Consider the following 72,089-nt stretch of genomic DNA (forward strand, 5'->3'; position numbering starts at 1 on the left):
TTCTTATTCCTAGGATAGGTATCTTGTTCACATTCTTCTAAAAGGCAAAAATAATTTTGTACATTAATATTAGGTGCTCGTATTCTATGGACTCATTTCCTATTTTACTAGTTTCTGCATTCTCTCTATATGCAAACAAGCCCTCCAACATTCTATTGATGTTTTCATGCTCATCATTACTTGGCATATCCTCATCTATCAGTTCATTAATATCAGATTTATCTGATGGTTCACCCTGATGATGCCCTGTGGTATAAGATTGAGTTATCCCCTTGAAAAATAAATCGGCTTTCACCTATTATGTGTCTTAAGTATTACATTATTGCATTTAGTACAAGAACAACGATTCTCCTAACATCTCCTAGTCAATTGAAAGTATAGTCCAAGAATATATCAACACCCATCTCATATTCAACAAAAGATCTATTTTGAACGATCATCCAACTTTTGTCTATTCTTATTGTCCTGCTAAAAATATACTAGTCGTGCTGCAAATAAAAAACATAAATTATTAGCAAATTGAAATGAATAAATATGTCTTAACTAATTTGTACTAAACAACACATTAAACTTATCAGGGTTATAGAAAATGACCTGATTTGAGGATGGAGCAAGAATTTTCACCCTCAAGTACTTCGCCATAATTTTCCAACTTAATAAAATCTGAAAAAGTCAAGTGCATAATTTTCTTATAGACATTTATAAACATGACAATCACTTTAACTTGTGATATATCATATAAGACAAGAAGCAAATAGTAGCCCATAATATGCATGTTATCTACTGTTAGTACTATCATCTCATTAGTAGGTCAAAACAAAAGGAGGCGAGTAATAAAATATTTTCTTGCAGATCATATTATAGAACTTGAAAAAGCTAGATGCTCAATATACATGCTGATCTACATTTGGTGAAATATGGCACTTGACTATTTTGCAATTTATATTTCATCATGCAATGGTTTATAGTATATACTATATTTTTATGGTAAATTTTAATAAGAAACATAGAAACCTAAAAAAAAAGCCACGAAGGTATAGAGTACTCTATTTTGAATCACATAATAGTAAAATGTAAATGTGCTACACTACGGGCATTTTTAAATTTACCCTTTCTGATCCAAACATTAGAAGCACAAGCAAATTATAGTTGCTAAAATACCATAGGAATCACCAATGAAATAGGAAAATAAGATCTATTCATGCACTCAAAACAAAACGATTTTACAAATTTATGTACTAGTATGTTAGGATCTGACGGATGTTTATGGCTTCTAGAAAACATCTATGATCTAGCATATGATGGACTTTGATAAGCTACTCGAAGATCAAAATAATTTTAAAAAAGTAGGGTCTAAAAAAATAAATCAACAGCTATCCACAAAGAAAAATAACGTAAAGAATCTTAGTATATCCAGCTAAAAACAAGACATGATTCTACAACTAAAGATAAATTAGTTAAAACAATTAAGTTCTGCAAGCATTCATTTCTCCACAAGAATAATAGAAGTCAACTCCTTTCCAAAAATAAATAGTACTTTATGAGTTGGGCTTGCAATTTTTTTTCTGATTTAATAATTGTTGACAAAATGGCGGTGTCCCTTTCTTACTGATTATGAATCATTATTTATAACAATGACGCATAGACATGAAAAGGGGATACAAATTACATGCCTAGCTATGGAATGATGGAAATAAATATAAAGACAATGCGTGGATGCCAATAAAGATGAAAAAGGCCATCAAAAAAATATAAAAAGTTATCATCAATAGCGGCGTAACTCCTTCCGCATGTTGCAATGAAGAGGAACAAAATTGCACTAAATAAAATATTTCAAAAATCGGCTAAATGTTTTCTTTTAATTGAAATTATAAATGTTAAACTACAACAAAATTGATTTTTTGTGGCGAATAAAATCGCCACAAAAATATAAATTTTCGCCACAAAAATAATTTTGTGGCGAAAATAATTTCGTTACAGGGTCGCCACAGTAGGACCGCTACAAAAGGTTACTGTGGCCAAAACAATTTCGCTACAAAAAACACATACTTGTTGTGGTGATTTTATTGGACACAACTGTTTCCAAATTCGCCGCAATAAAGAATCAAATGGCCATAAATATGTATAGTAATAATAAGAAAATATATGGTATTTTCTGAGCAAAATAGTTTTGGCCACAAATGGTAATATATAATTTATGACAACTTTTAAAAATGGCCACAACTAGCATTGATCATATAGCGGCGAAAATTACTATTTGGCCACAAATAATGCTTTACATGTTACGGTAAATTTTGAAAATAGCCACAACTAGTATTGATCATATAGCGGCGAAAATTACTGTTTAGCCACAAATAATCCTTAACATGTTGTGGCAAATTTTAATATCGGCCACACATAGTATTGTTATTTTTATGACGATATTTGATATTTGGTCATACAAGGTTTAATACATATTATGGAAAAATTCTATATGGCTACAAATAATATTATATATTTTATGGCAAAGTTTATTTTTAGACATAAATAGTTATGTGTAATTTGTGGCAAAATTTAATTTTGGTCACTTTAAAGTTTTCAGGTTTTATTATTATTATATAACAAATTATGACTATTTATTATTTGGCCACAGAAGTTTTGCAATGTACTATTTAATGTTTTACATTTGTAATCGAAAAAAAAATTTTACACATAATCACCATATCATAACTATTTAATACTCCTCAATCAGTATTTAAACAAACTATTAATCATAACAATTAAGATATATTTACTAAAATGTATAAAGTAGTTCAATTAGCACAACTAAAATGAATCTACTCCAAATGTTCACATCAAGTATTGTATGTATCAAACCACAAGTTTCAATTCCAGCCAAATTAAATCTAATACTAGTAAATTTTAGAATTAAGGCAGAAAAAACTCTAGAAAAAAAATAAATAAAGTTCTTGAGACAATCCAAGTCCAATATGTTGAGCCGCTAGGATTAATCCTGTAAAATGAGAAAAAAATTGATTAGAATAATGAATATAATCTATTTACTTAGTCAAAATAATAAAAGATACTATTAACTAATATTTAAAACATATCAAGTCAAAAATACTATAAGATTAGATTAACACTTTAAGTATGTATTTTAAAATTAAACATAACAAACAGAATTACCTATTTCTAATACACCAAATAATTTAACTTGCAATTATTCAACTCATTTAATTGAAACAAATTAACTTACATTCTCTTTCGATGCTTGCTAAGTAGGAATGGGCAATCCCATTTGTGAAAGCTGCTCCATCATGCTACGCATTTGAGATTGCATCTCAGCACGCATCTGTGCTTGCATTTCAGTAATTCGTGTCTCAGCTTCTTTTTCTCTTTGGTTCATTCGTTCCTCCACTTCAGTTTGAATTCGTACAGCCATTTCTTGTTCTATTTCTGCTCGTATTTGCGCACGAATCCTTTGTCCTCTAGTACCGCAACTTTTCAAAGGAATAGGACCTGAGCCCATACCACGGATGTAGCTAGATCGATAGCCAAGTACTAATGTATATGCTCGTTCCGTAGAGAGTGTGTCCTTTCCGTACTGTTTTAATTGGTCGCCATGAAGTTCTTCCATTCGCTTATATGCATCTTCAGCATCTTTATTAACCCAACTACCATCTCTTTTCCTTCTCACCTTTTTTCATAGTCTCATATATTCAGGCTTTTGTTCTAGCTCTTGTACTTACTCTGGTGTTAAGTTTTCTATGGGTTCCCTCTGTGAACTCACATAAAAAAATTAAGATAATAATTACATGCTAAAAATAAAACTGAGATATTATCTTTAACATAAAATTAATAGATGTTAAATAGGCATAAGAAATTACCATGTTATGTATATTCCTAGCAATAGACATTGTACCGACACGAGCAATCATTGTTTTTTTGGCTCTATTTGCTTTGTTTGCCTCACTAACACGCTATTAATTTAAAAAATAGTTAGTGAATGTAAAAAAAAAATGAAAATACTTTAAAAATATAAAATTTTATATTACCTTGAACTTTGGATCACTCCAATAGTTAATAAGCCAATTCCAATCCTCTTGATCAATGTCATTTGGGCAATGAGCACGCCTTTGCTCATCAGTCTTATACTTCTAATAGTGAAATCTATACAAGCGATAACGCCACGCATTGAAATGATCACAAAGTTGTTGTATAATGACACCAAGAGTGTGAAGTTCATCCGGAAGGTTAAATTTCTCCTTTAAAATAACAAAAATATGAAAAGAATAAAAAAAATAAGCGAAAAATTAGATAAATAGTAATTGTAAAAGATTTATGATTGACACAAAATAATAAAATAAAATTCTAAAAATTACTAATTACATTAACAAGTTGAATCATCTTATCAATGATATAATAGGAAATTTTACTCCACTTCTCAACATTCAAAGGAGCATGTTGTTTGACTATTTGAGATGTCTCTATGATGAATTGTTGGGCGTTGTCACCAACTACTCGTCGTAAGTCCTTTGGAATCTCTAGCGATGGTTTGACCTTTTCACTTAGAATCAATTTTGAGTTTTGAGGGCTAAAATCAAAATCACGTAAAACTTGCTTTATGAAATTTGATTCTAATTTTGGACTCAAAATTTAAATTATTATTTAAATTTTAGATTCAAATATAAAATTAAAATTAAAATTTTAATTTAAAATTTAAAATTTAATATTTAAATTTTAAATTAAATTTAAATTTTTAAAATTTCAAATATTTAAAATTTAAAATTTAGATTTAACTATTAAATTTAAAATTTTTAATTTCAAATCTCAAATGTCAAAATTCAAAATTCAAAATTGATTATATGATTATTTTTGTGCTTGTTTAGTCCTACTTTTGAAATCACTTGTTTATTTCGAAAAAATAATAACCTTAAATTTTCTGATTGCGGTGAAGCAGAAAAAATATTTTGAACCACAAAAAGGATTAAAAAAAATTTTAGTTCGTGAGGTGTGTCGATTACCACGTGCATTTTGTTGTCTCAAAATAACCCAACCAACGAAGTTGGGCTTCAACTGAAATAGTAAAATGATGACAAGCTTTTTTTATTTTTTTTTCCAGCCCACGTTCAGAATATAATAACAAATGAACATGAATTAAGATGCACTTACCCATACAATGCAGCATATTCTTTCAGTCTTTACCTTGTTTATTTCCAATTGACTCATTATGCAATAAGTTTGAGCATACATCCTTTCATCTACTCGATCACATCTCTCCAACAAGTCCTATTCTCTCACTTATATACATCCTTTCATCTCTTCTTTCTCATTTCTTTCTAATAGAGCGCTCCAATACTATGTTTTGCCAAGATTGAACTTGATGCAATTAACTTGGCTACCTCATCCAAAACAATACTCTTGACTAAAAAATTTCCCGGTTCAAAAGATCATTCCAACCAACAAAGTGGCATCATGTGTTTTTCTTTTTTTTTTTCCCCTTAATTTTCTAAACCGGTTATATATGCTCAAGGCTGAAGAGTTGGATAGCCATAAAAAACAAGAGCAAGAAATGATGTCACCCTATAAAGCCAGGTGTCATATTCATGGAGTCGCATGAAAATAGATTGAGATTGTTTGGACATGTGCAGCATAAACCAGATAATGCACAAAGTCAAGAAGTGATTTTTATACAACGACATTTCTTTGCAGTATGTTTTGGAATTTCTTAAGCTTGACCAATGAGATAAAAAAATCATTTACTCCAAATATGTAAAATTAGTTTTTATGAAAAAAAATTTCACGTAGAATCAAATGATCCGCAAATTATTTTTTCATCTAAATATTTTTTTTCACCCACTTTTATATCATACCAAACACACCCTAAATGCGTAAAAAATCTATAAATGACAGATTATCAAGAAGCATAATCTTTAAGTTCTTCAAATATTTTTGGTTGCGATTGTTGTTACCTTGAGGAGGAGCAAATGCGCGACACCGAGGGCGGTGTCGCTAACGTGAACGCTAGGTGAAGGTTGAGGCCGGCCTCTACTGCGGCTATCTTAGCGGGCAGGGCGAGCGGTGGTTTTAAGAAAATAGAGAAGGCGGAGAGGAGGGAGGGGCACGACGATAGAGGGCTTAGGGGGCGAGGGGAGATAGGGCTTTTCAATAATATATATATATATATATATATATATGGTTAATAGGTGCGGCGGCAAGAATCGAGGTTAATTAATTATGTGGCGGCAAGGATCGAGGTTATTGGGTGCGGTGGCAAGGATTTAGGTTATTGGGTGCAGCGGCAAAGAATGAGGTTAATTAATTATACGGCGGCAAGGATCGAGGTTAATTAATTATATGGCTTATGCATGCATGCTCACAGACTCTAGGGTTTTCTGTAAAATAAATGAACTTCATCCTGGCCTAACATTTATAATATCTAATTTTTATCATCATCTTAATTAAGGTCTTCGATTTAATATATAATTTTTTAAAAAATTAAATTTGAAACTATATAGATTTTAAATTAAAATTTATAGATTAAAATAGGAATTTAATATATAATTTTTTAAAAAATTAAATTTGAAACTGATTAGACTATTCAAAATATAAAATAAAATATTTTTTTCATCCAAATTTGCACTCGAAATTACAATTTAAATTCCTATTTTAATCTATAAATTTTAATTTAAAATCTATATAAAATTTAATATTTAATATTTAAAAAATATATTTTAAATTAAATTTTATATATCAAATTCAAAATGCTTGATAAAGTTTTTTTTTTTAAGTTCAAATTAGAATCTAAAACTAAAAAGTTAATTTCTAAATTTCAACTTATATTTTAACTGAAAGTTAAAGTTAAAAAATTTAATTTAATTTCAAATAAAAAATGTAAAAAAATATTTGAGATATTTTTGAAACAAAATTTATTCTACTCTAAGTAATAATGGCAAAACAAAAAATTACTACTATTATTCTTAAATTTTACAGAAAAATTAAATTGCATTTAAATCAAGACCACTTTTATCAGCCAAAAGTAACTACTGCCACAAATGTACTCAAAATTTATTGCCACATGTATGGCCACTAATGTAATCGGCATGTTTTAGTGGCAAAATTAAACTATTGCTACTATAATTAAATATATTTTACAGCTATTTTTAAAAACTTCTACAAATAATGTGACTAAAATAACACTAGAATATAATAGTAGCAAAATATAAAATTTGCCACTAATACACGAAACATTTATAGGAAAATAAAGAGCCACTAAAATAATGAGTACTTTTAATGGCCAAACCTAAAGTCCGCCACTAACATTTTTTGCATTTATTGGGAAATAGGTCACCACAAAAATTATCTTCTCTTTCAGTGGCGAAATTTAAATCTCGCTACTAAAAGTACCTATAATTTGCGGCCATTTTAAAAGATTTCCCATAATTAATATGTAGAAATTCATATCAAATTAAAATAGTGGCAAATTATTAAATTTACCCACAAAAGTGAAACATTTAGATGCGATTTCAAAATGGCCACAAATAAATCGCCACAAAAAATTATTTTTCTTGTAGTATATCTGCTGGGAAGAATAGAAAATGATGTGAAAACCCTTGTGAAAATTAATTGCTGACAAGTCCCTTCTAAACAGCTTCATATAAACAATTACCTTTCATCATTAGACTCCAAATTCCACAATAATTTTCTCAACGATGTATAGTTTATAGACTTACATTAAAGCACAAATTGTAGCATCTATTTACTACAATTTTCACTATAACAATGTATGTGATGACTCAGTTGCCCTCTCAAGTGAAAAGTAGATAACCCAATTCGAAAAACTAATTTACTACCTAAACTTGCACCAATATTATGATTTATTAAGCCTCATAATCAAACAGCCCCTCCTCCCCCCCTCTAAAAATAAAAAATAAAAATCAAGGGCTCACCGATGAGGAGATTAGCGGCGAGGGGCTCACTGACGAGGAGAACGACAGTGACAAGCTTGTGGAAGGCCTCACTGGCAAGGAGAGCGATGACGAAGGGCTCAATGACGAGGAGAACATAGTGACAAGCTTACCGATGAGGAGATCAATGGCGAGAGGCTTGCCGACGAGGAGAACGGCAGCAAGAGACTCACTGGCGAGGAGAACAATAATGACAAGCTCACCGATGAGGAGATCAGCAACGAGGAGCTCACCAACGAGGAGAACAATAGTGACAAGCTAGCCCACGAGGAGATTGATAACAAAGGGTTGCTGGCGATAAGATCCGGGCGAGAGTTTACTGAGGAAAAAAGGGAGACGGTGGGAAGAGTGATGTTTGGGAGAGAGAGAGATTGAGTGATGGAATAGGTTTTGAGGGGAAATGAGCTTTTTTAAAAAATCCTCAAATATGTTAAACTAAATGATGATTTTGCTCAAATTAGCGGATGGGAGCTATATGCACTTAAAAAAAATCTCAAAATTTGTTACATTAAAATTAAAAATAATTAATGTTATGTCACGCCCTGGGCCCTTTTTAGTTTAAAGCATAGCGGAAAAGCGTCTGAATTTTTTTTTTTTTTTTTTTTTTTTTTTNGGTCTCGGCCAGGGGAAGATGGTGCTCGGGCTTTGATGTTCCCCCGAGCACAACGATCGAAGATGTGGCAAGTCGGGGCTAGAGGGGAACCGAGAGAAGGTTGGGGTGGCTTTTCCGGCGACCGGAGCAGCTCGCCGGCGGCCGGGGTGTGAGCACTGGTTGGGCAGGGTGGAGGTGGGGCGGCTAGGGCAACTAGGAAGATAATTAGGGTTAGGGTTCCCTGGTTGAACCCTAGAACCTATTTATTATATGTGTACAATTACGGAGAACCCCTCCTAGTCCAGTAATTCTTACCAAGCCCCCCACCAGCATGTGGATTATGCGTATAGGTCCCTCGACGTTCGAATTCGCGCAAGACCACGCATAAAATATTGGACCTTTTCGCGAATAATCGATTTTGCCAACTTGACCTCTCAGCGGACTTTTCACGATTCTCGAAGATCCGTCCGTCGGATTTTCGATCCGACTGAGCCATCGCGTTCAGTACAACGGGGGCATCGAAACCAAGATTTCGTTTCATCCAATTTGGTCACGGATTCGCGACGGAACCCATCCGCTCTCTAATTAAACCATACATCGCACGTATACCAATGTGTAAACCCATTAAACCAACTTTCGCATTAGAAATTGACTTCCCTACCACTAGTAGGGACCCGAAACATTCTTCACCCTACTCCAGGTCACAAGCACGGAGCACGAGAAGCTTTAGAATGCACAGAAAAGCAAAGAGCGAAAACCCTCTTTTCGGTACAACTCTTTTTTCTCGAAAATCGTGCATCAGATCTAAAATCCGTCAGTGCCATTGGTTCCAGAATAGCTGAACCGATCGAAACGAGCTATTGGATCGCTATGAACGGAGTCCGATACATACCGAAAGCCGACTCTACTCCGTAGCTTCTCCGGAAAAATCGGGTTACTATTCACTTTAAGTGAAAACTAATAATCGCGTAACTTCTCCGTTCTAGCTCATTTTCTCCTGAAACTTGACGAGTGCTTATGTAATTAAATTACACACATAAACATCATCAATAGAGAGTTTAGTTGCACTGTAAAATTCTCAGTCCTTACATGTTAAAACAGGAGAAGAAAAAAATTTGGACTATCATAACTCCAAAATTTTGAACTATAAGGCCACTACAGTAATCTCCAGCTTCAACTTTTTTTGAGATTATCTTAACTCATTTCTTAAAAAAATATTAATTTTTAAGTTAAAATTAAAATTTTAATAAATTTATCGATAATTTTGACAAATTTAGTAAATTTAATTAATTTTTAACAAATAAAATTAAAATAATTTATAGCTAGGAACTAATAAAGCTCTTAAATTTTTAAAAAATATTTAAGTTAACTAAAATAAAATAATTTAAAAAATGAAATTAGAAGGCGTAAATAAAAGAAGAGAATTAATCAGTGGCAAATTTTTTATTGCCACTATAGGTAATCAAACAGTGGCGACAAAAAAATCATAATGATGAAAATTGTATCGCCACTTTTAGTTAACTTAAATATGGCATTATTTTTATCGCCACCATAGGTAACCAATAGTTGCGACAAAATAGTTATGTAGTGGCGAAAATATTATCGCCACTTTAAGTTAATTAATTAGAGGCAATTTTTTTTATCGCCACCATATGTAGCCAAATAATGACGACAAAATAGTCATTTAGTGGTGAAAGTAGTATCGGCACTTTATATTTAAGCTGGAATTTGAATTTTGATATTAATATTCAAAATTTGAGTCGGGGAAGAGAGATTGATATTCCGCAAATCGGCAATCGTTTCAAACGAAACGAAAACTCTACCTTAATGGTCCAGCAGTGCCGGAAGTCCTGTTGCAATCCGTTTTCGAAAATTAGGTATTTCTATAAAAGTCCTAACATTTTATGCATAGATTCACGTGAAATCAGTTGTGAAGGAGCTTTTGCATTTATTTTGCACACTATGAAGGATTGAGAACAAAATAATAATTGTAGAGAGGTTAAATTGCAAACTTTCAAACTTTATAAAAGTGCATGTTATAACAACCCTAACTCAATCATTTCTCTCTCTCAAGCCCCATAGTCGACACCTATCCCTCCCCCACCTTCCACCATCCCCCTGACTGCCAGTGACGGTCCCCCAGCCGCTGGAATCTGACTAGGGAGCCATCATTTAATCTCTCTTTCTCTTTCTCAACTTGACCACGCCCGATCCCCCTTTTCTATCGACCGTGCCACCGCTAGACCTCGCCGCTGACCTCTCATACCTCTAATGATGCCACCTCGATTAGCGCTGCACCGATGTGGCCTCCGAATTAGTTCCTTAGGGCCTCAGGTTGCTGCTCCCGAGTGGCCACCCCCACCACGCCTCGCCATTGCCGCCGATATCAGTGGGTCCCAGGGGACCCTCTAATGCCAGCTCGACATTTCCCCGGCCGCCCCATTGCTGAAACCCTAGTTCCTATTCAAGAACACTTAGAATTTGGCAGTAACTTCAACAACGCTGCCACCGGCTACCTCATCGCGCCTCGCTGTCGCCACCGACACCGGTGGGTCCCAGGAGACCCTCCAGCTGAAATAGGGGGAGAGAGGGTGAGAAACCAATAGGTCTCTTAGTAGGTACCACAAACCGACGAGGCGAGTGTGCTTACTAGCAAACAAACTAAAGCCAAGAGGATATATGTATATAGTATAGTAGCAAATTATAAACAACAGAAATGAAAAATAGTAAAGCACCTATCGCTACTTTAAATAACAATAAATACATCAACTATATATAAAGTTCGAATACCCAATCACCTATTATATCGGTCTAAAGACCTCAGACAATGTATAGTGTCCCTGGGGTTTAACTGTCAGAATGACTACAGTATCAGTGAGTAGTCGACACATCTGTAGAGTGTTAGAACAAGTCGGAGTTATTTTGGCTTGCAATGGATGTGAAGATGGACTCGACGTACTCAAATAAGCCAAAGCTAAAGTTTTGATAGTTTAGGGCACCCAGAAGTGGTTTAGGGTGCTCAAATCCAGAGTGCAATTTTGATTAGGATGCTGAAGTCATTTCAAACCCAGTTTAGGGCGCCCGAAAGTTGAGCCCGAAAATTCATCTCGTGAATATCGATCATGCTGACACGTGGCTGTGGTAGGTGTGACCGCCGAAGTAGGATAGAAGCACCGAACCACTGCGCGGGTGAGCCCGCTTTGCTGGACTATCGGAACATGCTAATTAGGGCGACCAGTTTTTGGTTTAGGGCGCCCGAATCTGGAATTTCCAATAGAGTAACAGGTTTAACTCCTGTATTCTTGAGGCTTATTGTACCTAACCTATACGATCTATAAAAGCAAGGGGATGACCCCCTAGGAGCTCTTTTCTTCCTTTCTTCACAGCAAGCTTCTTTTCTTTATCTAAATCCCCTCCAAATCATCTTTACTCTATCCTTTTCTCCCTGTGGTGGATCTAGAACTGCAGGATTCCAGCAGCAACCTCGGCAAATTGTGGAATTGTGACTTATTGGAGCTTCCACTTGCTATGGGGAACAATTTCATGGATTGTAGATTTGAAGGAGAGTGTGCGGAGTACTAATAGCAATTAATTCAGGTTAGTAAGGTTAATTTGCTGAAATTAACTCAAATTGGAGGTTTTGAGCTGAAATTGAGTTTTCTTGTGGAATTCTTAGACTTTTCTTGATTTGATTCTTGTAGGTGGATTTTTCGGATTTGGAATTGCTTTCCCATCTTTCCTCACTAATTGTGAAGCTTTCTCACCAAATTATTTTGCATGTTAGAAAGATGAGTTCATTTTAGATTTTGGATTTTTGAGGTCAGGTGTGGTTTTTGGGTTTTGATGGGTTTTGTTGGATTTTTGGATCCAAATTTTGGTGAAGGAACTTTTTTTAAGTTATATGAGGATCTACCCTACTTTCCTACTGTTTTGGATCCATTCCCATAGAAATTTCAGGTTAGGAACCCCGATTTGACTCACTCAAGGTAGAAGTTGATATATACTAAAATCCTGGATTCTAAATCTGGTGCTCCATTTCTGGATCCAGATTGCCTTGGAGGGCTTTTGGTTGCTATTTTTAGCTGAGGATTGGTGGAGCAACACACCCTGGTGTTGGGTCCTATTTCTAAGTGGTAAGTTTGAGTAATTTTAGAATTTCAATTCTGGATTTTGAGCTTTGAATGCAAGTTTTGGTTGCTTGCTATTTTGGGTAGACACGCAGAGCTGGACTCAATTTCTGGGTGCCCAGAACCTGCTACTTGAGGATCCAAAAGTGCTGCACCTTGAGACAAAGTTAGCTATTTTGTTGTCTCTCGAGTCATTTGTTCTGTGGTTGGATTAGCACTCTAGGTGAGTTAATGTCTACTGAATTCTTCAGAATTCCTCCTAAGTTTTATAGAATTTCAGTATGCATAGTTAAGTGTTAATCATCATGCTAGTAGCTCAAATTTATAAATTTGCATGCCACCTCACTTTTTGAAAAGTTAACAGATTTAGCTTTAGGAGGTGTTAGTGCGTCATGGATACTTAAATTAGTGTGGGTTGCGATTATGCTCGTGCTTAGATGCCGAGTGGATTTTCACAGCCGTGTTTAGGCTGTTTCGTATTGTTGGATGCTGTCCGGACTGTCGGTGGACCCAGATCCTTATTTTTTTGCATCAGATTGTGCCGAGGGCATGTGAGCTTTGGTTATTTGACTCGTTTGAGCATTTGCATTGATTATAGCCTACGTGAGCTTGATTAAGCTCGACAGAGACACGCTTCTATACTCAGTAGGGGTCGTACCCCCCGAGTGCTGCTCCAAAGTCTTGCTTTCTTGCATTGATGTTGCAGCAATTTTGTTTGGGCATTTTTACTTGGACCGACCACCCCCGCGGGTAGTGTGCGGTGTAGCTTGGGCACAGGCTGGACTAGCCAATTGGCGGTCCCTTGGGATTGGTCAGTTGCGACTGTTCGTAGCTAGTGATGCATATGTCTACAGAGAGCATGACATGAGTAGTGGTAGTGTAGTGACATTTTAGCTGTAGAGTTTTTTCTAGCTTATCTTACTGTTTTTTTACCTACCAAGTTTATTGTTAGTCTAGTAGACTTAGTACGTAAACTGTTGGGGTTGGTGACGGTACCCATTGAGGACTACTCTATTTTACAGTAGTTCTTACACCCATTGTTGCCACCTTTTTGCAGAGTCTTCGATTGCTGCTGCTGCTGCTACTGATCAAGGTAAGGGAGTCGTGAGGTAGATCCTTATCTACACCAGTCGTGGTGCTAGAGGAGTACCTTTTTAGAGACAATTGTATTTTATTTCTTCTGTGAAAGTTGTTGGGTGTCTGTATTTTTTGGTTTATGTTATACCTTGGATTATATGTATGTTTAGGTGACTGTTTCTATCTATTTTATCTACTCTGTGACCTTCCTATAGTAGTTTTTGTATTGTTTATAATTGCTTCTATCGCTTCGTGTACACAGAGCTTCTTGTGTATGCGATAGATCTATTGGCGAGCCTGAGTAACTGTAATACACTGAACTTCTGCAAATTGCGGAGTTCGAGTGTGTGGCATGAGATGTGGAACTATCCCACATGTTCTAATAAGGTTTGGACAAGTTTTTGAGCAAGTTAGAGGATGATTGGAAAGCTAGAAGTGAGAAAGTGCATTGCAATTGCGAAATTTGCATTTTCTGCATTGGTGTACCGGTACAAGCTTAATGCTGTACCGGTACAGCAAGCAGCAGCAGCTGCAGCTGCGTGGCTGCAGGGCTAGTTTGGTCTTTTCACCCTCCATACTTATCCCCTTAGACTTCAGCTCGACCCAGAAGTTGCTGGAGGGTGCTGGAAGCTCAGAGAGGAGTGAGGCAAGACTTTCTCTCTCTAGGAATTTTCTCCCTCGACATAAAAGTCGTCGTTTTGCGCCGTTTTGCGCCGCGCTCGTTGTTCGCTGAGTGGAGGACTCAAGGAAAATCTTTGGCACGTGGGGAGAAGGAGTTTTGCTGTGTTCGCTGTGAGGTTACTACCAGGGGAAGCTGAACCTCAGCTTTAGAGAGGTAATCGACTCGATTTCTCGCTAGTTTACGGTTTAATATTGAATTTTGACGCCTTTTAGTGTTGTTGCTTCCCGCTGAGCTAGAAGTCGATTACAGCAGTAAAGAGAGGTTATTTTAACTGTGAATTACATACGTTAGCTCAGAGAAAGGTTGTTCTAAGCTTAGTGAGGATAATTCGTGGATTATGATGCTAATTCGAAGCTTAATGCGATTAATTGAGCGAATTGATGCAGTTTGAACTTGTTCCTTCGCAGCAGGTTTTCGAACCACTTGGGGCTAATTTGGTGACCAGGAAGATTAGTTTGGAAGGTGTTCCAACCACGGATAAGCTGAAATTTCTGTAAGAAAACTGAAATCACTAGATTTCGGCTATTTTAACGCGTATACAAGCATATTGATGCCATTTTGACGTTGTTCGCAGCGAGATTGCAATCAAGCCTTGGATCCTCTTCAGTTGGCATTGGAGGGCCTTATGAAAGCTTAACTTGAGGTACTACACTAGCCTAAAACAGGGATTTAAGGGGTTACTTTGTACTAAGTGCAAATTAGGCCGAAATTGGACATTTCGGTCGTCCTTTTAACGCGGTGTTGATGTTTGTTTTCAGCAGGGTTGGAGTCTTGTGGAGCTGAATTACGAACTTTTGAGGACTGTGTTGGAGCCTAGTACTAGGTGGGTTTGACCTAACCAGAACAAGTGAAGCTCCCCTATGTTCTTTATGTACCATAGAGTTGGTATAGTTATGCGTGATTGTGAGTAATGTGATTGCGACCATAATGTTGATATAATTGAAATAGAATCTCTGTGAAGTGGAGAATCCTCATGCACAAAAGTATTCATACTCCTGTTTAGTTTAGTTGAATAACTATGAGACAAGTTATTATGCTCATGAAAAGTAGAGAACCATGACCTTCTCTTTTTACTTGCTTGAGTACAAAGTAGAGAACAATGACATTCTTTTGGACTCTAAAGTAGAGAACCATGACATGTTTTGGGACTATGTTGGGAGTGCCATGATAGTGAAAAGATTCTAATGCCAGGTGTAAATTAGCATTACTCTTGCATGCTTACTAAGCTAGTGGATTCTAGTTGTTGTTAATAGTTGTTATATTGAAATTCCGATCGAGGATCGAGACTAAGAACATTGCAAATGAAAGTATGATAATTGAGACATGTGGACAGTGGAATATGCTTGCTTGCCATCGTGCTCATTCGCACATGCTTGTGAGGGTAGCTCCCTACAAGCCGGCACTCCGGAGTTGGCCTACGCGACAGTTGCTCGCCCGTGCGGGATTGGGTGCCGAAGTGGATTGCCGTGGGGAGTGTATACTACCACGGGGCCATTAGGCGCGGCGCAAGCCGCACTACCTTGAGTAGGCCCATATGGACGAAATGAAAGTACTAAATGACATTTGACAGTAATGAATGCTTACCTGTTACAGTAGATATTTATATATTTGTGCTTATGTTCATGTTATATTCATTACTGCAGAGATTTTGATTCCATGTTGATTACATGTTCTTCATCTGTTAGCATAGCATTTATATATATCATGCAATTATTGCTTTTACTTTCATTTAGTACATCATGAGCCTAGTGGTGTAATTCGCCGAGGCTGGCGGCTTACCCACTGGGAACTATTGTTTATAGTTCTCACGCCCTTTTTATTGTTGTTTTTACAGAGCCATCTACAGGAGAGGCTAGGGATCGTGGCAAGGGAGTCGCGTCTAGCTAGACATTGCTAGCAGCATGCTAGTCGATCACCTTGCTACTCGGGCTACAGCCGAGGGTGATGTCCCTAGGTATAGAGAGACCGCCAATGTATCTACTTTTGTAGACCCGTGATGTATATGTACTATTGGAACCAGACTCTATAGTTGTGATACTTTTCTTTTAGTTGAGATTTTGGATTTTATACTCCCTGTTCTCTTGTTGTGAGTATTGTGGACTGTACTTTGCTCTGATATCAGGATAGGATTATTTTATAATTTTTACTCTTATCGACTTGTTTCTTGTAGACGCCTTATATACTGCAGGTGTATGGCGGGTCTGTGCACGTACCGGATATGCTTCTGCTGGTACCCGGGCGTGACAGATTAAACTGGTATCAGAGCCTAGGGTTGAGTCTTAGTAGACCTAGCAAACTTTAGGTTGGTTGGACTATAAGAATAGGCTCGTGAGAGACGAGGTCTAGTTGAGTTTGTTGTTAGCGAAAGTATTTTGATTGGGTAATTTATAAACTCCGAATGGTAGGAGTTTGATCGGAATGTGCAATTACTAACTTTGCGGAGGGCCACGTTGGCGGCCGACAACGTGACATCGGAAGTTGGTACGCGTTACATTTCATTGCTTTCGCTTGACTAGTTGGTTTATATCTAAAGTAAGGTTCAATAGTATAGGTTTTATTAATCTATATTTGTTTTGTGCTGCAGCTTAAGATGCCTTTGACTCGTTCGCAAGCCGCCGGGGCAGCTGAGGCGGCGGATGCAGAGGAAGTGGGGACCTCCGTTACTTCTGGATCTAGTGGGATCCATGAGTTACAGGATCAGCTCGCGAAGCTGACGGATTTGGTTGCTCAGCAGGCTGCGGCAGCACGACAGCAGATGGATGCCGCGCGTCGGCAGGAGGACAGGATGAAGAGGTTAGAGGATTTACTACTGTGGCAGACGACTGACAGGGAGATTCCTGATTCTATACCTATAGTACCAGACAGGGATGCGACAGTGAGAGCACAGTCACCTATACTTGACATACCCTCAGTAGCTCCGAGGGCAGAGACCCGACAGGAGACAGTAGTACCACCACCAGTACCTGTAGCGGTATCAGGGACAGTGTTACCAGAGATGGTGGGGGCTGAGGAGCGAGAGCAGATGATGGAACAATTGAATGAATTCCATCGTTGCAACCCTCGTATTTTTGACGGAGAAAAAGCTGATCATTGTGTGGTCGAGAAATGGCTAATGTATATGGAAAAGTTATTTTATGATATTTTCGTTGAGGAGCGATACTGAGTCTGGTTCACGACGCACCATCTTGACGGTGAGGCTTATAGGTGGTGGGTGGATATCCGTGAGGATCCCCGTGCTGATTTGTCTGCTATCACCTGGACAAGGTTCAAGGAATTATTGTTGACTACCTATTTTCCGCAGAGTGTGAAGAGGCAGATGGAAAGGGATTTGAGGAATCTGAGGCAGGGGGACAGGACAGTAGCAGAGTATGAGCGAGAGTTTTCCCGATTGCTGCATTGTGTTCCTTTTGTGGTCAGAGATGATGAGGATAAGGCTCAAATTTTCGAGGCAGGTTTGCGGCCTGCGATTTTCAGACTAGTCCAGGCGTCAAACCTATCGACGTATAGAGAGGTGGTAAACCGGGCCTTGATTGTGGAAAAGGGGGCAGAGATTATGAAGGAAAGAGATGTGATGGATCGAAGTAAAGGGAAAAGGCCACCAGCTGAGAGCAGTGGTCAGCAACCCTTCAGGAGACCACCGAAGTATCCGAGGGGCCAGCCAGGCCAGTCGAGAGGTCGAGGTTCATCAGCACCCCGTGGAGCACCCGAGCGCCGTCGACAGCCACGTTGTGTCATTTGTGGTGGGCCTCACTTTCCACCACAGTGTCCACAACGTGGGGGCAGGTGCTTCCTTTGTGGTCAGGAGGGTCACTTTCGCTCGGAGTGCCCGAAAGGTTCTTCACCTGCACCCTCATCGGCATCAGCACCTGCATCTTCAGCTCCAAGCCAGGGGATCCCATCAGCACCCTCGCAGTATAGACGACCACCGGGACAGCGGCAGTCTGAGAGTTCTCGATAGGGTTCGAGTGGGCGCATGTATGCCGCCCAGACTGAGGAGGCCGCAGCAGCGGAGGAGGTCGTAGTAGGTATCATTATTCTTTTTAATATTCGTGTTCGTGCATTATTTGATACTGGTGCTTCGCATTCTTTTATTGATCGGCAGTTCGCCGAGTTACATAGCATTCAGGTAGTACGTACTTTGCATCCTGGACGAGTGATTGTACCTGACCATACCCTTGATGTTCGTGAGTTTTGCCCTCGCTGCCCAATTAGGGTAGGCGACTGGATTATGCCAGTGGATCTTTTGGCACTACACAAACTTGGGGAGTTTGATGTAGTATTCGGTATGGATTGGTTCACTCAGTATTATGCCACCATAGATTGCACGAACAGAACGGTGACCTTTAGGGAACCAGGCCAGCAGGAGTTTGTTTACAGGGGGTGTCAGAGTTCATTGTTCGCAATGACTATTAGTTCGTCGCGAGCACGACAGTTGATTCGGAGAGGCTGTGTGGCCTATATTGCTAGCATTTCTGTGAGTGGTGGTGAAGCCATCAAGATTGATGATATTCCAATTGTGCGAGAGTTCGGGGATGTGTTTCCAGCTGAGTTGCCGGGCATGCCACCTGATAGGGAAGTGGAGTTTGTGATTGATCTTGTCCCTGAGACTACCCCAATCTCAAAAGCACCCTATAGGATGGCACCTGCTGAGTTGAAAGAGCTGAAGGCACAGTTACAGAATTTATTGGATAAGGGTTTCATTCGACCGAGTGTATCTCCTTGGGGAGCACCGGTGTTGTTCGTTAAGAAAAAGGATTGGTCTCTTCGATTGTGTGTGAATTATCGAGAAATTAATAAAGTCACAATCAAGAACAAATATCCATTACCCCGAATTGATGATTTATTCGATCAGCTGTAAGGATCGAAAGTATATTCTAAGATTGATTTGCAGTCAGGTTATCATCAGCTTAAGATCAAGCCTGAAGAGGTTTCCAAGACCGCTTTTAGGACACGGTATGGGCATTATGAATTTACCGTTATGCCATTTGGACTGACGAATGCCCCAGCAGCCTTTATGGATTTAATGAACCGTGTCTTTAAGCCCTATTTGGACAGGTTTGTGGTCGTGTTTATTGACGACATCTTGATATATTCTCGAAGTGATGAGGAGCATGAAAGCCATCTAAGAACGGTGTTGCAAGTACTTCGCGAAAAGAAACTGTTTGCAAAGTTAAAGAAATGTGAACTTTGGCTTCGAGAAGTAGTATTTCTCGGCCATGTCATTTCAGAGGCTGGGATAGCTGTGGATCCCAAAAAGATTAAAGTGATTAAAGATTGGCCTAGGCCGACCAGTGTCACAGAAATTCGGAGTTTCCTTGGTTTCGCAGGATACTATCGAAGATTTGTAGAAGGATTTGCAAAGATGTCTACACTGCTTACCTGACTGACGCATAAAGGGGCTAAGTTTCTGTGGAATGAGACTTGCGAAAGAAGCTTTCAAGAGCTGAATGAACGATTGACCACCGCCCCGATTCTGGCATTACCTGTTACTGGAGTAGATTATGTGATTTACAGCGATACGTCGTTGAATGGATTAGGGCGTGTTTTAATGCAGAATGGCAGAGTAATTGCTTATGCATCTCGCCAATTGAAAGATTATGAAAAGAACTACCCTACACATGATCTTGAGTTAGCAGCTGTAGTTTTTGCCTTAAAACTTTGGCGCCATTACCTCTATGGCGAGCGTTGCGAGGTTTACACCGATCATAAAAGCTTAAAGTATTTGTTTACGCAGAAGGAATTAAACTTGAGACAACGTAGATGGTTGGAGTTGCTCAAGGACTATGATTTGACTATCCTTTATCATCCAGGAAAAGCTAATGTTGTAGCAGATGCTTTAAGTCGAAAATCGACGGAAAATTTGGCGATGTCGATAACCATGCAACCACTATTGGTAAAGAAAATGGAGCAGTTGAATTTGGAAGTTGTAGCTCCTGACACGCCCTGGTGACTTTTGTCATTGGTGGTGCAACCTACCCTGATCCATCGAATTAAAGAAAAGCAAGTTCAAGATGAATTTTTGCAAAAGATTCGAGCAAAGATCACTGTTGATCCAATTGGCGACTTTCGAATGGATGATCAAGGATTGTTAAAATTTGGCGGTAGAATTTGTGTGCCTGCCGATCCAGATATTAAAGAAGAGATTTTAAGGGAAGCACATCGGGCACCATATATGTTATACCCTGGGAGTACAAAAATGTATAAAGATTTGAAGCTGACTTACTGGTGACCTGGAATGAAAAAGGAAGTTGCAGACTTCGTAGCTAAGTGCTTAACCTGTCAGCAAGTTAAAGCTGAACATCGACTTCCTGCAGGAAAGCTTCAGAGTTTACCCATACCAGTGTGGAAGTGGGAGAGGATTACTATGGATTTTATTGTTTGATTACCCCGTTCACAAGCAGGCCATGATGCAATCTGGGTAATTGTGGATAGATTGACCAAATCTGCCCACTTTATCCCAATCCATACAGTTTGGTCAGGGGAGAGACTCGCACAAGTGTACCTTGATGAAATTGTGCGATTACATGGAGTATCAGCCTCTATTGTTTCTGACCGAGATACCCGATTTGTTTCACATTTCTGGAGGAGTTTACAAGAGGCTTTGGGTACCCGATTAGATTTTAGTACTGCTTTCCACCCCCAGAGTGATGGGCAGTCCGAGCGTACCATCCAGACCCTCGAGGATATGTTACGGGCCTGTGTGATTGATTACCAGGGCAGTTGGCCACAGTTCCTGCCGATGGCTGAATTTGCTTATAACAATAGTTATCAAGCAAGTATTCAGATGGCACCTTTTGAAGCCCTGTATGGTAGAAAGTGCAGATCACCACTTCATTGGAGTGAAGTGGGTGAGAGATTGGTTTTGGGTCCCGATGTATTACAAGAAGCTGAAGCTAAAGTTCGACTTGCGCGAGAACGTCTACTGACAGCCCAGAGTCGACAAAAGAGCTATGCGGATAAACGTCGGCGAGAATTGGAATTTCAAATTGGTGATCGTGTATTCCTAAAGGTTTCCCCGACAAAAGGAATTAAGAGATTTGGTCTCCGAGGGAAGTTAAGTCCCCGATTTATTGGACCCTACGAGGTGTTGGAACGGATAGGCCCCGTAGCGTATTGGCTTGCGTTACCGCCAAATCTATCGGGAGTGCATAATGTGTTTCATGTATCTACACTACGAAAGTATATTTTTGATCCAAACCACATATTGGAAAGTACTCCAGTGGATTTATGAGAAGATTTGAGCTTTGAGGAACATCCAGTGAGAATTCTAGCTCGAGAGGTGAAACGGCTTCGAAACCGCGAAATACCGTATGTGAAGATACTTTGGAGCAATCACGATGAGCGAGAAGCCAGTTGGGAACTGAAGAGTGCGATGTTAGAGCACTACCCCTATCTTGTCTCAACGGAATCTTGAGGTAGGTGATTACAAGTTTCGCGGACGAAACTTCTTTTTAGGAGGAGTGAATTTAATACACTGAACTTCTGCAAATTGCGGAGCTCGAGTGTGTGGCATGAGATGTGGAACTATCCCACATGTTCTAATAAGGTTTGGACAAGTTTTTGAGCAAGTTAGAGGATGATTGGAAAGCTAGAAGTGAGAAAGTGCATTGCAATTGTGAAATTTGCATTTTCTGCATTGGTGTACCGGTACAAGCTTAATGTTGTACCGGTACAGCAAGCAGCAACAGCTGCAGCTGCGTGGCTGCAGGGCTAGTTTGGTCTTTTCACCCTCCATACTTATCCCCTTAGGCTTCAGCTCGACCCAGAAGTTGCTGGAGGGTGCTGGAAGCTCAGAGAGGAGTGAGGCAAGACTTTCTCTCTCTAAGAATTTTCTCCCTCGACATAAAAGTCGCCGTTTTACGCCGTTTCGCGCCGCGCTCGTTGTTCGCTGAGTGGAGGACTCAAGGGAAATCTTTGGCACGTGGGGAGAAGGAGCTTTGCTGTGTTTGCTGTGAGGTTACTACCAGGGGAAGCTGAACCTCAGCTTTAGAGAGGTAATCGACTCGATTTCTCGCTAGTTTACGGTTTAATATTGAATTTTGACGCCTTTTAGTGTTGTTGCTTCCCGCTGAGCTAGAAGTCGATTACAGCAGTAAAGAGAGGTTATTTTAACTGTGAATTACATACGTTAGCTCAGAGAAAGGTTGTTCTAAGCTTAGTGAGGATAATTAGTGGATTATGATGCTAATTCGAAGCTTAATGCGATTAATTGAGCGAATTGATGCAGTTTAAACTTGTTCCTTCGCAGCAGGTTTTCGGACCACTTGGGGCTAATTTGGTGACCAGGAAGATTAGTTTGGAAGGTGTTCCAACCAAGGGTAAGCTGAAATTTCTGTAAGAAAACTAAAATCACTAGATTTCGGCTATTTTAACGCGTATACAAGCATATTGATGCCATTTTGACGTTGTTCGCAGCGAGATTGCAATTGAGCCTTGGATCCTCTTCAGTTAGCATTGGAGGGCCTTGTGAAAGCTTAACTTGAGGTACTACACTAGCCCAAAACAGGGATTTAAGGGGTTACTTTGTATTAAGTGCAAATTAGGCCGAAATTGGACATTTCGGTCGTCCTTTTAACGCGGTGTTGATGTTTGTTTTCAGCGGGGTTGGAGTCTTGTGGAGCTGAATTACGGATTTTTGAGGACTGTGTTGGAGCCTAGTACTAGGTGGGTTTGACCTAACCAGAACAAGTGAAGCTCCCCTATGTTCTTTATGTACCATAGAGTTGGTATAGTTATGCGTGATTGTGAGTAATGTGATTGTGGCCATAATGTTGATATAATTGAAATAGAATCTCTGTGAAGTGGAGAATCCTCATGCACAAAAGTATTCATACTCCTGTTTAGTTTAGTTGAATAACTATGAGACAAGTTATTATGCTCATGAAAAGTAGAGAACCACGACCTTCTCTTTTTACTTGCTTGAGTACAAAGTAGAGAACAATGACATTCTTTTGGACTCTAAAGTAGAGAACCATGACATACTTTGGGACTATGTTGGGAGTGCCATGATAGTGAAAAGATTCTAATGCCAGGTGTAAATTAGCATTACTCTTGCATGCTTACTAAACTAGTGGATTCTAGTTGTTGTTAATAGTTGTTATATTGAAATTCCGATCGAGGATCGAGACTAAGAACATTGCAAATGAAAGTATGATAATTGAGACATGTGGACAGTGGAATATGCTTGCTTGCCATCGTGCTCATTCGCACATGCTTGTGAGGGTAGCTCCCTACAAGCCGGCACTCCGGAGTTGGCCTACGCGACAGTTATTCGCCCGTGCGGGATTGGGTGCCGAAGTGGATTGCCGTGGGGAGTGTATACTGCCACGAGGCCATTAGGCGCGGCGCAAGCCGCACTACCTTGAGTAGGCCCATATGGACGAAATGAAAGTACTAAATGACATTTGACAGTAATGAATGCTTACCTGTTATAGTAGATATTTATATATTTGTGCTTATGTTCATGTTATATTCATTACTGCAGAGATTTTGATTCCATGTTGATTACATGTTCTTCATCTGTTAGCATAGCATTTATATATATCATGCAATTATTGCTTTTACTTTCATTTAGTACATCATGAGCCTAGTGGTGTAATTCGCCGAGGCTGGCGGCTTACCCACTGGGAACTATTGTTTATAGTTCTCACGCCATTTTTATTGTTGTTTTTACAGAGCCATCTACAGGAGAGGCTAGGGATCGTGGCAAGGGAGTCGCGTCTAGCTAGACATTGCTAGCAGTATGCTAGTCGATCACCTTGCTACTCGGGCTACAGCCGAGGGTGATGTCCCTACGTATAGAGAGACCGCCAATGTATCTACTTTTGTAGACCCGTGATGTATATGTACTATTGGAACCAGACTCTATAGTTGTGATACTTTTCTTTTAGTTGAGATTTTGGATTTTATACTCCCTGTTCTCTTGTTGTGAGTATTGTGGACTGTACTTTGCTCTGATATCAGGATAGGATTATTTTATAATTTTTACTCTTATCGACTTGTTTCTTGTAGACACCTTATATACTGCAGGTGTATGGCGGGTCTGTGCACGTACCGGATATGCTTCCGCTGATACCCGGGCGTGACAGTAACACTTGACCCCGGGGCATGACACAATGCCACAATTTGCTCATCCATCGGCATATAATCCCAACCAAGCACCTTGCAGAAGGCTCTCGGGTCGGATATACGTCCACTATTTTGGAAAAGAATACTATTGCGGTAGCCAAACTGTTGGTGTACGTGACATGCTACATAAGTTGTGACGATCGATGCAATACACTCAATAGCCAACTGAATGGTAAATAGCTGAGATCAAGTCGACAGTAACCACCTGTCCCAACATATTACCTATGTCTCACAAAAACCACTGATACTGACCAATCAGGTCCCATAGATAAAGGTCATGCAAAGGCATTATAAGGCACCGCTCTACTACTAAATCATGATAGGATATTGAGCAGTTAGTAGAGTAAATGTAATGTGAAGTCTAGTGGTGTAATGCTCATCATGTAATGTGTAAAATCAATAAAAAAGGAGTAAAGAATGTCACCGAGCTAGCACCACTATATCAACTTTGGATCGAGGCAACAACCTGATAGTAGTAAAGAACGTCACCGAGCTAGCGCCACTGTATCAACTTTGGATTGAGGCAACCACCTGTATTAGAAGATGCACCTAACTCCCAAGGTGCACCAGATCATCCACATGTAACAACCTAACTCACTAGCAACAATTACTCGTTAGGCTAAAACATAGGCCCAAAATGCTTAAGTCCAATTATTATTACTAGTCTATAAATCTATTATATATCCAATCATATTTCCATTTCTATTCGATGTGGGATTATTAGGGTGTGACAAACTCCCCCTGTTAAAGCCCTGACGTTCTTGTAAATTTAATCACATACATAGCCCAAGATCAATAGGCGATGTGAAACTCGTATTGCTAGCCTTGTCATCCAGACCCCTCTAAACCCTAAACCCTAAACCCTAAAACCCTAAAACCCTAAATCCTAAACCCTAAACCCTAAAACCCTAAACCCTAATAGCCGGTCATCTTGTCATTCAGAATCCGACATAGCTTATCACTTTGTCTTTTAGATCCTGACTCAGCCGAGACTCGTCACATATTTTCGACTGGTGAACCAGCTTTAATACCAAATATAACGACTCAGCCCACTAGTAATAATAACTCGTTTGGCCCAAACATCGGTCCAAAATACTTAAACTCAATTATTATTACTAGTCTCGAGATATTTATGAAGTCGTCTTTTTTTTTTATATAATCACATGCATGTCACGTGCCTTGACATTTGCCGAGTCCAAGCTGGCACCCCCCCTATAAACGAACCGAGCATTCCCCGTTTCCCAGTCTACCGACCTTTTTTTTCTTTTCTTTTTAATTTTTTTTAAATTTTAAATTTTTATTTTTTAACCCCTTCCCTTCGTCTCTAGGTCCTAGCACCTACAAATTCCCCATTCCCATTTCAAGATCCCAACTATTGCCCCTCTTCTCAGATCCTCCTCTCCTTCTCCTTCCTCTTACTCCATTACATAGATCTACCTACAAAGACGCTTCAATTCAATATCCACAACAATTTAGAAAGCGAAAGCGAAAGAGCGGGTATGGAATCGTCGTCGCCGACCTCGTCGCCCGATTCAACAACCTGCGAGGTATCTGATTCCGTCGATCGAGATCTGTTTCCTCTGTGGTTTTGCAATCACTAGATCTTCTTTATTCTTGTTTTTGTGGATTGTTCTTGTTTAGATCATCACATTGTGATTATAGGTTATTGCACTGCACTTGAATTCCTGGCTCAAGCTGTCACTTCTTGACTGACTTGCTACTTAAGCCCCTGTCAGGCCCCTAATTTTGTCACTTCTCGACTGACTCCGGCCCTACTTTTGCTTCGGCTTTCAGCTGCAGGCATATCTAGCGAAGTGTATGGCTAGTTGAATCGTATGGAGCTTCTGCTATGGTGGAAAGTTGAAAATGAGATTCTAAGAGCCTGGTTGGCCGTGTTTCAGGGTGTAGTGCTGTTCAATGAAGTGCTACTTGATTCGTGCTATTAAGAGAACCATTGTAAATAAACGCCGCTACAAGCTTATCTAGAATCAGAAGCGGCACCTTGGAGCTTCTGCCCTTTGGCCTTAGAATCTCATTTCGACTTTCTGCTACAACAGAAGCTCTAGATTATTTAGTTCGCCAAACACTTTGTTCGTGATGACTATAGGTATGTAGGAGGTAGGCCGAACGAACACTAAGACTTAAAAGTGGAAGCTCCAATGTAGAGCTTCTTGCTATTGGGAGAATTTAACATTGTGCTTCTCCTAATAGCATCACTTATACTGCAATTCAATGAATAAAAACACTGTGCCTTATAGCAGGGCCAAACAAGCCCTAGTTAGCTCTTGGCATTAGGAAAAAACTATTAGATTTGTTTACTGCGAAACATGTTGGGTATTTAGCTGCTCTGTGGCATAGCAACCCAGCGTCATCACTTTCTCACACTGAAGCATGATATTTAGCTATGTTTATCTAACAATGACCCAAAGAGCCTAACACCATGCAACTGGGTAGTAACATATATTGAACTTGTGACCGCCCACAAAGAGGGGCGTGTCTCCGCTCTCTACCTAGCATGGTATGTAGCTAGGGTTAGCTTACTTAAAAGGTTATTCATACAGTTGAGGCGCAGAGATATAAGCAGCAAAATTGGTCTTCTTGGCTATTGATGTTGCGGTTATTCGGTATTGCCATTGAGGGAAAGGAATGGATCATTTCGGTGGACGTACTGCTGGCGTAGGAATATGTATAACCTAGGCTTAAGTGGAGCACGTAGGGATTGAAACAATAAGAAGCATCTTGTTGTCTTCATTTGTATATGTAAGTTGCTACTCAAGCCTAGTTATTTTGTGATGGATAATGTTTTGATGTGGTGAACACCCATTATCATTGCGTCTCAACACTCTTTTTAGATGTTAAATGGCTGCAGAAGAATACTAGATCCAATAGGCTTTTAGATTTAAATGAAATATATATTGATTAGAAGGAAATGAGCAATTTGTCATACAAGTATACAACTTGAAAATAACATTTGAAATATCAAAAACCTCCAAAAATTAGAGAGAAGGCATGATAGCTGATTTAGGATGGAGCTTCCTTTAATTGCAATACTATGAATAGAACAATCTTCTATGGCATCTAGCTATAGAAATCCAAACTCACAAAACTCACAAAATCATTGGAGTTCATTATGAGAAGGGTAACAATGATACAGAATTGAGAAGACCTGAACCCCATCTTATGAACACCTTGATAGTCTATTTGACAGCAAAAAAATTTTAATACTCTGACGAATGATCTTCTATTTACTCACCTTCTCTAGGCTTTTTGTTTATTTTATGCGTAAAGCTATTATGTGGAACCTCTTAAACACGTAGTCTTGTGTATGAAGGTTGAAGTGCTAGATAGGTCATACTAACAAATGACAATGCCAAGTGCTAAATATGAATACACTTGCTATGGATCATATGCTATTGATTGTTACTGCCTGCAAATATTGGCTATCATTACTGTAGTCACTACAAAATGCCTAGGGGTGATAGTCCTAACTAATAAATAATTTACACTCATGCTGAATCCTTATGTGAAGACCAGCATTTTTCATCGATATGATTAAGAAGTTTGATATTAATAATTGAGATACCTATTATGAAACCATTGGTTAGTTTGCTCAGGAATCATTCTGGACTATTAGGCGTACATCCTAATACATTGTGATCTAATTAATTTGTTAGCACTTGATGTGTTTTATGAATGTGTAACATTCATTTTCCATGGTGACAAAACTTAAAATTATTTGGAAATCTTTTGATTGGTTATATCTAGATGATCTCTTCTAGGATAAGAGAAAAAGGTAGTATTTGTAATATACTTCTAGTCAATTCATGAATGAGTATAAAATTGTGGTTTGATTGGTTTACCTTAGAAGCTCAAGAACAAGGATTTTAGTGCTGTGGCACGGGTTGAGTCAAAAACTTGCTAGCATAGTATGGAATGGTGTGTGCTATGTTGCACCGATGTGTATTGGTCACAAAAAGTACTTGTGTGCTAGCACACAATGGCATAGAATATTTATTTTCTTTGGCACCAATATATTCTAATTGCTTATTATATATTTATATCAAATCTTTTGTACTTTATTGAAGTAACTATTTGCTAATCTTAAAGAAAAGAGGGTTTTGAGTCATGCCATCGGCACAGAAGCTATATCATGCCAATATCTTGTTGGTACCGTACTACATATGGGGCATTGCCCGTCAAGGATTAAAGTGCCGCCCCTTGCTGTTCAAAGCCTCCCTAAATAAGGGCGCATTATAGAGGGGTTAGACCGCGCGATAGTACCGTGACATAGTACGCTATATGCATGTGAATCGTAGGCACGCAACATACCTTTTTTGTCCTTTTATTCTTTCCATTTTCTCATTATTTACTCTCTCTTCCCCTCTTCTCTGTTTTCTCTTTGTTGTCTTCTCATATCTCTATTTTTGTCTTTCTATTTTCTCCTACCTTTTCTCCACATAATTCTTTTCTTTTTTTTACTTCAATCCCTTTTCTTTCCTCTTTGATCACTTCTATCCTAAAAGGGATGGCAAATAAATACCAAAATTTACAATCTACATACCAAGTAAGTCAAATAATTCACAAGTTAATTTTTTTTGTAGATTTTAGAGATTTATAACTTGTAAAGTTTGTTTTTTGAAGAAATATAAAATTTCTCAAATTTTTATCAAAAGTTTGCAAAAATATGAAAATAGATCCACTTGATCTAGTCATTATATAGTCCGGGTCTTAATTTTCTTGGATAGATCTCATATTTTGCATGATAAAAATGGATTAACTTTCAAATTTTGAAAGTCAAAAGATAAGTCAAAGTATCGGAGAGATCCTTACTATTTTTCATGCACATTTTAAGAAAAAACAAATAATTTTCTATGAAAATTTAAAGAACAAATAATTTTCTCTAATTTTATAATTTATAATTTTTAAAATTCTGAAAATATAGAGATAAAATCAAAATAATTGATAGAGATAAAATCGAAATAATTGATATCCTAATTTTTCAAAGATGTATCTCACAATTTTTCGTAAATGCTGTTATGTTTTAGTTAATCTAGTCATATTACGCTCTCGTTGAATCAATATGTATATATCTTGCAAACTTTTATAAAAAAATTAAGAAAAAAATCAATTCATAGCCAAATTTCATAATTATAAGCCTAAAACTTGTAAAATAACATTATAAGACTTTATTAGGACTTAAAAAAAATAAAAAGGACAGTGCTAAAGCGTGCAATTAGGAGTCCTTGCATGCCCATTTGCACACAAGTGTGCCATGTGTCGGCATGGAACCATGCCCATGTTGTATCATGCCAGGCACCTATCGGCACGCCTCTGTGCCACGACACCTTAATTCTTGTTGCTCGTGCCGATGGGCACTTAAATCCTTTGAGAATTGTAGATTGTGGTAACCAAAAAAGCAAAATAGAGCTCCTCTCATTATTTAATTTCTGAAAATGGCAAAACAACACCTGAACAAACTTGATTCTCTTCAATTGTAAGTAACACATTAGAAGTTTTGTTGAGATGTTCTCTCCCGCCCTATTCTCTCTCCCTTTCATCCTTTTCTTTCTCTCTCCTCCAATCCCTTTTCCAAAAAAAGGAGGAGGATGCCTCCTCTATGCAAGCTAGGAGGAGGTATTCCTACTAATTGCACATGAGAACCTTCTCCTCATGTAACAGAAAGAAGAGACGGTTCTCTCCTCTAGTTGCAAGAGGAGGGGAAGCCCTTTTCCTCGCAAAACAGTGGAGGATTCCCTCTCCTACTATTGAGGATCTCTCTCTTAATTATTTTTATTTTTACTTTATTTTAATTTGGTAATAATTAATGGAGCAATTGAAGGCAATTTTGAAATAGGCCCCTCAAAATGTTTTTTTGATTGACATCCCTTTAGCATTTTTTTTGTTTTGCGTATATTGATGTAGTATAGGAGGAAAACCGCAAGTAAATAATCGAATTAGGCTGAAGGGACTATGAATAAATATGGAATAATTAGGGTTTTAAGAAAACCACTAGTTTCTAAGATATATTGAAAAATATGATCCAAAAAACCGCTGTAACCTGATTTGCATCCCTTTTATATTAGGATTACAAGGTGCTCTTCAATATTAGCCCTTGATTATGACCTATTGACTAACTTTAAATTCTATCCATCAAAATATAATAATGTCCCATGCTAATCACTTGACAACTGACTAAATAAAATAAATAAAACAATTGAAAATTAAAAAACATAATATTAAAGCTCCTGCGTCAGTAATTCTAATAAGCTACGTAATTTATTAGATTTTATGGTTTTAAATGCTCTTAATTGCTAATTATTTAAATTTTATTTGCTAATATATAATTAAAACTATTCTATATATTTGATAGAAATTTTAATTTATTTAATTAATCATATGACTTCAATAAAAATCAAAAGTTAAAATATGTCAGTTGAAAAGTTAAAGTTAAGGGGACCATTTCAAACCGGTCTATTGTTGTGGAGGACTCCATAATTATTACTATTTTCTTTTTATGTTTTAATTTCTCTCTTCTTTCGTTTTGGCACAAATGTATGGAGACCCTCTTAACCATAGGAACTTTTGAAAAGGAACACTTTTATTTTTTTCATTAATATTTACTCAAATTTCGTTAATTTTGTTTTGAGCTATTATAATCAATTAAATTTGAAATTTATCCTAATTAAAATTTTACTAGCTATGATTGTAAACTATTAATGAGGTTAAGGGCCATGTAAAATTGTTTCTAGGTCTCCATATACTTTTACCGTTGAATTCATTGAATCTTATTTTTTCTGCACTTCACAGCGGTCAACAACTTTTCAAAAAGATTTTTTTTGCCAAATAGCTTTCTCTAGCAAGCAATACTTTGATATATAATCAGCCAAACACACACACACACACTCTCTCTCCCTCTAAATACATATATATCTATATATATACATATATATATAGAATTAGGCTACTATACTATCTATAGTACCGGAGCTCCGGTACTATAGTCTTGTTTTCGATCTTAGGGTGTTCAAATTAACGATCCACACCATTAAATATGATCTAGGGTATATGAAGTTCTCAGGAATAAAATTTTAGTTTTTTTCGAAATTGTTTACTTAGTAAATAAATTATGTCAAAATGGACGGTGGAAAGTAAATAATCTTTAAAATTTGAGCATAGGGCTTTTAAATTCAAAATCAAGAATGTTAATCTTAATCTAGATAGTTTAAAGTATTTTCTATCAAAATTTGAAGAAATTTAGATTCTTCTACACCGTTAAACTCCAAACTCGCCATAGTAGCCATTGAAAATTGACAATTTTGAAATGGTTTGATCATAAAGTAAACTATGTCGAAAAAATATAAAATTTTTAATTTCTAAAAACTTTAAATACCTAGATCATTTTAACGGTATTGGATCGTTGATTTGAACACCCTAGGATTGAAAACGAGACTATAGTACCAGAGTCCCAGTATATAGATATGTATAGAGACTACTCATATATATATATTATATATATATAATATATATATATATATATTATATATAGTAGGGCTACTATAACTCTTATGAGTATAGAGCCCTTTGTACTCATAAGTTTGTTTCTCGATGTTGGGTTTTCGAATCGACGATCCCACACTGTTAAATAATCTAGAGTATTTGAAAACTTCTAGAAAATAAATTTCGTTAATTTTCAAAATCATTGTAAAGTCAATCAAGCGGTAATAAAATGAACGGTCAAAATCGAATGACATTCTAAATGGATGATTGGATCCTTCAATTTAAGATCGGAGTTATTGATCTTTATTTAGGTATGACTAGAATTTCTAATCAAAAATCAATCTATTTTGATTCTTTTACACTGTTAAACTAGCAATATCTCATACCGGTACCGTTAACAAATTGTCAATTTTTGTGAGCTTTTTGATCGTAAAGTAAATATATGAAAAATTATAAAATTTGATTTTAGAAGTTTGTAATACTCTAGATATGTTTAAGCGGTAATGGATCGTCGATTCGGAAGCTTTATCATTAGAAACAACTTTGTGAGTACGAACGCGCATCGTACTCATAAGATATAAGTAGCGACTCTATAATATATATATATATATATATATATATGTATGTATGTATGTATGTTATATATATATGTATGTATGTATGTATGTTATATATATATGTATGTATGTATGTATGTTATATATATATGTATGTATGTATGTATGTATGTATGTATTATATGTATATACATACACATTTATATTTGCGGTACCGCACTATTTTCAACTACACTTCTTCAACCTCACTACACCGTCCAGCCCAGCCAAATGTTTGGAACTTGATAAGCACAACAAGTTAATAGAAATAAGTTCAACATTTGTTCAGTATCTGTTTGTAGGCATCTTAATTGTTTTACAAGTTCTGAATCAGAATATGTGGATCAAACAGTGTTTAAAAGGATTTTTTTTAAATAGGCTTAAAGAATATTATAATTATTATAAAAATAGTTCTGTAAAAAAATTATTTACAAAACTAGTCCTATGCGTTGAATGAATTACCACTTTCTAAATATAGTAAATCATTCATCGATTCTTGAAAATATTAAAATTATTTTTAGAGTTTAATACTAAACATATTTCAGAGTTCGGATGTGGAAAACATATAAGTTACGTGAAAGCGGTGAATGGTTTACCGCTTTTAGAAAGCTGTGATTCACTGCTTTCTAATTAGGCCTAGTTTTATAAATAAAAGTTTTGGATGCCTTGTCACGCCCCGGATGTCTCGTTCCCCGGGCACGCCGACAAATCCGCCGTATACAAAGAAATTTTCTCTGTATACGAAGCGACAGCTGTACCTGTAAATCAAACACTACTACGAACAGTAGTAGAGAGCTGCTAGAGAAAACAGAAGCTAAATAAGCTGAGTTTCATATACATAGTCCAAATCCAAAATACAGAGCTACTCGCACTGGCGAGTTAAGTCAACTATGTACATAAACTCGAAACAAAACATCTACCTGCGGTAGGGGCACCTCTAGCTCAGTACGTCGAGTAGGGCTCTAACTCGCGGCGCCCTTGCCTCGATCCTGGTCCGCGGACGGTGCAGCAGCCAGAACCTGTGGCTCTGCAAAAACATAGGTAACAACTGGGCGTGAGAACTACTGTAAAAACAAGTAGTCCTCAGTGGGTACCGCCCAAAACAACATCGGTCCACCCACTAAGTCNGCAGCGCTACGATCCCAACCGTACCCTCGAACGGCTTCGCGGCGCGTCGTCGGCGTCGAATCCGAGCTCCTCGGCACCTCTACCCGTGCTCTCCACCATGCACGTAATTAACTAGAGAGAACAAAAAGTGCACACTCTCTGTTAATTTGAAGGGATAAACATGAAAAGGGCGGTGGCATTCTTATCCAAAAAAAATGACCACTATGCCCCTTGACCAACTCAAAATGAAGGGTATTACATGCCTACTTCTACAATAAAAAAGTTTTGTAGGCTTAGTAGCCCAACAATCCCTTTTGAAAAGGTGCGTATCTCAACTCCTAGGCGCGAGGCGCAGGCCTCATCACCTAAGTACCTCAGGCAACTTGAGGCGCAATGCCTCTCTGAGGTGCGCCCCTCACGCCTAGGCGCTGAGAAGTGCGCCTGAGGTGAGGCACGAGGCACAATGTTGAAGTTAATATATACTGACCCGTTAAGGGATTTAAAGACCAGGATCAAAGCAAAAAATCATTTGGAAAAGGTCTTCGGTGAATAGAGTAAGAAATGTATGAATTAAGTAGAAAACTGCCTTAATGTATGCAATGTTGTCCATAGAGTCTTTCTAATTTAACTAACCAAGCATTTTAACATTGCTCAGTTTCATGTAATAATTGTCGAATCTGATTAATTTTGGGCCTTTGGAGAGTGTTGCAAATTGGATTTGAAGCCTTTTGGTTCCAAGTGAAAGTAACACTAGATCTAATTGCAGTTACTTTGAAACTAAGATTTTTTTTTCTCCCCCTCTTTTTGGTCAACTATTCAGACCTTCGTATACAGAATATCAATATAGCATATCTATAGAGTCAAATCCATTCATCTAGGATGTTTGAATTGCAAAAAGTAGGAGGCAGTCTAGGTGCTAGCGTATGCAATTACTTAGTCTATGAATGAAACTAAAATCATGGAATTGGAAATAAAGGTAAGTAGTTTGGGCCAAGGCATTGTTCATGGTATCAGGCTGCTTGAACATTCTCTTTAAATATTCTAATTTTGATGTTGCTGGTAATGAATTTAATTTGGCAGTGGATAGGATATGAGATACTTGGTTGGTTGTTCTGCCGTTTCTTCTTCTTGTGCACATTCTTCAATTTTTTTTCCTGTATCCTGTACATTTTCACTGCTAAAACAATTTTTTTTTTTAAAATCACCTCTCCACCCACAACCTCACTGCCTCTAGAAAAATCACCCATTTTGTAGTTGGAGAAATATGAACTGTCCTGAGGCACTAGGCTGATCTAATTCTCAAACAGAAACAGATTATAGCCCTCGATAAGAGTGCTCACATTAATGGAGCTAGAAAATGCAGTAGGGGAGTGTTAAATATTAGATTACTCAGGTTCTGTCTTACCCTAGATATATAGATTCTAGTTTTTTGAGACCTAAGTTAATCAACTTGTAGTATGTAAATGACCTTTTACATATACGCAACGTGAAATTGCATAAACACCCCTGCGGAGTTGGTATTTGCGTGCGTGCTGTTGAGAGTATTGCTTATTTGCATGCGCTTCCATATACGGGATATCTGTGAAAAAGTAACCCTTGTTGGAGCATCAATGTAAATAAAAGAAAGATTCTTAGAGGCATGGATGCAATTTGCCAACTCTCTAAGGGTATTTGCACATTTCACATGTTTGCCGGGCTATATGATCATATGTGGAAAGCCCTGTCTAAATCTTTGAGGAATAATGCCATGAGCAGTCATTACTTGGTTAAATGAGCTGTGCAGTCACTGCAAACTTCTAATTTATAGAATATAGATACAATTACTTGCACACAGCAAATGATTTGAAGTAATGGCTTTAGCTGTTATATATTGATTTTTGTCAAAATTGAAATTCAAGCTATAGTTTAGTACTTCATTTAGATTCTATTGTGCACAAGATTTGTAGTGCACACCCTGTTTGCTGGCCCAAAGGCCAAAAGAGTGAATGCAATACTCTACCAGAACATTGGAAATAAAGTGAATTATCGTGTGTGATCCTTTAATAAGAAGATTTTCAACCGAGACAAATCACACAGTAAACACAAAGGCATAATATTCTAAATAAATGGACGTTACAGCTAATATATGTTAGACAATTAGCATGTTGAGATGAGGTGCAAAATTTAACATTTATTGTCCATTTTTGACATGAAAGTTTATTAAATAATGTGTAACTTCATACTGCAACCAACTTTTAACATTTCATAATTTTGCTTTCGTGATCTTTTCATATGAAAAAATTTTCTATTCTTTGCTGCTTGATGTTTGCTTCATGAGTAGTAATAATTTTTGAAATAACAACCTTGGTCTTTCTGTGTTGTTCCAGTGGCAGATCCACAGACTTTGCTAGAAGAGAAAGTATCAACAGAAGAAAAGTTGGCACTAACTCAATATGAGCTTCGGTTAGCCCAAGAAGATTTGTCAAGACTGAAGTCAGAGTTACAAAAGCAAAAAGAATTATCACCGGAAGAATTAAATGGTTTGTTCTTTGTAATTGACAGGACCTCTAAGATGTATGCTTGCTTAGTGTTAATTACATATTTACATCATACTATTCATGTGATTTTGCCCTAATTATTTATCTATTCTATATGTCTAAGTTTCCTTAGTAGTAGGCTATTACTTTCTCCTTTCTAAATTACTACTCTCGTTTGCACTCCAGCTTGCATCATGTCGTGTTCATCCATCATTAAAATGTTGAATGAATGTGCGAGGACATCTTTGTGTGGTCGTATTCTTAGAATATTATTTTTCATTGCACTGTAAATTTTGCTTTAAAATGTGTAATAGAACAAAATATGTTATTCTGTTATGTGATATTCATGTGTTAATTATCATTAGTTCCTACTTGCTTGGTAGTGGTTCTCTTTGCATCTGTGCTAATTAAGTTACATATAGTAGCAACTAATTTCCAGTCACATCTCGGCACGGAAGCTCAACCGCACACGTGCACAGACTCACCACATGTATAGAACTTTTCCTATAGTATACATGCATGACGTTGGAGTACAAAGCACATGTGAACACTACACAAAGAGTCTAAAACCCAAGAAATACATTTTTCCAAAGTCATTTAATTATTTACAAAAGGGGTGGGGTTTCCAAATGCATTCAGGATAAGTATACTAAGTTTCAATTACACTTTTCTTTTTTCCAAATTAGTCCAATTACTATTGCCACAAAATATATAGCTATGTAGGAGTTATCTATCACGGGTCCTTAGTCCGCATCGTGCTCCACACCAGCCGATGCACTTGAAAACAGTCCAACAAAGGAGTGAGAAACAATAAAAGTTTTTCAGCGGGTACAGCAAGCAAACGAAAGTAAGCTTTCTCCCAACTGGTCAATAGGGATATGGTAATAATAATACTAACTGTAGGAAAATAGGTAAGTATGTGTTAATGGCAAGAAACTGTACTAATATGTCATGGTGAGCTGCAGCTAGCGGAAAGTGAGCAACGTACAGTCATGCCATGTTTTTTCTTTAAATGAAATGGGCTTGTCCCAATTGTATTCAACCTTCTCAACGAGTGGCTCAAGCTTGCCATCATGGATAGAGTTAGGACTGATTATTCAATTGTTACGTTGTGGGTGTAACGCTCTATGATTCTGCTTAGAATATGTGAGGCCTACACGCTAGTAATAATAATTGGGCTTGAGCATTTTGGGCCGGTGGTTTGGGCCCAACGAGTTATTGTTGCTAGCTGGTCGGATCGTTACAATTGGTATCAGAGCCGAATACCAGCCGGAAGTATAAGAGCTAAGTACTATGCGAGATAAAGTGCTACACCAACGGATTTGGTGGGAGCCACCTCTTGAATCCGTAGGAGCCACCTCTAGAATCTCACAGCTCCTGGTAATTTTGGTTTGCATCTGTGATCTAGTTTGAATCCGATAAGGACATTAGGGTCTAAACATGGGGAGTTTGTAACGCCCCATGATTCTGCTTAGAATATATAAGGCCTACATGTTAGTAATAATAACCGAGCTTAAGTATTTTGGGCCGGTGGTTTGGGCCCAACGAGTTATTGTTGCTAGCCGGTTGGGTCGTTACAGTGGGCAAAGCTAGGACTAGTTACCCAGTTGCCACGCCATGGATAGAGTCGGGACTAGCTACCCGGTTGCCATTTCATAACCCAATCGGGAAGGGACCTTGGGGAGCGAGTGCCCAAGGTGTCCTTGGCCAATATCACATATTGCAAGTTATGAACACATACTCATGTTCAAACTCATGACTGGTCATCCAATACCTCAACCATGTCGTCAATGAAAGCAACTCTGGCTAAATCATGTACTACCTCTACTTCTAGTCTAGAGTGTTATCATAAAGATGTCCGAGTCCAACTAGCATATTTTCTAGGACAAATAGAGACTATGACAAGTAAACAAGTCGAGGCATGCTACTAACAACGTCCATCATGAGCAAGTAAGCGATCAATAGTGTATGTACCATCATTATATCATTAAGCCAAGTTGAGAAATTGAACCAATACACCTGGGGTACTACTATACCCACTTCGGATTTAACACCCACCTCTAGTAGCTAATTTGGCGTGTACGTGTTCACGACTTCCTGATCTTCGCTCGGACCTAAGGAGAAAACATACAAGTTATACGTTATGCTAGAACTCCATTCACGACCAACAAGTCGCATAGAAACTTAGGTTTGGGGTTATGAATGTTGAGGTTTTGGAACTTGATGTTGATGTTCCGAAACCAACACTAGGTTCCGAAACTTGTGATTAGGTTCCGTAGAACTAGAAGTCTTACTGCTTTGTGCCTTATTCTGGTTTTGGAACCAAGTCCCTAGTTCCGAAACCTAGCACACAAGCAGCACTCAGCTGATGGGCAACTCCGTGAAATTCGCGGAGTTGCGGTGCCATGATGTCGATTCTACTAGATTCAAGCCCCAAACACTCGAGACAATAGAAATGCACCAAAACGACGCAAAAAAGGCTTGAAAAAGCATAAGACCTAGATTAGTTTCACAAAGCAAGCGTTATCTCTAAAACAATGGTTTTCATAAGTTGAACTATAGAAACCCATAATGATCGCTTTGCTTAAAATGCTCCAAGAAAGCAATGTGCTTGAAAATGAGCTTAAATTCTCATTATGTTTGAGAAAACACATAAAATAGCCATGAAAATCCCTAGGGTTTCCATCACATTTTGGAATCTAGTCCAAAACACTGCCCAAGCTTACTAAAAGCTAGAAATCAAAGAAATACACATAAAACATCATGAATCCCACAAGCGAAACCAAGGATCAATGACAAGATACCTAGATCTCGGAGTTCCACCAGTGAGATAGCTCAAAGAGGTCGAGATCACCGCACCAAACCTTCCAAAGTTTGATCTCCCAATAGAGAAGCTTGTGGAAAAAGGAGATGAAGGAAAAGAAGACTCCTCCATGCTTGAAAAATGGGGGAGGTGAGTGGGAGTTTGCGAGAGGAGGAGAAGAAAAGCAATAGAGGGAGGAAGAGGGGAAAGTAAGGGGCTAGGGTTAGCTCCGGTTATTTATAGATGTAGAAGAAGACAATTGCGATTAAACCTCCTATCTATCAACTTTTGGTTAGCACCCCCCAATCCAACACACTAGTCTGCTGCTCATGTTCTGGAACACGATTTTCACGTTCTAGAACATTACCTAATTCTGGAACTCCTACACAGGTTTTGCAGTCGCTCCCAGCCATTAGGTTCCCTGTCCGTATTCCTGAACCTCAGGATCAAGTTCTAGAATCTGACACAGGGACTGAAACCGCCTAATGTTGGCTCACAAATTTTTTTTCTTTGTTTTTTAGGGTATTAATAAGCAGGACAGTAGGAACACCTCTTTTAGACTATTATTAATTTACTTCTACGTGAACAAAATTAACTTTGCATCAGTGATGTACCTTTGCTTCTACAATATATTGTGCAAAGGCTACGAAAGATACTAACTGTTATTAACAAACAAATTTCTGGCACTGCATATATGGAAAAAAAGAAATCTAATAGCTGCTTATGGATCATGCCTCTTTTCATTTGACTGAGGTCATGATTGATAAGGAGCATTAGATGCTACAGTATATTGTGGAGACTGGAGAGGCTGCAAAAGATACTAACTGTTATTAAGAAACAGATTTCTACTAGCACTGCATATATGGAAAAATCTAATAGCTGCTAATGGGCCATGGCTCTTTTCATTCAATTAATGTCACAACTGATAAGTGACATCCTAATCAGATGTAATCGGTAAAATGTACTTCATGTTTCATTTGAAACATTTAAAACTGCACTTTTTGGGTTCCGCTTTGGAAACTTGTTCTTTACAATTGCTGCGCCTGATGCCTTTTCTTCTATTTATGGTACAGGACCTCTTTCAGATGCATCAGTAACTGATGGGCTTAGAAGTCAACGAGATAAAAGGGAAACCACTCTGTCATCATTAGGCCTTTTAAAAGACTCTGAACGAAAAGATCTTAATTGTGCTGTGAAGGAGTACTTGCTTTTTGCTGGGTACAGACTTACAGCCATGACATTTATTGAGGAGGTGTGTAGTATCTATGCATGACGACTTTGTTCACAGTGTAAAACTGGACATTCTTTATTTAAGGCATAATTTACTAAAGGATAGGTTGTTCACGAGTGAATTGAAGATTACATGTATGTCAAGGTGGCAGGAGGAAGTATGAATGATCATGTACACTCTACACCTATTGATTGTAGTTTCTATACAGTTGTTAATTCTGATATTCATTTTAAGTGTGTTGGTGAGCCTAATCGCATCTTGTCAGATCCAGAAATATGTCTGTTCATTGGACAGTTCAGGTCATTGAATAGTCTTATTAATCATATTTCTTCCTATTTTTGTTGCTGTTATTTCTGGCATTTATTATGTTAATGAAATCCTTTTTCAGCATATAAACTTGATTAATAGTTATAAGGGTTACCAATCTATGCCAGGCAGCATATACCATGCTTACTATGTAAAGGTTGCTAAGTATTTCTTTTATCTGGTAACTGTTAGATGCATCAAGCTAACCTTATCTGTTCCAAAATATGGCACATTCTTAGGGTCTTTCAGTTCATGCTATTCTGGCAGGTTTTGTTTGGCATGTCAGATGGTCTAAAATGGAGAAACACGCAATGTCTTGTTGCATTTAAGATTCAAATTGCAAACCCTAAGCGGGTGTTCAAACTAGGCCAAAATATCGCATCAATGTTTCAATGTTGTCCAGTGAGTCTGTGATCATAGTTACACAAATGTAAACTTTTAGAAGTATGTCTGCAGGAGGTTTTAAATGGAGAATTATTTAAGAGCGCTTTTGATGTTTAAATTTACAAGCTTATCTGTTCTAGGAAAAGACTGACGAATGATTGCATTTTGCTTTACTGTTAGGAATATGACTGCTTTATAATTCAATGGTTTCCTTATGTTATGTTATAATATATAGCAATGCATTACTCAAGTACGTCCGAAAAATTTTCACTGCTTAATTTAAGTTAGATTTTCTTATTTCAGTACATGTCATATCGGCTATATTAGTTATTGTTAGTTACTTTATTTCTCGAGTTTATTTTGCATCTCTTTAAGCTTTCTTCTCTTAAGCTTTCTTCTCTTTCAACGTATATTGTGCTTAAAATGCCAAACTAGCCATTGTTATATCGTTTTGTACTGCAGGTTACTGACCAGAACCTTGATGTTTGGCCAAATAGTTCAGCCAGTGTATCTGATGCTCTACGCCGCTATTATTATCAATACCTCTCAACCACCTCAGAGGCTGCTGAGGTAATCTTTCGACATACCATGATTTGTGAGTCAATATTGATTATATTAATCGGCACCACTCGTCATTATTTTTTGGATAAGCGAACTGAAATATTTTACTTTTTTCCTCCTTACTTTACCTTACTTTCTTTTGAGTCCGGAAGTAGCGGACTAGTCCAAGGGATGGAAGGGCAAAGGCCTTTTGCTGCCTCTTCTAGTCAAGAATTGGGGCCTCACAATCACTAGCTAATATGCTTTACTCTCATGCCTTTCTTTGTTCATTGTTTGATATTCTACTGTACCAAGCAGAAAGGAAACACACCAATCCATCCTGAACTTGGTAATTAAACTCTACTGCGGCGACGATACTATAGGGGAGGTCCTGCACAAATTAGTTCAAAGCCAGAATTATAAAAACCTTAAATAACGCCTCTTATTTGACTTAAATAGTTTTCAATATGAGCAAAGTTAAAATCCAAAATGTAAAGGTTGTCTTATTCTATACCTCATTATGATATCTCTTCTCTCCCACTTCACACCGCAAAACACACTGTTGTTATGGAGAGAGAGGTGCTTTCACATCTTCTTAACGCAAAAAGGCTGAGGGGAGGAAAGTTTCTTTTTGGAGGGTCCTCCTGGGAGTAGATCTAGTGGAGATAGGGTGGGGCCTGTAGATCAGGATTAGAGCACGTGGCTAGTGAAAAAGAAGTTCCCCTTTATGTTGATATCCATAAGATATGTCCTTGTTTATATCAGATGTGCATGTGGGTACTGGGTAGTGCTGTTTTTTTCTCTTGAATTTTTCCTCGACGTATAAGTCTATATTATGTTTGCACTGTCACTCAACCTTTACACTTGATGGTGGACGCAACAGCATATTATTTTGCTTTTTTTGGCATTAGTGGCAAACACAGTAAACAGACTTTTGTACTATCTCTGAACCGGAATCTACTATGACTCTCTTCCTGAGTCATAGTATTGTGCTCTTAATCTCTGGATATGATGCTATGTTTAGGGCTATCTAACAAATGATGCATTACAAGCTAAGGAATTTGCATGAAATATATACCAATACGAAATTCGGTCTAGGTTTGCAACTGAAATCCGGCAACCAGGGCTTGAATCCATGACCTTTGGGGATTATGAATCACTAGCCAAAGCGCTAATGATTGAAATTTGATCTTGTTTGTAATTTGTAATGACGAGTCTAATTAGGTAATATAGATTTTAGCTAATTTCACAAGGTTATCTACTAGTTAAAATTGAATGAAATAGTATACTTTTGTTGTTTCGCATTTTGTATCCCAACAAATTTAGGATTATAGTAAACATAGAATAAGTGATGATTGTGCTATTGAAATCAGAATAAGCTCATCAAGACCATGGTTAGTTAATTCGCGAATTTTTGAAAAAACGAATTAAACGGCCGTTTTCGTATTTTTCCGAAAAATTCGGAAAAAAATGCGATTTTTTGGAGAAAAATAATTATTCGTGAATTATTCGCGATTCGCGAATTATTCGTTCAAAAAAAGGCCCTTGGGCCTGCGCTCAGGCCCGTGCTCGTGGCAGGGCCCGCGCCCACACTCGCATACATGTATATCACATCTGCATGCATGTCTGTGTGCGTATGGATTACAGAAAAGAATGTAAGAACGTTTAATGTTGCCATGAAAAAAGGGCTTGTCAACCATTTTACATATTTGGAGTGGTCAACATCTAGATAGATAAGTCGTATATCATTTGTGTATATGTTTCCTAATGTGCATTACTTATGAACAGTACAATCTTTTCACATTGGCTGGGTTGAGATGCACTAATAATGGCACTACCTTGTATTCTTATTTTCTGCGTATTGCTGTCTTGCTTCAGGAGAAGATAGCCATTCTTCGAGAAAATGAATCATTGATAAAGGAAAATGAGAAGCTTAGAAGTGAAAAGAACTTGTTGCTAAAAAACAAGGAATCAGCTGATGGGCAGATTGTGGTTCTCAAAAAGTCTTTGGAGGCTGCACAGAAGGATTTAAAAGACAGGGACATTCTGGTAATTCTCACTTCAACTTGCTGCCAATAGATCAACTTTTGGTGCTAATTGTTTTCTAACATACCCTACATTAAAGGTTCAAAATCAGAAGCAGTTGCTGGAAATACAGAGGAAAGAGCTTAATGACTGCAGGGCTGAAATTACCGCTCTTAAAATGCACATAGAAGGGGCCCGATCAAGTAAACAATGGGCAGGAGAAAGTGAAGTTATAAAGTCCCTTGATGCTGATAACTCTAAGGAAGAAACAAAATTATTGCAGAGTGAAACAGAAAACATAAAGAGAACAGGTTCCGCCACAAATTTTTCAGAGTCAATAGTACCTTTGGCTGAGAGCAAACAACCAGAGGAGGTAGTTCTAGTTAAGGAAGTGGCAGAAACTTCGAAGCCTGTTGAATCTATATCTGATTCAAATGTTGACAGTACTGATCATCTGACCTCTGAAGAGGAGAGATTGAAATCCAGTACTACAGTTCTTGTTACATCAGCCGTTTCTTGTAATGGTAACACTAGTATCGTGAAACACGAAAGTCCCAATAATAATATTCTAGTATCACTCTCTGAAGACAAAGGGCCGGTTGAGAATATACCCACAAAGAAAGAAAGAGCTTCTGAAAAGATGGTAAGTAGCTAGTAGTATGCTGCTTTCTTTTGGAAGTATTATAGCCTAGTGGATATCATGTCTTATCATAAAGGCTTTTTCATATAATTTGTACTATCCGTAGGCTTTGGAAACTATCCAAATACTTTCAGATGCTTTGCCCAAGATTGTACCCTATGTTCTCATCAACCACCGTGAGGTTCTTATCTGTAATCTATTTCCTTTCCTTGTGTTTTGCTTCTATGAAAAATAAACTTTGGATGACAACAATGTCATTTGGCTACAGGAGCTTCTTCCTTTAATTATGTGTGCTATTGAACGACATCCGGAGAGCAGCGTGAGAGATTCTTTGACGCATACTCTGTTCAACCTTATTAAACGACCAGATGAACAACAGAGACGTATTATAATGGAAGTAAGCCCTTCCATGATACCCCAGCTGTTGATAGTGACGGATATTTCATAAATGTTTTTATTTTATTTTATTTTATTTTTATTTTTCTCTGTAACAGGCTTGTGTTACCCTAGCTAAGAATATTGGGGAGATGAGGACAGAAACAGAGTTGCTTCCACAGTGCTGGGAGCAGGTAAGATTTAAAATATTAAGAACCCTTTTAACATATGTACTTAATTAGTGCCTGTTTGGCTAAACTTCTAAACCTGCTATACTCTTGAAAGCATAAGTTTCCATAAATCATAATTTGGAGCTTTTGCTGTGGCAAAAATCTGAAATGAGCTTTCTAGGTCGGGAAAGCATTAGTTCCATATGAAGCTTTTAGTTTTGCTACAGCGAGAAGATCGAGATGACATTTTAATGAAAAAGATACTAATGCTTATTCAAATAGCTTTAATCAAACAACACTTTTTAAGAAGCTCTAGCCGAGTTCTTGTGATTACACTATTTGACAATGACAAATTTATTGGTCTCTAGATAAATCACAAGTATGAGGAGCGTAGGCTGCTGGTCGCTCAATCTTGTGGAGAGCTCGCAGAGTATGTTCGTCCTGAGATTCGTGATTCACTTATCCTGTCCATAGTACAGCAACTCATTGAAGACTCTGCAACAGTTGTTCGAGAAGCTGCCGCTCATAACCTGGCACTGCTGCTCCCGCTCTTCCCAAACATGGACAAATATTTTAAGGTCAGCCTCACTAATGCTCAGAGGCAAATCAATGGAGCAGAAATTGACTTCACAGAATTGGCTCTGAAATGTAAGCTATATGACAGGCTAGAACGAAAAAAAAAATAAAAAAGAAAAGATACGGCTTCAGGGATGCTCGGAGGCTGAGTGAAGATGATACTCACTAAACCAAAGTAGCTTCTCTAAAAGTTCTTCTCTTTGTTTGATAGGTTGAGGAGCTGATGTTCCAATTGGTTTGTGATCCTTCGGGAGTGGTCGTAGATACTACTCTTAAGAAACTTGTTCCAGCTGTAATTAAATGGGGCGGTAAATTGGATCATATTCTGAGAGTGCTACTTTCCCACATCATAGGCTCCGCTCAGGTATCTTTCTTTAGTAATGAATTTTTCCAAAGTATTGGTCTTGAAGTTTGACCTTATTTCAGTTAGTCGTCAATGTTTCAGTTTTATGAATTTAACCCCTTAAGCTTATTCTCCATTACAATTGATTCCTTTTGTTGGTTCACCATCTGTCAAATCAGCATTATCATTAGGTTAGTTGGTATGGCATTTTTGTGAAGTAGTTCATGATCAGTGATGATACTGAATAAGATGGTAGATTAATCGAATGAGTTAATTGTTATGTGGAACAAACTTAAGGAACTAAAACTGTTAATCTAGATGTTATTAAGATATAGCTTCGACGAAAATTCAGGGACTAAATTCATAATCAACTCTTAAATATTTCGTCATGTCTACTTCTTGATTGTTTGCTAATTTGTTGTTACATATTGTCCAGCGATGTCCACCTGTCTCGGGGGTTGAAGGTTCAGCAGAATCTCATCTTCGTGTTCTAGGCGAACGAGAGCGCTGGAATATTGATGTGCTACTGCGAATGTTGACAGAGTTGCTCCCCTTTACACATCGTAAAGCAATTGAGACATGTCCTTTTACTTCTTCAGTGGAGTCTCTTACAAGCCTAGAGAAGGAAAATTCTGGCTTCTCCAGCTCCTTGCTCCAGTTGTATGCAACGTGAGTCTAGAGTTATTTTGCTGACTTACATTCCTTTAATGCTTCAACTTCAGGTGCATCCTGCACTTGTGGAGAAAATATAATGTTATACAATAGCATAATTATGCGTAATAGTGAAGTTATTTTATACATCAACTTGGATAGGGGTCATATGGAATGGACTGCACTTGAGTGGATGCACATTGATTGTCTCCCTGATTTGATTCAACTTGCTCGCTTGTTACCTCAGAAGGAGGATAATCTAAGAAGTCGAATCACAAAGGTAGATTAAAAACAAGAACTTTAGTTGTTACATCGTACTTCAAAAGATTCTTCACCCTAATCATATTTTTTTCTTTTCACCCTTTTTTGATAAAACATTTCAGTACCTATTGGGCGTCTCAGAATGTTATGGGAGAGATTATGCAGAGCACATTATGCTACCTGTATTTCTAGCAGCAATTGGGGACAGCGAAAGTGCTGATTTTACATTTTTCCCGTTGGCCATTCAATCTAAAGTCCAAGGTATCAAGAGGAAATATCTTTGTTGTTATAACAATTTGTCATCTTATTTTATTTCATCTCTAAAATTAAACCAAATTACTCAATTCCAGGCTTGGCACCTAAAACTGCTGTGTCGAGTAGACTTGCAATCATGTGTGTCCTTCCATTGCTATTATCGGGTATTTTAGGGTCTCCTTCCTGTCGTGAGCAGTTGGGAGAATACTTGAGAAATATACTAATCCAAAACACAGTGACAGAAGGTTCCTGGTCTGTGAATCACACTGCCGAGCTCATTGATGCAGTTCGCTTTCTTTGGTCAGTATCCTTTTAACCAGCAACATGATGATAAATGCCTATTATTATTGGTGATTTTATTTTTTTTCCTGGTTTAGAAATTGTTATTGTATTTTCATGCAGCACATTTGAAGAGCATCAGGGAATTGTCTTTAATGTTTTATGGGAGATGGTTGTGAGCTCCAATGTAAATATGAAGACAAATGCCGCAACCCTGTTAAAAGTCCTCGTATGTTTGCAGTTGCCTGCTACCTAAATTATCTTTTTGTCTTTTTACATATCAAAGCATTTTAAATCCATGTTTTTTACTTTTAGGTGCCATATATTGATGTGAAAATGGCATCAACTCATGTTTTGCCTGCTCTTGTTACTCTTGGTTCGGATCAAAACCTAAATGTGAAATATGCGAGTATTGATGCATTTGGAGCAGTTGCCCAGCATTTCAAGAATGAAATGGTGCTTACACATGATCCTTTGTTATTTTCATTCATATGCAAGTCTTCTCATTACACTGCACTAACCAAACTTCTTGTCTTCAGATTGTGGATAAGATACGCGTACAGATGGATGCTTTCCTTGAAGATGGATCTCATGAAGCTACTGTATCTGTTGTTCGTGCACTTGTGGTTGCTGTGCCACATACAATAGATAGGCTTCGAGAATATATCCTTAACAGTGTCTATGATGATTTGCATATGATTTTCTTCCTTCAACAATTCATGTTCTCCTTGGGGATAAAAGAAAAAGAGAGATTTTTTTTTTTGAGTAATTCAAAGATATGCCCTGCCGAATAATCTTTTCTTGAGGGAAAATACACAAATATGTACAATCATGCATACATATATGGATACATTTTTTCTGCACAATATAAAATTTTCATTTATGCCCTTCAAAATCTTAATTGTAATGTAGTTCCCTTTAACTTGCCACCAAAAGAAAAAGTTCCTCCTATAGAATGTTCTCTAAAGCAAACTTCGTAAATTGGATAACTCGACTTATGATGATGATATTTTTCTAAGAAATTACATCTTCATGAGATACATAAGAAATTCAAATTTTATACGGCTATATGCATTAACAGATGTAAAAGCCCCTTTTCTTTTGATTTCTTTAACATTCCATACATCTTTTGTCTAAGATTTTCCAGCTTACAAGCATGCCATCTCCTGGAAGTGATATTGCGCGTCGCCGTGAGAGAGCAAATGCATTTTGTGAAGCAATCCGTGCTCTTGATGCGACAGGTTTGTCTCACATATTTCTTCTCTTTTTTGTGTTCTACTCTCTTAGTTAGTCTAGTTAATATAATGCGATTATCACATTCTTGTTTAATTTTAATCATCCACCTTGTCGTTCCCATCTTTCAATAGTTGCTGGCCTAACTGTATTCGCATATTTACAATCTATTTAGGCTGTTCTAAAATTTCGGTGATAGATATGAGATGTGGAAATGTTGTACGAAAATCTTGAAAATTTGAATATGATGATGAGCTGATTGCTCATATTGGACCTATAATGACTAGAGCTATTCAAAGAAGCACCAGCAGTTTCTGTTAAAATTGCCAACTCTTGTAGTTTGACCAATAGAGAAAGTTGAGCTGTTCAAAAAGCACTTCATTAAAATCGCAAATACATTCCTATTATAGCTTGAACAGTGGAGATTGTTGTTTTCTGGCAAGCACATTTCAAGATAGGATATTCTACATGAAAAATAATCACTACACATCTAATTTTCGTTTATGTCTAGTAAATAAGATGCACCAACAATGGATTAATTAGTATATACAATGAAATATTTGATAGTGTTAACCACTTTTGGCAATATCTACAATGTGCTTCCTAGGAAGCCTTTGGCATAGCTCATTATGACAAAGATAATTCTATGAGAATTAGCTCATTGCACCAAATGATAGTCCAATGTCTCCATACATTTCATTACGTGCAGTATATTACAATTTAGTATTGTCCTCAAAGAAGTCACTGTTTTGGGATTATGTAGAATAGATAGAAATGACGATGACACTATTGTTTCCTCATTTGAGTATTTGTTTAGGATGATGATTATAAGAGATTGTGTTTCCATTCTACATGCAACTGGTGCGTACTGTCACAGCCTTAGCGTTTTTGCTCGCAAAGCCCGTGCGACGCCCATCTTTCTCTACAAAGATGGACAAGACTTGCTCCCTGTTGCTAGCCCGGACTTTCGCATCCTACGACTAAGTATGCAAAAAAAAAGAGGAGAGATAAAGGTTACAAAAGAAAACTAAGTATTCTCAATTACTTAAAAAAAGAGGATTAGAACACACACTCTTTTGTGTCTTTGGCCATAGCCATTCCCACAATTTATAGGCCTAAGATACAATGAATGTAGCCTATCATTACTCACCTACTAAGTCTACATTAACTCATCCATTATTACATAGTAATGAGCCCACATAAATGCGAAGCCCAAGAGTTGCTCGTAACTTTTGGTAGTTTTTTAAGACTTAATGGTAGTAGTTTTTGTAACCCTTCTCTTCCCATAGAAGGGCTGGAATCAGGCCTCATTGATAGCTCATTTTAGCTTGCGGTGTTAGGCCAGGGACTGGATTGCGTAGAAATTTTTTGAAGTCCCTGATACTCCCCCACCTAATGCGCAGGCATCCTCGTCCCGCGCTGCTTCTGGAACTCGTCAATGAATATTTGGTATTGCAAAAGTGCGTCAGCCTTCTCCCGATAGCCTCCCCTACTTGGTATTGCAAAACTGCGTCAGCCTTCTCCCGATAGCCTCGCCGTAGGGGAGATTCTTCCACTTCACCTAGTACTTAGGACTTGGCGGAACTCCACGTTGTCGAATGAGCCGAGTGTCGAGGATGGACTCCGCTTGTTTGTCGAACGAAGTGATCATGGTTGCCGGGGTGCACTGCGACATGCCATGGCTCGGATCCTCCGCGTCTTCATGGTCCAGTTTTAGCCTGTTAACATGGAAAACGGGTGGATTTTAAAGTTCCCAAGCAGCTACAGCTTGTAGGCACCCTTGCCCACACGGGGTGGCCTTCATACTTGCACGACAGTCCTTTGTGCACCTTGTGCAGGATCTTGAATTGCTGCGACTGAAATTTGACCATCACACAGTCTCCCTCGGTGAACTCCTGAGGTTGCTGCTTTTCATCAGCCAACTTTTTCATCTGTCGGGCCACTTTCTCCAAGCTTGCCCTCGCAATTTCACTATTTTCCTAGAAGTTAGAGGTAAATTGGAGAGCAACACGGCTACAGAACTGCTCTCCCGCGGTGGCTGTGTGTGGGGCGAGTAGTTGTTGCCCGGCCGCTAGCTCGGATGGACTACAACCCTAGAGTCGCTGCATCGCATGTTGTAGGAAAACTGAGTGACATCAAGGCGATGCACCCAATCCTTCTGGTTGGTACTCACAGTGTCGCAGGTACTCTAACGAGCGTTCACTCGCTCCATTTGCCCGTCTTTCTGCGGGTGAAAACTGGGAGAAGAGTAACTCGAACCCCAAGATTTTGAACATTTTCGTCCAAAACTTGCTAGTGAACTTGGAGTCGCGGTCGCTCATGATGCTTGCGGGGATCCCCCAAAGCTTGACGATGTGGCTGATGAAGAGGCGTGCTGCTTCTTTAGACACGGGGTTCCGTACTTGAAAAAACGATCACCCACCAGAATAGACTCAAGCTTCCCCACCTTTGGCAAGGTGGAGATGAAATCCATGAAGAGGCTCTTCTACGGACTCTTGACACGGACAATGGCTCGAGGAGTCTGCCAGGTCGCTGGTGTTCAACCTTGTCTTGTTGACACACCAAGCAAGTTCGCACGTAGGCCTCAATGTCTTCGTGCATCCATGGCCAGAAGTAGGCTACCTCAAGCAACGCTAAGGTTTGCTTCTGACCTGGGTGGCCAGTCCACTTGGAGTAATGACACTCCTTCATGAGCTCGCGGCGAAGATTGTCCTACTTGGGCGCGTACACCTGCTGCCCTTTGGTGAGTAGCCCATCGCTAAGCCAAAACCTTCGCGTTTTGCCTTCCTTGACAAGTTGCACCAAGTTTTGAGTGATGGGGTCTTCATTGGTTCCTGAGTGAAGTCGATCGCGGAACGTCCCGCGAAGTTGCCACATAGTCACTAGTTCAGCCTTGCGGCTGAGTGTGTTAGCCACGTGGTTTTCCTTCTCAGGCTTGTATTGCATCTCCATGTTGAACTCTGCTAAGAAATCCTGCCACCTCGCCTGTTTGGGTGACAGTTTGTTCTGCGATTGGAAGTAGCTCATGGCGACATTATCGATGTGCACCACAAACTTGCTCCCAAGTAAATAGTGCCACTAGGTTTGTAAGCAATGCACTACAGTGATCATTTCCTTTTCCTGGACGGTGTAATGCCCGCTCGGTGTCGTTTAGTTTGCGGCTTTCGTAGGCGACAGGGTTCCTATTCTGCACGAGAACACCGCCAATGCCAAAGTCAGAGGCATCAGTGTGTATCTCAAAGGTGCGACTACAATCAGGTAGTCACAACATTGGATCTTTCGTCACCGCCAGCTTTAAGTCCTCAAATGCCTTCAGGCATTGAGAAGTCCAAATCTACAAGCGGTTCTTCTTCAGCAGATCTGTCAGTGGGGCTGCTCTCGCAGAGTAGCTCGCAATGAAGCGGTGGTAGTAGTTGATAAGCCCAAGGAAAGACCACAACTCGAACATCGTCGTTGGGGTCTCTTATTCGCAGATGGCTCGCACCTTCTGTTGGTCTATGCGAATTTGACCCTGGCCTTTCCAGTGGTCAAGGAAGTGCACCTCTTCCTTCGCGAACATGCACTTCTCTTTCTTGACAAACAGCTGGTTCTCTTGCAGCACTTGGAAGACAATTCGCAAGTGCACAATGTGCTCTTCCATAGTAATGTTGTATACCGCGATGTCGTTGAGGTACACTACCACAAAGCAATCGAGGTAGGGATGGAACAACTTGTTCATGAGCCTGCAGAAGGTTGCAGGTGCGTTCGTCAGGCCTAACGACATGACAAGGAACTCATAGGTCCCGTGCATGTTGTCTTTTCTTCATCTACTTCTGCAATCCGCACTTGATAATACCCAAAGTGAAGATCGAGTTTGGTGAAGTACTTCGCTCTGCCCAACTGGTCAAAAATATTTGCAACCAAAGAAATGGGGTATTTATTTTTAACTGTTACCTTGTTGAGCGCCTGTAATCGATATAGAGCCGTAGGCTGCCGTTGCTCTTCCACTAGAACAAAACTGGTGCTCCATAGGGTGCCTTCGATGGTCGAATGAAGCTTGCATCGAGGAGCTCCTTCAACTACCTCTACAGCTCGAGCTCTGGTGAAGCCATTTTGTTTGGTGCTTTTGTTGGCGGTTTGGCTTCTAGCTCGAGCTCAATGGCATGATCCATCTCTCGCCTAGGTGGAAGTTGCTTAGGCAGCTCCTTGGGCATGACATCCTGGAATTCTGCAAGAACCGCCTCAATCTCCGTCAGAAGGCCCTCTTCCTAAAGGCCCTCGTCACTCACCTTGCGGATGGTCGCAAGGTAAGTCATCTCACCACAGTTCACACCCTTTCGCAGCTGTAAAGTAAAGAGCGTTTGTGTGCTTACTGATTTCTTCTAGCTGGCTAGGACCATACATAGTGTCATCCCCTCCATGATGTTTGAGGCCCTAAGGTATGGCATCGGAACTGCATTAGACAAAGCGAAAAATTCCATACCTAGTATGACTTGGAAGTCGTCGATGGGTGCAGCGGTGAAGTTTGCGGTGCCTCTCCAAGGTCCCACCGCAATGGCCACGCCTTTGGCCATTCCCTCAACAGGTTGTGCCTCTGAATTGACTGTTTTGATCCTGCTTGCGTTCTTCTCAAGGGGAAGGCCTATTCGCTTGGCTTCTATCTCTGCGATGAAGTTGTGAGTGACTCCCGTGTTCACCAGCGCTCGTGTGGCCTGGCCGTTGAGGGTCACATCAATGTATAAGAGTTTCTTGTTGAGGGGCCTGTTGCTGTTTGCCAGCCCTTGAACCGCGTTGACGAGCCTAAGCGCACCCATCTTCGTCTGTTCCGTATTGCCCTCGCCTTGCTTGGTCTGGACAGCATTCACCATCTTTTTCATTGGGCAGTCTCTCCCCCAATGGTTCTCGCCGCAGATGTAGCACGCGAACTTCTTTGGCGGTGGCACAATGCCCTTGTCGCGGCCTCTGCGCTCATTCGGATCGCGACAATCTCCCCCAGCATTAACCTTGCTCGCTTTGGGTGCTTTGCCGCGAGATGGATCCGCCCTTTCGTACTCAGGCAGTTTCTCCGCCAAGGCGATTGCGGAGGTCACGTCCTTCACTTCGCGCCCTACAAGTTCTTTGTTTGCCCAAGGTTGGAGTTCGTCAAGGAAGAATAGCCGGTCTTCCTCATGTTGGTGATTGACAGCATCAACTTGGAGTACTTCTTGACATACTCCTGGGGCGTCCCGGTGTGTTTGAGCTGTCGTAGTTGCCTTCTTGCAAGGTATTCGATGTGCTTAGGATAGAACTGTGCCTTGAGCTCGCTCACAAAGTCTTCCCACGTCTTCAAGTTGCATTGGCCTTTCTCGACTTGTGCAGATCGCCGACGCCACCACAGCATTGCGTCATCAGCAAGTTACATGGATGCTGTCTGGACTTTTTTCTCCTCGTCTAGTTGCAGCGCTTTCATGTAGCACTACGTGTGCCATAGAAAATTGTCGATCTCTTTTTCACCGCGTGCGCCCATGAAGTGTTGAGGTTCAAGGACGTGAACCTTCAAAGCATACTCTTTTTTGTGGTTCAGGACCATGCGCCGCCGCTTACTCAAGGATCGTCACTCGCGTCTTGAGGTCCTCGACCTCGTCGACCTGAGCAACGAGCTCCTTAATCAGTTTCTTTCGTTCCTTGTCACGATGAGTAATGTTGCCCCGAAGCTTTTCGAGCTCGCTATGAAAGGTTGCCATGGCAGTAGCGACGCTTTCCTCCATGCTACGGACTTCATCATAAAACAAATTAAAAGATTCAGCCATTTCAGAGTACCTTTCACCCATTTTCGACATGATCTAGAACAGCGCGAGGTGGTCCTCCAAAGGTGCTGGATCTCTCGTGATTGTTCGTGGTTCCTTGCCCTTGCCTCGCTTGGATGGCTGCTTTGGAGGGTCACCCCCCGATGATAGCAGCATCTGATGAAGACATGGTTCTTTGCCCGAACCAGCTCTGATACCAACTGTTACGACCTTGGCGTTTTTGTTCGCAAAAACTTGTGCGGTGCCCATCTTTCTCCGCAAAAATGGACAATTTTTGCTCTCTGTTGCTAGCCCGGACCTTCACGTCCTACGACTAATTATGTAAAGAAAAGAGAAGAGATAAAGGTTATCCAAGAAAACTATGTATTCTCAATTACTTAGAAAAGGAGTATTACAAGACACACTCTCTTGTGGCTTTCCCCATAGCCATTCTCACAATTTATAGGCCTAAAATATAATGAATCTAGCGCACCATAACTCACCACTAAGTTTGCATTAATTCACTCATTATTACATAGAAATGAGTCCACATAAATGCAAAGCCCAAGAGTTGTCTATGACTCTTGGCAGTTTTTTAAGACTTAATAGCAACAGTTTTTGTAACTCTCTTCTCCTGTAGAAGGGCTGGAATCGGGCCTCATTGACAGCTCGTTTCAACTTGCGGAGTTGGGCCAGGGACTAGACTACGCAGAAATTTTTCCAAATCCCTAACAGTACGCCACCTAAATAGGCATGCAATATTGCATCAAGATATGAAAAAAATATAGTGTAGTGCTAACCATCATGTATACACCAATTATAACTGGTGAACCACCATCTCTGAAAACCATGGATTATAAAGAGGAGAAATGATGCTAAAGAATTGTATATTATTGCTGCTGATTTTTTGGAACTAGTGCAAGCCATCTCATTTGTGTCATAGAAAAAAAAAATGTGTGTGTGTGATCAATATAACAAATCTTCCTGATTCTAGTTAATTACCATATACTAACTTGCATTTTTTTTTTTTTGGCTAATTTTTTGTTACAGATCTTCCTGCAACCAGCATTCGAGATTTCCTCCTACCATCGATACAAAACTTACTAAAAGACACAGATGCCCTAGATCCGGCGCACAAGGAAGCATTGGAAGTCATAGCGAGGGAGAGGTCGGGTGGAACATTCGAAAGCATTAGCAAGGTGATGGGGGCTCATCTCGGCCTTGCCTCCTCAGTTAGCAGCTTTTTCGGCGAGAGCGGCCTTCTTGGAAAGAAAGAGACCGGAGAAACGCACGAGCCTCCTGCCCCTCCGCAGCCCAGCCCACAGGCCCAGCAAGATGATACGAGGTTTAGACGGATAATGAGGAGTGGTTTTGGAGACATGTTGAGAGGAAAAGGGAAGGGCTATGATGAATCTCCGAAGTAACCCAGGTTGAAAATGTCATTTTGAGTTATTTTTCCTGCTTTTTCAACCACATTTAGAGGAGATTTTATGCTATTTTTAGCCGAGGTGTTTATAGTCTCTCTACCTTATTATACATGTGGAGAATTGATAGAAAGATTTGGTGGCCCATTGGGTGATTTTCGCTGCCATTAGTATACAATGTTGTTGTACAGACCAAAGATGTATCTTATTGCACAGACTGTTGATCATTCTTTTCCATAATAATTGAGGTTCTTTTCAACCAGTTCTGTATCTTTTTCCTGGTGCAATGAAGGTCACTTCCTTTTTAAGGCAGCTTAAGGGTTTTTTTTTTTTTTTTTTTTNATAGTTGTAAAGGGTGTTAGTGAAGTAGTGAAGTTATTGTAGATGCCTAGGTGGTAGGATTAGAAATGCTAGATTATTATGGGGTAGGAGGTATTAAAACCTTCTTATTAATGGATTACTAATAATTCTCTATATCTTTTATTGAAAATATTCAAATCGTTATCATTCAACTCAAATTTGATAGTTGTAAAGGGTGTTAGTGAAGTAGTGAAGTTATTGTAGATGCCTAGGTGGTAGGATTAGAAATGCTAGATTATTATGGGGTAGGAGGTATTATTATTTTCATATTTGATAGGAATTATTAGTAATCCATTAATAAGAAGGTTTTAATTCTTAATTAATAACTTTCTAACCTAAGTGATAAGTTAGTAACAAATTTGCCATTCTAAATATGAAGTAATACCATATTTTTTTGATTGTTATAAATCTTGAACCAAATGACCCTTTATTGGCAATAAACTTTATAGTGAAATAAAAATATGTTCATATTCGGGAGTAAATGAGAGTAAAATTTAGATTATGAGAACTATATCATCTAGAAACTTGCACAAGTTATATGGTGGTGACTATTGAAAGAGTGGATGTAGCATTTTCCTTTGGGTATTTTGTAGTTCTTGCTATATGATAAGTTACCTCATTTGAAATTCACGATTCTAAAAAACTAAGAATATTAGGATCTTGCAATGGAATAGAATCAAGCTCTTCTGATGGCATATTAGATATTATCCAAAAGAAAAAAAAAAACCCTATATCATCCCAACTTGTAGCACCATGCAAACAGGTCCTTGACAATGGATATTAGTCCACTGCAAAGTCAATGATTTTTCAGAATTTTAAGCATGCTTACATTCTATCTGTTAGATGATTTATCATATTCAAAAAAGGATAATTTTGAAATGGTGTATACATTGTGGTCTTAGACATCTTTTCGTAATTTCAACCAACAGGTTACATACATTCTCTAGAGTAACAAATTATGTTGTGTCATACTGACAATTTTTATTTTTCATAGAATTTTAAGTACCTTGAGTGTAAGCTAGCGACTCATTAGTGTTTCAAGAGCACGAAAGTAATATGAGAAATGACTAGAGCTAAGGTGTTATTAATAGCACTATATTTTTGTGCTTTGAACTTAATTTTAATGACAAAACTTTCCAGAAAAAACAAGTCACACCATTTAAAATATTTTGAGGCTCTAAAAACCTTATATTTTAAGTTTTGAAAATTATTTGTAGTGCATTCGGAGGCATGAATCTCAATAACCGGTTTTCTTTTTTTTTTTTAAAAAGAAAGGTAGCAAGCTACCCACTTTATTTGTTAGGCGAAATGATTTAGCAACGGGATTGAGGTAGTAGGGTCTGGAAAAAAGATATAAAATAAAGAAAAAAAAAAAAAAACAAGTGAGAGAGGAAGAGGTGGGAAGAGAAATTTCATTCAATAAATTGAGCATTCTTCGAATGTCGGAAGGCATCAATAATAGGTCACTATCTTTCTTCTAAAAAGTAATATTATTTCTCTCTAGCCACGTTGCGCACCATATAGCTGCTAGGGTAGTCAGTCCTGTTGTTCGCTAACATTCTTCTCTAACTTCCACTTGTGCGTCCCAAAATTCCCGCACCCCTCTCTCCAGGTGAACTGTGTGTGGTTCGACTTGTAGGCCAACGAGCATGAACATGACAAAAACACAACATGAGAATAAGTGGTCGATTGTTTCCTGCTCACATCCGCATAGAACACATGTCTGGTTGATCGTCGAATCCCTCTTTTGCAGATTGTCGGTTGTTAGGGCCTTTCTTTTTGGAACAACCACATGAAGATCCTTACTTTGGTTAGAATTTTCAATTTCAAGATCGTAGTAGTGAGTCCACCTCTTAATCCCCTATCCACAAGAAAATTATATAGAGACTTAGCTAAGAACTTTTGGTCAGTCGACCATGTTCATTCGATCTCGTCAAGTCTATCTTCTGGTAATTGACCACTAAGTAGGTCCTTAAACTCCTGTAGGAACTAGTCGTCCTGCTGTGTTGTACCTTCAAATCCTTGCAGAATGAAAATTAATGCTGTCTTCGTCTATTTGAAATGAGGTTGAATATTACCTCAAAACTGCTTTATAAATAGTGTTTCTTTGCACTATATATCAAACCATAAAATGATGTGCTAACCACTCCCCAGCTTGCAGGAAATACCTCATCTAAATATGTCTTTATATTCCAACACATTCTACCACGATTGCTAGTGTCTTCTTAGGACACCCCTTTCTTAAAAGCAATTTGCCATACTACAGTGCTAGTTGTTATAGTTCTTCACTGCCCAATTTGGAAGCCAATGTGGATGTATCCCCTCCTCATGTATCACAAAATTCCCCCTACTTTCGACTCGTAGGTTGTGGACTAGTGGTAATATCTCATATACCACAAATAAACTATTTCACTAGTATTTGAACCACATTAGATTCAAACAAGTGGCCTAAAAATGCTTAATCATAAGTTATCAGTACGAGAGTGCTAGCCCATATATCTCAAATATCATCACCATTATTTGCCTAGGATCATCTTTATTGCTTCTGTCAATACATACTCAAGATTTTTTACCTTCTTATCCATTACTGAAGATCAAGCATTTTATATCATGATCATCTAGGTTTCCTACTGAATCGCCCTCCTGTAATACTAAACTGTAATAATTATCTACTAAATCTAAAGCATAGAAAAGATGATTAAATAATTAAGAAGTTGAACGAAAGAGAGGGATCTGCTACCAGATCTAAAGCTTAGAGTAGTTAGTAAAAGAAATTTAATAGTAGGGAGGGAGGGGAAGCAAGAAGAAGAGGAGGTTGGAGGGGAATGAATTCGAATTCTCTCTTTTTTTTTTTGGTATGGAACACCATAAGGTCATATTCGTTATCAGGGCACAAAATAAACTGTTGACAAAAATTAAATAGGAGAAAAGAGTGTCCTCAAAATTACAGAGATATATAGATGCAAATGTATGACTCTACAACTTCGAGTGAGACCTCGAAGAAAGCATGCATGACTGATCCAGATGCGTAATAAGAAAACTAGTGGTCCAGAAGCATACTGACCAATCGACAGGAGAACCATATTACCACGAAAGGGCGAGAGAGGATAGAGGGTAAGGTCGTGGGAGTTCTAGAGAGAGAAAGAGAGAGAAGATAAGGTAGTGGATACCCTAACAAATACTTAGGCCATCAATTCAAATTCTTTTTGCTAGTTCTAAATTCAAGAATCCTCTTTCTGCATAGTAGTGTTTATCAATTATTTTGTGGTTTACTACTGTTAAGATTTGTCCACATTGGGACTTATCTAAAATATTTCTAATCCATATGGGATAAGAAATAAATATTTATAATTATCTGTTATATTCCTAGTCCACTTGGGATAAGGAATAAATCTAACAGATAAATCCTAATTTGTTTAAATCTCTATCTATGTGGGATTCAGTTAGAATATGATTAGGACTAATATCTCCCTTATGGCCTATAAATACATAAGGTATTGACCACATACAAAAAAAAAAAGAAAAAAAAGAATCATCTCTCCACAAAAAATTCTCTCTTTTGGGTTCGCTCTAGGGCACCATCATAAATCCTAGGGATTTGGGCGGTGTGCGGCGATCGACTCTAGTAGCCGGATTGCAACGAGAAAGAACAACACGCAACAAATTGAGACAGGACGTTGGCGGATCAACGAGTTCGTAAAACAAGACGAGATCAGATCCTGGTAATCACAACATTAATTCCGCACCACAAAAGAGGTATGTAAAAATCTATGAGATTTTTGCGACTTATATTTTTGGATATTTAATTGATTTTATCCAACAGTGGTATCAGAGCCTTAAAGTACTTGTTTTCGCTCTATAATTCGTTTTACATCGAATATATTTTTTTATTTTGTTAAAAATATAAAAATATATAAACCGGCAGATTTTTTTTGAGTCGCAATTTGCAGACTCCGCCCAATTTAGAGAACGTCCCTAAGCATGGTTAGATTAGACTAACCTGTGCGTACGATTGCATGTGGGGGGGCCTGCCTCTGTTGAACTTGCATGGACCTCCCGAGTCCGCCCGTGTCAGGCCCGCATAGCCCGAATGCACCGGGCCTTCTGTAGCACCTCGCATAAAGGCTGTAAGGGCCTACTCACAATGAGCCTGCAGATGGAGGGGTCCACTAGATTTGGGCCTATGGGCGTTGGGACGGGGGCAGCCGGCCATATGGGCCGAGCAAAGCCTTCAAGCCCAACCCGTGGGCTTGCAATTTGGGCTTGAAATTTCTGTTTATTTAAAATAAATAAAAAAGGTAGATGTTGGTAGTAGGATTTGAACCCTCAACCTTACCTTTACACTAGCTTCATCTAACCATTAGGATCAATGTTGCTTCTATAATATTGTGTGCCACTAATATATATATTGTTTTTTGCTGATATGATATGATTGTTTCACAAATTGCATAGCTCTTATCCGTCTTGACTAACATGTGCTTATGAAATTTATGCATGTCTTTCATTTAATATATGCAATTGTTATTATTATATATTATTTCTTGCTATGATGGTACTTTGAAAGTTGCAATGTGTTATTTTGATTAAATTGCATAATATTCATCATTTATTTTGTGATGTGGATTTATTCTTGATTAATTTGATATATTATTTTTTATCTGCATTGGATAAGATGATTATTAGTCTTTTTCAAAGGCGAAATTTTCAATTTGAAGATGCAGTGAGAAATTATATTATCAAATTGAATTGAGAATAAGATTTGGATATTTGTGCCTAATTTAAAATTATGTGCATTATTGTAGTGATAAATGGCTTCCAAAAATCTTTCTATCGCGGATTTGTTAAATCAAGATAGGCTTGATGGAACGAACTATGACATGTGGCATAGAAAAATTCAATATCTCCTTAATGAGAAAGGGATACTTAGCCATTTAACCAACAGTATGGTTCAGCCTGAAGAGGCCACGACGGCCCAGCACCGTCGCGATTTACAAGCCATAAACGAGTGGCTGAGAAAGATCGAAGTGCACGATATACCATGTTGAGCTGTATGCACGATGATTTGATCAAAGAATTTGAAAATTATGAGACTGCTAAAAATATGTGGGAGCAGCTCAAAGTGAAAATGGGGCACGGTCGACCACAAGACTTCGTTCCTTGAATCTCAAATTCAATCAATACATGTTAGACCGAAGCATTCTATGGCAGAGCACTTAAGGGTGATGCTGCTATGATAGAGAACTTAAAGCAACCGGTGCGAGCTCACTGACGAACAACAGGTTCAATCAGTTATAAGGTCCTTACCAGATTCATCTTGGGATCAAATCAAGATTGTGCTGACTCATAATGAAGTATTAAGACCTTCAACGATATATTTCGACATCTTGATTGGAAGCGGAGCGCAGAGAGGCGAACCGTGCCAATGCACTCGCTTGCCCACGGTGGACAGCGCAAGAGGCAAGTGGCCTAAGCACAAGCGCCGAAATGGAGAAAATAAATATGCAAAGACTGGAAACCGTGCGCCCAATTGAGGCGGAATTGAGAAGCGCCGCAAAGGCAGGCGCGGAAAGAAAAATTTAATAAAGTGAAATGCTATAACTGTGAAAATATGGGACACTTCGCTCGTGATTGCACTGAGCCGAAGAAGGTAAATCCCAATCCTGACTCTTTTATTTATGTATGCTCGCACATTTTTGTTGCTCACGCCTCTTCTGATTGGATTGTAGACACAGGAGCAACAAAGCATGTAACGAGAGATCGAGCAGGATATGTGGATTATCGTCGAGTGTCTGCTGGCAGCCATTATATCATAATGGAAAACGGCACTGAGAAGAAGTCCTTGAATTGTCGCATACCAACTTTAGATTGCACAATGGTCGTTATTTGATATTACACGATGTGCTGTATGCACCGAACATCCATGTAATCTACTTCAGTTTTAGCGTTACTTAGATTAGGTTTTTCTTTTCAATTACGGATACTCAGTTAGGATATTTATTTGGGCAAGGACTTTTATGGTAATGGTTGTTTAAAGAATGATTTCTTTGTCTTAGATTTGGACTTGAATTTTATTAACAATAATAATAATTCTGCTTTATTAGTTTCTTCTGATATTGTGTCTGATTCTATCAAATGGCATGCGAGATTGGGTCACATTGGACAAGACAGAATGGCTCGACTAGCTAGAGAAGGCCTGTTGGGGTCACTCGCTAAGCTTAGCTTACCTCATTGTGAACCATGTTTAACAGGAAAAGCCTGCAGAAAGCTTTTTGGTAAGGCACGTAGAGCAACTCATTCATTGGAGCTAGTTCATTCAGACATATGCGGACCTATGAATGTGAGAGCACGTCATGGCGCGTACTATTTCCTCACTTTCATTGATGACTACTCCCGTTATAGTTCGGTATATCTGTTGTCTCACCGTTCAGAAGCTTTAGATTATTTTAAACGCTTTTTAGTGGAGGTTGAGAACCAAACAGAAAGAACTCTAAAAGTTCTACGTACTGATAGAGGACGAGAGTATTTATCACACCAGTTCAGGAAACTATGTGAGGAAAAGGGAATACGCAGACAGTTAACTATTCCCGGTACTCCGCAACAAAATGGTGTTGCAGAGAGGAGGAATAGGACTCTTTTGGAAATGGTTAGGTCTATGATGGCGTAAGCCAACCTCCTAATTAGTTTTTGGGGTGATGCATTGTTGACTGCTGCCTATATACTTAACCGAGTGCCCTCTAAGTCAGTTCCTTCAACTCCCTATGAGCTATGGCATGGTATAAAGCCAAATTTGGAAGGCTTACGATCATGGGGATCGGCAGGATATGTGCATAATACTTCTCATAAATATGAAAAGTTAGGCCCTAGAACAAATAAACAAATTTTTATTAGATATTCTGATTGCTCGAAAGGCTATGTGATGTATGGCAAGCATCCTGATGGAGGAATGACTGAGATAGAGTCGCGCGATGTGGATTTTCTTGAGAATGATTTTCCAAGCATTGGTGAGATTAAAAAGGACCTTGCACTATACGAGTTGCAAGAACCTAATGGAAATGTCCCATTGTTAGGCGAGAATGAGGCACTGAGGCCACATGAAGAAATAGCCCAAAACAGTGGGAGTGATCCTATGGTCAGTGGGAGTGTGCCGATTGACCATGGCTCACAAAGTCCATCATTACGAAGAATTAAACGTAGAGGTGTTCCCCGTCGACGAATTGAGATCGAAGGGGAATCGTTCATGTGTGCTTCTATGGATGTTGATGAGCCGGCTTCTTATGCTGAAGCTTTGAATTCACCAGTTTGTGATAAATGGCTAGCTGTTATGGAGGATGAGATGAGTTCTATGGCTAGGAATAATGTGTGGGAGTTAGTTGATCTTCCGTCTGGACGCAAAACTATTGGAAATAAATAGATTTTTAAAATAAAACGTAAGGCGGATGGATCAATTGACAAATATAAGGCCCGATTAGTGGTGAAAGGATACACCCAAAAGGAGGGAGTAGACTATGAAGAGACATTCTCCCCAGTGGTGAGGTTTGTCTCAATTCTCCTGATTCTGGCTATCGTCGTACATTTGGATTTGGAACTGTTCCAAATGGATGTGAAGACTGCATTTCTCAATGGAGAACTAGACGAGGAGATTTTTATGAATCAACCTCCTGGTTTTATAGCCGAAGGACAAGAGCGCAAAGTGTGCCGCTTAAAACGTTCCATTTACGGCTTGAAACAATCGTTTAGGCAATGGTATCAACGTTTTCATAGAGCAATTATTTCAATAGGCTTTGTGATGATCGAAGAAGACCATTGCGTGTACGTTAAAAGGGAAGAAAAGAGTTTTCTTATCCTTTCATTATATGTAGACGATATCTTGTTGGCCGGAAATAATATGGAGTTAATTATCATCACACAGGAGTGGTTGTCCTCTACTTTTGAGATGAAGGACATGGGACAAGCGGATTATGTATTGGGAGTTGAGATCCATAGGGATCGATCTCGAAAATTCTTAAGTTTGTCGCAAGAAACTTACATCAAAAGAATTTTGGAGCGATTCCGAATGCATAATTCGAAACCGATTGACACTCCCATGGAAAAGGATCATTATCTTAGCCTTGAACAGTGCCCTAAAACAGAAGAAGGGAGAAAGCAGATGGAAAAGTCCCATATGCGAGTGTTGTTGGCAGCTTGATGTATGCAATGATATGATAGCAAATTCTTTTACCAAACCCCTTGTTAGAAATGTTTTTTATAAACATGTTAGAGGATTGGGTTTGTGTAGGACTTGACTTTTATCTTGCATTAATAATTTTGCTAATAAATTTTTTGAAATTATTTTTTCATTTATATACATGTTTATTAAATTTTAAATTAGTGCACACTATCCTTGTGAGAATGAATGTCACCAGGTCTTTGATCAGCCCTCTCACACGGGTGATCGCCCTGTTGCTAGGAGAGCGAGCAGGATGAGACAAATAAGATCACATAAATGCAGTTAGTAATGCAGGTGATCCACTTTGCGCTACAAGAGCTGGCGAGTGTTTAAATCTTGAATGTCGCCTTAGATGAGCTAAGATGAGACTGTACGAAGTCGACAGTAGAGATGGTCCACGACTCTACTCGGCCTGTATGAAGCCGAATGTAAAGAAGACACTATGTGGGTGACTGTCTTGAGGTTTGTTGTCTTGAGTTACAACAAAACCGGCATTCGTATGGTGTTTTGAGTGTGACATGTCCTTAGAGGTAGCTCCACCATAGCATACATTCATACCGTATGTGCAAGATCGATCACTATGTTTTAGAGAGTGACGAAATTGATTCCCGTTTCGTCGCTGTGTGAGCTTTCGTACCCTTTGGGACTTAGAACCATGTTTTGAAGTGGATACTTGATGATGCTACTTTAGCATGATATCCAAGGGCCATGATTGATTCGGTCTAGCGTAACATGTCTAGGAAAGTAGTCAAGTTGAAATGGATTGACATAAGGCATCTAAGGAAAAATCATTTGATAATACACCTATGATGTCACGCCCAGGGACCCGGCATAGGCCCGCCCGGTGCGCGCCCAGACCCGCCATATGTCTACACATATAAGGCGTCTACACAAAAGCGGAAGAGTAAAGCATGAGAAGATCTACAACTAGAGATATCAGAGCAAGTATATAGCTAGGTTCTAACATCAGGTAGAATCAAGAGAAAATCATACTACTAAAGCATAAAGTAAGCTGATACATCATAAATCCCAAGATACAAAAATAGGGTGGTCACTACAACCAGGTACAAAACTCTCACAACCTCTCCAAAAGAAAACAAAAGAGAGGTGGGCCACCTATCACCAAGTCCCTCGATAGCTAACTCGAGGCGAAACCTTTCCCGCGATCCCGAGTCTCTCCCGGAGTGGAAGGCTCTGAAAGAAGACATAAAACAGGGGGCGTGAGAACTATAAATTATAGTTCCCAGTGGGCAATTACTGACCTGCACCAAATTGCACCAGTAGGCCCAAAACAAGCAGATAATGATAACAGGAAATATCAACAGTAATTGAAGCATGAAATTAAAATACTACTCTACTATGCCACAAGTATTCTGAATGTCAACATAGAGTACATCTACTCTACATGATCCAATATGCCCAAAACTTAAACAATGTATCCTGATGCAACAAGTAATGCTATAAAGTGTGATATATATTCCAGAGCCCACTACATATCTAGTATGTACTATCATGGCAGCAAGGTGTACTACAATGCAATAAGCGATAATGTCAAGTACACTAAATATCCCAAAAGTCCAACCCTATGCCATAGCATGTCAAGAAAATCCAACTACTATAACCTATCTAGTAGTGATTGTCAACTTGTTGTTTAGTATTCTAGTTCAATCTCATTCAGGATCTACACGGGTGTAGTCCGGCTTGTGCCGCCTAAGTGCCTGTGGTAGCCCAACATTTCTGCTCTTGGAATGTGTCTGTCCCACTCGACCCCGTAGGCTTCTCAATACCGCACGAGCGAGCATATGTCGCGTAGGCTAACTCCGGAGTGCCGGCTTGTGGGGAGCGACCCTCACAAGCATGTGCGAATGAGCACAAATGGCAAGCAAGCATGGTCAAAACCTCAATAGTCCAATCGTCATGTCTCCAACATGGAAATGCAACTCAACAGTCATCATGTCTCTAACATGGAAATGCACACTAGCAACCCCAGTGTCTAGTCTATGCCTCAAGTGAAGGTTTAACCGTTCGATAATTCAATGTCAATGACCTTAGCTTTACTAAGTCCAAATCTCAAGGTGAAGTTCCCACATTCACTATGTTTAGTGACTCTTTATGACACTTAAACATTGCAATAATCTAAGCTCAATTCACATTCTATGTCTCTTTATGACGCTAGCTTGTTCTATCAATAATAGATTAATACACATGCTCTCTACGTGCTCTCATATTGCTACATGTATGTTCTTCCCAATGCAGCTATCAACTTGGCATAATTCTCATAATAATAACATGCACATGCAATTTGCATATCCATCAAGTCTAATGCCGCTTTATGACATTAGCTTGCTAAATCCATATCTAGTCCAAGCCTAATGCCGCTTTATGACATTAGCTTACTATTGGTATACACTCTAGCCTATGTCACTTAATGTCGATATGTCCAACCACGTCAATCATGCGTTCTAAATCCAAGAGTGTAATCTATATGCCATATGTACCATATGCAACATGATCTCAATCAATTGTAAGAATGCTAACCGTAGGCCCCTAGCCCAACATGAAAACTCTCTACTATATAGAGGTCAAATATGCATTGTATATAACATATGCATTTTAAGCATTCTAAAATTCACAAATAATGCATCTAACACAAATATGCACGCTTTTCAATTTACAACACTTAAACCATCAACAATGAGATTTTCTCATTGTGTGGCTAGGCCAAACCCACCGAACCGTCGTGTAGTCCCTCGCTTTGCCGAACGGAGTTGTCCACGAGTCTCAAAATACCCTAAAAGTAATGAGCGAAGGGATACACAAGGATTACGAACAACGAATAGGTTAAACATTAACCAACTCAATGAAAGGGCCAAAACTCACCTATGGTGGTGAAAATCCCTCTCAAGCTCCAAAAAAGAGCTAAATCCCTTCCAATGCAACCTAGATAAAGGTTCTAATAAGATCAATTGGGCTTCAAAAGCCTCTAATCAAAAATCCCCAAAACAAACCCTAAATACCCATTTCTAGGGTTTGTATACAAAAATCATGAAAATCATGATCAAAAGGGAATTAGTAAGCAACTAACCTCAAGAGAAGCTCCCAATCACCCTAGAAATCAGCTAGGGTTGAGCTCCTACCCTCCAACAAGCTCCAAACACCAAGCCCAAACTTCTCCCATGGAGGAAAAGCCACCAAAATGCAAAAAGAGAGCAAAAGGAGAGTTTAATCTTCAAAAACCCAACATAAATCAAAGGGAAACAAAGAGGAAGAAAAGAGAGCTCCCTTACCTTGCTCTCCCTGCTTCCAAGCTCAGGGAACACCAAGGGGGGCGTAGGGGTATGTTATAGAGTTGTTACAATAGCAAAAACACCCCTGCAGTTCGAACTATTCGAAAACTGCCAAAGTGTACCGGTACACGGGAAAGTGTACCCGTACAAATCCCACGAAAATGCAAACCCGAGGCTCGGGTTTGAAATTCGGCACAAGTGTACCGGTACAGCCATCAAAAGTGTACCGGTACAAAATGTGTACCGGTACAACCATCGACATGTCACCGGTTTCACCATGTGTAGAATGCAATCCGAGGGTAGGCTAAGTCCAACTCTTTAGTGGCCTTAGCGCTACATAAAAATACTACAATTCTCGGGATATGAGCCATAGGTCGGAACACTGTCTACGACCCTCCAGAAAGTCTGGAATAAACTCAAAACACAAATCAAACACTCGAACCTTGCTATTTGCGAAAGTCTAGTGTGTTACATATGATTTGTTACTCATTGCCCGGGCGATTATGTTGATATTTGTTGTCAATATAATCATGAGAACAAATACATTGATGAGAGAGATCTAGTTTGCTCTAAGGGATCAGAGATGCTATGATCTGGTGTAGTTCAGTGATTTGGGGTATAGGCGAGATTTGGAGTTGTAGTGTTATGTTAGTTCGGATGGTGGCTTAATATAACACTCCTCATTTATGATTCTTCTCATTATTGATCGCACCAACCATTTCCTGTATGAAGAGCAGAACGAGATGAGAATATATTTAGGATGAGAAAGTATGAATAAGTACCAAGTGTGTACGAGTGGGAGATGTTAGGATTCGTCCACATTGGGACTTATCTAAAATATTTCTAATCCATATGGGATAAGAAATAAATATTTATAATTATCTGTTATATTCCTAGTCCACTTGGGATAAGGAATAAATCTAACAGATAAATCCTAATCTGTTTAAATCTCTATCTATGTGAGATTTAGTTAGAATATGATTAGGATTAATATCTCCCTGATGGCCTATAAATACATGAGGTATTGACCACATACAAAACAACGAAAAAAATAATAATCATCTCTCCACAAAAATTCTCTCTCTTGGGTTCGCTCTAGGGCACCATCATAAACCCTAGGGATTTGGGCGGTGTGCGGCGATCGACTCTAGTAGCCAGATTGCAACGAGAAAGAACAACACACAACAAATTGAGACAGTACGTTGGCGGATCAACGAGTTCGTAAAACAAGATGAGATCAGATCTTGGTAATCACAACATTAATTCCGCACCACAAAAGAGGTATGTAAAAATCTATGAGATTTTTGCCACTTATATTTTTGGATATTTAATTGATTTTATCCAACATATATACATATATATATAGAGAGAGAGAGAGAGAGTGTGTGTGTGTGTCACGCCGCGGCCAAGAGGAAGCCCGCCCGGCGCGCGCACAGGCCCGCCGTGTACACCAAACAACCACGATGCACACAAGGCGTCTATCAAAACAAGAAATGAACAAGATAAAGTCCTAATAAGGCTATCAGAGTGAGTAATACAAAACCACTAATTCCCTATCACAAAGAGATCCACAAGATATACAAAGTGTATACAACTAAAATCCAAAAGTCTAACAACATCTCTAAATCAAATATATAATACATCATTTCCATAAGTACAAAAGGAAAGATGACATCGGGTCCATCTATAATATCTCCATAGAGGCTCTAGCTAGTCGCTAACCCCTTGCCACGATCCCTAGCCTCTCCCGCCGCGGAAGGCTCCGAAATAAAAACCAACAACAAATGGGGGTGAAAACTATAAAACAATAGTTCCCAGTGGGTAAGCCGCCGAGAGTGGCGAAATACAACTGCTATAAAGGGGTAAGTAAACAACATATATAAATGACAAGTAAATTAAGCATGTTTATTCGTAGTCACACCTCCACTAAAGGATTAACTATCATGTACATGATGTTCTAATTTCATACGTTTAACAATATGCCAATGTCGGTTTACATGCATGTTCATTATGTCCATAATACTACAAAAAGTAAATTATGTTTTTCATTGCTATTCTAGCCATACATTTATACTAATACACATAGGTGTAGGTTTACTACCACTAAAGTTGTCAATGCCATAATATCCCACAAAATGTCCAACCACTATGAATGCATCAAGTAGTAACATAAGATAGCAAACCACAAGTATGAACATCTACTATGTATGCATCAACTACGGTGATGTACAATGTCAAGTTAAGTCTCAATACCCAATTTATAAGGGACTTACACGTGATAACGTCCCGGCTCGTGCCATGCCTTAGTGGCCCCGTGGTAGCATGCACTCCCTACGGCATCCCACTTCGGCGCCCAATCCTGCACGGGCGATCTATCATCGCAAGGCTAACTCTGGAGTGGCGGCTTGTAGAGAGCGACCCTCACAAGCATGTGCGAATGAGCACAAGGGCACACAAGCATGATCATAGCATAGGGTCCACAATTTGGATACTCAATCATCATGTCTAAAACATGAAATTTTCACACATCGATTCGACGGTCAGGTACTAGGTCATTCATGTCATGTCTTGTTCACAACTACTTGGGTGGTATGTTCCTACCAACATATAATATGCCTAAAACATGCATAGTTCATATGTCACTATCATACCTAGGATAGTTCACTATTTTATTCAAGACTCCAAAGAAGTTCATAGCATGCAATTACAACAATTGTCAAGAAAAATATTTACTAATGCCATATGCAAGAGAATTATGATGTGTCCACAAGTACCACAATGCATGTCATGCATATGTCATTCTACTAAAATCCCCACTACATGGAGTAGAAGTATTATGATGCAAATAATTTCATTCAATCAATGTTACATGTAATAATCCTTCTTACCATTGGCCCAGAGGCGTTAGAATCTCATTCCCTCATGTCTAACACATGGAGTGCAACTATCGATCTCTAGATCGAATGGAATATCACAATGGCAAATACTAGTTGTTCTAGTAGGTTAAATACACCAAGTTATAATGTCACATGTCAAGTTCTAGTTGTTCAACTAGGTTGGTTGCTCCAATCTTGGTTTCATGATAACCTTACATGTACTATGTCACAATGTTACATTTATCTTGTCTACACAAGAATATTATTCATCATGTAAGTTAACCACTTGTCTAACCCATTCACTAGGTACCCTCAAAGAGATGTACCATTATTCATACTCTAACATACTTCCTATGATTGCATAAGAGAGAAATCCTCAAGAAGTGCTATTTAATGTACAAGTCCACATATATGCCTCTATTACATAGAGCATTAATTTTACTACACATAACATGTTTGTATTATATTTTCATAAATTCTAATATGTCATATTGAGTATGAATAAGCATCTAATTATGTCCTAAAATCATAGGGAAGACATAGGGGGAGTCCACCCATTTCGGTGAGGTTAAACCCACCGAATGCACTTCGAACCCTTTCGTTCCTTCGAATGAAGTTGTCCACCAAGCTTCTAGAATCCTAAAAGAATTTCTAAGAGGGTTAGGGGTTTCGAACAAACATCCCACCAAACACAACAAAATTCAACCCATAAACAGGTAGAAAATTACCTTTGATCAAGCTACACTTGTCCAAAGCTCAAATCAACCCAAAGGAGCTTCAAATCCAACCTAAAGGAGAGTTCTACACTTATCAATTAGGTTCTAAAAGCCTCAAATCAAGAAACTCCAAAATAAACCCTAGTTTTTTCAAAACTAGGTTTTTATCTCCAAATCTTGTAAAAATCACAAATAGATATTGCAAGAAGAGTACTAACCTTCAAGAAAGTTCCAAATCAAGCTATCTTGAGGTAAGATAGATCCACCAGGAAGCTCCTCTCTTCACATCGAAGCTTCCTCCAAGGTCCACAAGCTTGCCACCATGAAGAGGAAGAGGAAAAAGAGATCAAACCTCAAATTAAAAGAAGTTTGGAAAGAAAATCTAGAGAGAGAAAGGGAGAAAACCCTTCCTTTGCTTCTCTCTCAGTTCAGCACAAAAGGTGCTGTGGGGGAGAAAGGGGTATTATATAATATGTTGTAACAATCCCCAAAAAGCCTCTCCAAATACCAAAAATCGCAAACTGCACGAACTACAGTTTTTGCACTGCGTACCGGTACGCGGGTAAGAGTACCTGTACCAGGCAACAATCTCAGCACAACCCGAGCCTCTACCAAGCAAAAATATTGTGGCGTATCGGTACCCAGCACCTCCCAGCCAAACCGGAGAGCAGCTTCTCTCGGTTACGCAGGGGAGTTCCGGTACCCTCTCTCTGGTACCGGTACTCAGCACCCCAAAACCTGCAGTTTGGAGGTTTTGGTGCTAAGTACTCCTTCTCGCATTCCTGCAACACGAGTAATGGGTCGATACTCAGTCAACGACCTACAAAAATATCCGGAATAGCCCAAAACGCTATTCTTACACTGGAACCTCGCAATTTGCTAAAGTTCAGTGTGTTACAGAGAGAGTAGGGCTACTATACTCTTAATGAGTCTAGAGCCCTTCGTACTCATATGTTGTTTTCGATGTTGGGGTTTTCGAATCGACGATCCACACCGTTAAATATGATCTAGAGTATTTGAAACTTTTAGAAAATAAATTTCGTACTTTTTCTAAATCATTATTAAGTCCACCAAGCGGGTATAAAATTAATGGTTAAAATCGAACTACATCCTAAATATGGATGATCGAATCCTTC

The 72,089-nt window shown here is 38.8% G+C and overlaps 1 protein-coding gene and 1 long non-coding RNA gene across 2 annotated transcripts; both read left to right on the forward strand.

The window, feature by feature from the left end:
- LOC109716950 lies at positions 22,205 to 22,877 on the forward strand. The gene is made up of 3 exons (XR_002218087.1): positions 22,205 to 22,418; positions 22,676 to 22,742; positions 22,840 to 22,877. It is a non-coding gene; the product is annotated as an uncharacterized LOC109716950 (long non-coding RNA).
- Positions 25,829 to 55,780, forward strand: LOC109717312 (lisH domain and HEAT repeat-containing protein KIAA1468 homolog; the record flags this gene model as incomplete). The annotated part of the gene is made up of 20 exons (XM_020243035.1): positions 25,829 to 26,099; positions 36,119 to 36,271; positions 40,145 to 40,323; positions 41,455 to 41,562; positions 43,411 to 43,581; positions 43,658 to 44,200; positions 44,304 to 44,378; positions 44,466 to 44,594; positions 44,692 to 44,766; positions 45,111 to 45,320; positions 45,530 to 45,682; positions 46,098 to 46,330; positions 46,475 to 46,592; positions 46,696 to 46,834; positions 46,924 to 47,128; positions 47,231 to 47,336; positions 47,423 to 47,563; positions 47,647 to 47,770; positions 48,232 to 48,348; positions 55,135 to 55,780. Coding segments are annotated over 20 exons (3,624 nt in total), but the record flags the coding sequence as incomplete, so codon positions are not given.

The sequence above is a fragment of the Ananas comosus genome, linkage group 11 (genome assembly GCF_001540865.1).
Source record: "Ananas comosus cultivar F153 linkage group 11, ASM154086v1, whole genome shotgun sequence".
Lineage (NCBI taxonomy): Eukaryota > Viridiplantae > Streptophyta > Magnoliopsida > Poales > Bromeliaceae > Ananas > Ananas comosus.